The 72,089-nt window shown below is 38.8% G+C and overlaps 2 protein-coding genes across 13 annotated transcripts in view; both read left to right on the top strand.

Annotated features, from left to right (window-relative positions):
- Positions 1-14,573, top strand: part of LOC130435136 (protein mono-ADP-ribosyltransferase PARP6) — a 27,602-nt gene extending 13,029 nt beyond the window's left edge. For 3 of the 6 annotated variants that reach the window (XM_056765478.1, XM_056765477.1, XM_056765476.1), the window contains 21 exons: positions 1,189-1,266; positions 3,028-3,122; positions 3,213-3,273; positions 3,357-3,447; positions 3,531-3,597; positions 3,672-3,821; positions 3,944-4,094; positions 5,910-6,041; positions 6,664-6,759; positions 6,853-6,945; positions 7,142-7,267; positions 7,421-7,486; positions 7,994-8,061; positions 9,116-9,164; positions 9,246-9,358; positions 9,873-9,945; positions 10,397-10,466; positions 11,702-11,781; positions 11,869-11,932; positions 13,334-13,418; positions 13,496-14,573. In XM_056765478.1, coding sequence (XP_056621456.1) covers positions 1,189-1,266; positions 3,028-3,122; positions 3,213-3,273; positions 3,357-3,447; positions 3,531-3,597; positions 3,672-3,821; positions 3,944-4,094; positions 5,910-6,041; positions 6,664-6,759; positions 6,853-6,945; positions 7,142-7,267; positions 7,421-7,486; positions 7,994-8,061; positions 9,116-9,164; positions 9,246-9,358; positions 9,873-9,945; positions 10,397-10,466; positions 11,702-11,781; positions 11,869-11,932; positions 13,334-13,418; positions 13,496-13,598 — 1,911 coding nt within the window. In that variant the 3' untranslated portion in view covers positions 13,599-14,573. The other 3 variants (XM_056765480.1, XM_056765479.1, XM_056765481.1) reach the window with 3 other exon arrangements.
- Positions 14,574-20,872: 6,299 nt separating this feature from the next.
- Positions 20,873-69,405, top strand: celf6 (CUGBP Elav-like family member 6). 7 transcript variants are annotated; one of them, XM_056765856.1, is made up of 13 exons: positions 20,873-21,293; positions 23,152-23,234; positions 46,336-46,384; positions 49,490-49,612; positions 49,956-50,035; positions 52,502-52,645; positions 53,816-53,963; positions 54,357-54,506; positions 54,982-55,044; positions 55,707-55,787; positions 57,513-57,656; positions 60,497-60,656; positions 63,935-69,405. In XM_056765856.1, the coding sequence occupies exons 1-12, from the start codon at positions 21,068-21,070 to the stop codon at positions 60,622-60,624; spliced, it is 1,419 nt and encodes a 472-aa protein (XP_056621834.1). In that variant the 5' UTR covers positions 20,873-21,067; the 3' UTR covers positions 60,625-60,656; positions 63,935-69,405. The 7 variants fall into 7 exon arrangements, with proteins under 7 accessions (XP_056621834.1, XP_056621833.1, XP_056621830.1 ...); XM_056765855.1 differs by having other exon boundaries at positions 49,490-49,618; positions 53,819-53,963; positions 55,710-55,787; XM_056765852.1 differs by having other exon boundaries at positions 49,490-49,618; positions 53,819-53,963.
- Positions 69,406-72,089: the final 2,684 nt, after the last annotated feature.

Genomic DNA, 72,089 nt, shown 5'->3' with positions numbered 1-72,089 from the left:
TTTTAAATTGAAATATATGCCACCATGGCATTAAACACAATGTTATGAGATCACTGGATAAAGGAAATCAGATAATTACATTTCTAGACAACTCACAGTTTTATTATTGTGCATTCCAATTAATATCAATCAAACTGCAGTTGGTTTTGTTTTAATTCAAGCCATAATAAATAAAAATAATACTGCTAATTAACACAATAAAATACAATAAATCATGATAACACAATAAAAACATGATTTTTGAAATAGAATGATATCATTTTGGAACCAGACTCTTCATATATTTAGGAATGAGTATTTTCTCCATTGACTAATAAACTATTGACAACATTTTTCATCTTTAACATTAGATCTTTACAGCTTTGCTTTTCTTGTAACAAAAGTATGCTCAAAACGTTAAGATGTATATTACATAATAAATTCGTTAAAACACAATAGAAAATAATTGTTATTTCAATAAATACACAATCACAATAAAACAAAGACAAATTCCCTGATATTAAACAAACAATATACTAACAAACCTTCTCTTGCCCTTTTGGATTCACTTAACTAATAAGTCTGACTTAACTCAATTAACATTATTTCTTTAAAAAAATAATCTTTTAGTGATTTAAAAAAGTTCTGTTTAAACAAATAAAATACAGAGTGGATAGAATTTTATTTAATACCGAAATATAAAAATGTCAAATGTGTTCATAAAATAAACGGGGACCTCTGACGGTTTCTTTGAAATGGGCCTCTGAATTTCAAAGTACACATCTGTGAGTACGGCCTGAGACCGGCGGCATCTTCAGTTAACCTAACTTTCCACCGATCATGAAGACATTTATAAAAACACAGGGTGTGAAAGACAGACTGAACAGTAGAAAAACAGAAATCATGACAGATCTGACCTGGTTCAGGAGACACTTCTGAGAATCAGCACGGCTCCGGCACGTATGTATCATGTATTATAGCAAAAACATTTAGGAACCTTTGTTTGATGATGTCACAGCCTGTCCGTCCAATCAAGCACTGCTGATTTTTGGAGCAAGTTCATCCGTCAGTTGGCAGTGGAATCGGACTGATGCCAGCATGGACAGATTGTGTGACGTCTTATCCTCAAAACCATGAACAAAATGAAGAGATTTCAGCCCATCACAGTAAAGGGAAATAATCCATAACACTTTTGTGTGTGTGTTTCAGGATATTAAAGGTCAGGTCTGGACTGATGAGGACTCTGATGGTGAGAATGAACCTGAGCAGTTTCTCTACGGCATTCAGGTAAAACACTGTTGAAATGTACCTTACGTTCTGATATCACAGACTATTTGAATCATAAATCCCTGATGTTTTTGACTTCCTTTCGAGAGATCCAAATGTATCCAGCGGATCATGAAAGGCATTAATGGTAAATGTTTGTATGGACAATTGAAAGACTTTTATTTGCCAACCTTGAAAAAAAAGAGACTCAGGGCTGTACAGTGCGATGAAAGATGAGTCTGTGCTTATTAGCCAGTGTAGCACGCGTGCAATACAGTCTGGTTTGGTCTGCTATTTTACTTAGTATGAGTCTATTTTGCGAGTTTTCCGTCTGCATTGAGTCCATATAACTAGATGCGGACACGCAATCCTGTGATTTAAATATGTAATCTGGCTGTTCTGCATGTCTGAGTGAATGAACTACACAGTTTAACATGTTACACACTTGACGCGTTTCGTGGATGTGTCTGTGTCTGCACAGTATGAGGATATAAACACATGAACTTCATCTGCAGTTGCTCTGAGAGTTTATTTCACTAGCATTCTACTGACTGAAAAAAGCTATTGTCAAACACACATTAAAGTCCCTGTGAACTGGAAGTTGACTCATTTCCGAGTTAAATGGAATGTCGAATGACAAACATAGTGGGCATGGCTTTCGTCTTTCTCTGCGATTTGATTGGATGTATAAAAACAGATGTTGCATTTTGAATTGGAACTGGCAGCAGCCTGACAGTTGAAGAGGAGGAGTTAAAAGATGCTCCGCCCAAGCTGTCTAACATACGTCATTTAAGATGGATAATCATTACAGGAAGGAAGTGCATGTTCAGAAAATAACTATAGATTATGAGGACACACGATTTAAAAAAAAGAGAATGACACACATTGATCAACTATTTACTATAAATGCTGCTATATTTCATGAAAAGTAGCAATTGTAAAATTTGTATTTCACTGGGACTTTAAAATCAAGCGTCTACCAGACGCCCGTCAAAATAAAAGTCTCGTTAACCTGAAAACTCATTTTGTTTACTGTTGTGTGTCCATTTACCTGATCTGCGTGTCTACACTACTGTTGTTAAAATAACTTTGTGTCTGCTGCTCTTCATGCGGCACGTCTTTGGCAGCAGAGAAGTAGCGTGCGCGGAGCAGAAAGGGTTCAAATAAAGCAGGTTTGGTGATAAATAAAGGTATTGGAGGATAAAGTGGCAAAAGATAAATTAAATAAATGTTCCTGAGAGCGCGTGTGATGTTATTTTCCGTTGTGAAGACGCGCGGCTCAATTTAAACAACAAAAATAGTCAAAAGTTTTAAATGGTTTATTAGGTTACGTCTCGCGGTCCAGATCCGGCCATGGTCCGCCAATTGAGGATGACTGATCTATAGCAATCACAGAGACTATAAACAATTTCAGGCAGTCACAGCGGACACGGGAAAAATGCTTAAAGCCAATTTAACCAATCATAATCCGAAACAAATATATTGACACTTCAAATTGAAATGTCATTATTTATCTTCCGAAGGACAACCTCATGGAAATGCTTAATGTCAAGCCCTGAAATCGATTTTCTCTCTGCGTCATGTTGACAACTTTGTTTCGTTAGTGAAACACGCATGAGATTCAAAGTTGACATGACCAAAAGTGATCTTGTATACACAAGAAATGAAGTGCTTAAACTCAAAATATTAAAGATTTCCCCTTTCACCAATGAAATAAATAATGAAGATTACGAAACTCTTCAGCAGCAGTTTAACATGTGTAATACGTCTGTTGACCTGTAGGGGAGCTGTGCGGCTGATCTCTACCGTCACCCGCAGCTGGACGCTGATATTGAGGCTGTAAAAGACATTTACACAGACAGTGCCGTGTCTGTCAGGTAAACACAAACTCTCATGTTCACATCTGATCCAGATCTGTGCGTGTTCACACCTGATTCACATTCACACGTCTCTTCATCCTTGCACAGAGAATATGGCACGATTGATGATGTGGACATCGACCTACAAATCAACATCAGCTTTCTGGATGTGAGAACACACGCTTCACACACAACGTACCGTTGTAACTCAAGAGCAGATGCTGACATGTGAGTAAAATCCTTTGTTCGCAGGAGGAGGTGGCGACTGCGTGGAAGGTCATCCGAACGGAGCCCATCGTTCTCCGTCTGCGCTTCTCTCTCTCGCAGTACCTGGATGGACCAGGTTTTTAGATTGTTTATTAAGGAAGTTTTTTTTTTTTAAGTGTCTGATAAATCAAGGTGAGATGATGAGATGTTCTCTTACAGAACCATCTGTGGACGTGTTCCAGCCGTCCAATAAAGAGAGCTTCAGTTTGGGTCTTCAGCTGAAGAAGTAGGTCCATAGAGAGTGTTTATTGTGAAGTCATCATGACTATAAACCTCACGTGGATGTGTTGTTTTCTGTAGGATCCTCAGCGCGTTCACGGCTCAGCAGTGGAAACATCTGAGCAATGAGTTCCTCAAAGCTCAACAGGAGAAGCGACACAGCTGGTTTAAAGCCGGAGGAACCATCAAGAAGTTCCGCGCCGGACTGAGTATCTTCTCTCCCATCCCTAAGTATAGCATGGCCGTTTATTAACAATTTCATCTCAGACAACAGATCGTGATGCTGAAACATGTATGGCGTTTCTTTGTAATGACGAGTTACGCGTTGGCTGTGGGATTCATCTTGGCTCCAGGTCTCCCAGTTTCCCTCTGATCCAGGACACGGTGTTGAAAGGCAAACTGAGCGTTCCGGAGCTCAGAGTGACTCGACTCATGAACCGTTCCATCTCCTGCACCATGAAGAACCCTAAAGGAGAGCTGTACAGTTACCCTCCCAACAGTCAGGTCAGATTCCTGTCCACCCGACCGCACGCCGTCCTTACAAAACACAAGGAGTAGATCGCAATAGAATAAAAATGTCATGATAATTTGCTCACCCACGCGTCATAAGCCGGGTTTCCGTCCAAAGTTACGGATTAAGCTTATGTGCAAAATTGGAATGTTGCATAAAAGTATAAACACCGTTTCCCTACAACTAGTCAACCTTCACTTGCTAATAAATTTCCACTAAATTTCAGTAAGAGAAGCCGCTGAATATAATAATTTTCGTATATAGTAATACTTGACCCAAGCAGACGATTACGAAACACAAGAAATGCGGCGTTTTTGAATATGAGTGTGTGACGGATTTAAGAGGCGATTACAGAAACACTTGACGACTTCGCTCAGCATTTAAGAATGACCATAACAACATTTCTGATGCTGTGTCACAAGATCAGTTCTCTGGTTAGTCAGGTTACGCCGTCTCATAGTGCAGTAACGTGACCTGTTGGAGGAATTTATATGGCAAATGTGTTTCAATCTCCCATTATTCGCATTAAACCTTTTTCGCAAAAATGAAAAACCACCTAAAGCTAAACGATACGTGTGAGAAAACTATATTTTAAACTTATTTATTGAAATAAGACGCCAAAACAAACCCACAAGAGCACTGAAATAAGTTATGATGACGTCCATAACTTCTCATCTCATTGGTTTTGTGTCTTGTAGACATTTTTGGGTGAACCATTTCTTTAATAGTGTTATACTAAATTATTTAAATTATTAACGAAAAATTTATTATTCTAATAAAAAGGGCTGTCAAACGATGAATGGCATCCAGAATAAAAGTTGTTTTTTACATAATATGTGTCTGTATATTGTGCATGTTAATTTTGTATTTTAAAAATATAAATAAAAACATAAATATATATATATTTAGTACAATTTTGAGATGTGTTATTTATATTTACCAATAACTTAAATTACATGTAAACATTTGTTAATTCTATATTTTTCTTAAATACAGTATATGCATGTATGTGTATGTGTTTATAAACAAAACGTTAATATGCAGAGTTCACAGACATATATCATGTAAACACAAACTTTTATTTTGGATGTGATTAATCGCAATGAATCGTTTGACAGCCCTACTAATAAATGAATGATTGTCGAATGAAGAAACCAGAGTGATGGAAACTCGCTTATACAAGCCGTTCGAATGTTTATTTCTTCTGTCGAAAACAAATAACCCTAACCCTATAATGCACTTTTGAGCCTTTTGAAGCTACGAAGATACTGACATTTGGACCTCAACCAACAGCCCCCCGTTGAAGTGCATTATATGGAGAAGAACCCTGGCAAGCTTTCCTCAAAGCCTCAATTTGTTTTCGACAGAAGAAATAAACACACAGACACGTGGCTGAGTGAATCATCACAATCTTTTAACTTCGAAGTGAACTACTCCTTTCATGTCTCCTGCTGCTTCATACCCGGGTGACCAGATGACGCCATGAGTTTCAAACGCAATGCCGTTCTAGTGAAAGTTTCGGCTTCAATTCAGATTAAGAAAAGCATTGTTTATTCAAATGAAATATGAATACCTGTGGGACAAAAAGACACACAATGAGACGAAATCAGGACATCTGGCCACCCCGCTTCATATCCATGACTCCATGACCCTTTAGAAGCGTTACATTTCAGTCCTAATCTGACGGATAAATCACAGGCGCAGATTAGATGATGATTTACCCCTCACCCCCTCCGACCTGCCCCTCGCCTAACACGGCATAAGCTGGCACCCTTTCCCATAATGCTTTGTCTCCGTTAACCCATCAGACTGTGGCTGTCCCGGCGGGCAGGGCCCCAGCGCAGATTACCACCCGACAGCTGATTGAGTTATTTTTCTCATCCCAGGCGGGCGGACATTGCAAGAACATCCCCACGCTGGAGTACGGCTTCCTAGTGCAGGTACCCGACACGCGCCGGCCGCTCCTGCATGCATGACATCACCCTTTCCCACGCCGCCCCGCCGCACGTCTCGCCGTCTGTGCATGAGCTGTGCGGTGTCCTGAGGTCCCGTCACGTGACTCGTGCCGTACAAATGCTCGCTCCTTTTGAAGGCGGTCAGTGCGTGTGTTGAAGTCTTGATGCGAGTCATGTGACAGGCCTTGAGTGACCGTGTGAGTGAGTATTAATACATCTAACATCTCTCACGTTCATGACGATGTGATGTCCTAGCACACCTAGAAAAGAAAATCACATCCAGATGAAAAGAAGTTAGATGTGTGTCCAAAAGAAAGGTTCAGAACCAATATTATTATTATATATTTTTGGATCGTCTGTTTATTTATTGATAGTGCCATGTTGGTATTTCTGATGTGAAACTGTTTTGAAAGAATATGAAATGGAAGTGTGCTGTTGTGAAGCAGAATCACACGTTTGATAAGGTGTGTTAAAACACGATCATTCCTGACGTGTCTTAGAGTTTGACGGCTCTGATTCATGTGTCAGGTTGTGTTATGGTGAAACAGAAGATGAGATCAGGACATCGTGTCTTCTGGTTATTTTCCGTCTCTCTCTCTTGTGTTAGATCATGAAATACTCCGAGCAGCGTATCCCCACTCTGAATGAGTATTGTGTGGTGTGTGATGAGCAGCACGTCTTTCAGAACGGATCCATGCTGAAGGTAACGACACCAAAATATAGTTCAAAACTGAAAACTGAACAGAATTATGCAGCGTGTGAATGAATACACAATTGGTTGTTTTGTTCCCGCCAGCCTGCGGTGTGCACGAGAGAGCTGTGTGTGTTTTCATTCTACACACTGGGTGTGATGTCTGGAGCGGCTGAGGAGGTGGCCACCGGTGCTGAGGTGCACACACACATGATTAGATTCAACTTTATTGTCATTATACATGAAAACAAAGCAATGACAAGCAGAATACACGCATACTCACATGCACACACACATTCCCACACACACACATGCAGGCACACACACACATTTCCACACACACACATGCAGACGCGAGCTCACACACACAGCTGATTGTGTTGTTGATGTTCAGGTGGTTGATCTGCTGGTGGCCATGTGTCGAGCTGCCCTGGAGTCGCCCCGCAAGAGCATCATCTTTGAGCCTTACCCGTCTGTGGTCGACCCTACTGACCCCAAAACACTCGCCTTCAACCCCAAGGTGACCCTCTCTACTCACGACACATAAACACATCTGTTACGTGACATTGAGTGCGTATGTGAAGGAGTGAACTGTCTTTAACCGGCATCACGTGTCTTTTTCCGTGTGTGTTCTGTGTGTGTGTGGCCACTGTGTGAACCCTGTGCTGAACAGAAGAAGAATTATGAGCGTCTACAGAAAGCTCTTGACAGTGTGATGTCTATACGAGAGATGACACAGGTGTGTACATCTGCAGCTTGTTTTCAGTGGACTCCATCAATCTAAAAGCTCATTCACATTCATCCAACTAGAGCGTGTTTGTTGGGTCAAATTGGAAGGAGAATTTTGAATGTTGGTGTGAAATTCCGGCTCAAGTCACACAGTCTTATTATTAGAGGACTTGAGTCATAGACATACAGATGATGTGTATTGACTTCATAATTACATTTTCATAATAGGATAAATAAATACGAACATGTGCCTTTTTTATTGACGCTGTTTTAATTATATCGCACCAAAAGTACTTGTTTCTTCTGAAGTTTCCTTCTGAAGATTTCAGTCTATAGCAGTCAAATTAAAGATATCAAGGTTATATTTTCATAGAATATTCTTCTATAAGATGATTTGTAGAAAAAAAAGGGTTTTGATGAAAAGAGAATGTTTGTGATCATTGTGGTTGTTTTGGTTATGTTTTGTGTAATGTTTTGGTGTGAAATGATGATTTAATGACTGTTCATGTGTGTTTAGGGCTCATATCTGGAGATTAAGAAGCAGATGGATAAACTGGACCCGTTGGCTCATCCCTTACTGCAGTGGTGAGTTCAGTCTTCAACATCACACATCTGATATTATTACTGCACATTATTAACATTAATGTCATATTACGCGACATTTTACGTGTCATAAATCATTAATATTATTAATCACAAGTTTTTAGTTATGGCGGTTTTAAAGACCGTCTTTCTTTTTGATCAATTTGTTTTTGTTTTGTAGTACAAATACCTCAACATTCTTACATCAAGATGCACTTTCTTGACAAGATAGGTGACCTTAAATATTTAGTCTCTTTTTAAGGAGAATCATACAAGACTTAAGTAAGTTTATGGTAAAAACAAGCCCAAAAATCTGACAACAGGGTGAGAAAATAAAACTTGAATTAGGTTCTTGAGAAAAAGATTAGACTAAATTCTAGTTTTTTTTTCTCACCCCATTGGCAGATTTTTTGGCTTGTTTTTACCATAAATTTAATTCGTGTAAAAATTTTCATAAAACAGGACTAAATATCTCAGGTCACTTTTCTGGTCAAGTAATTGTATATTGATTATTAAGTTTTCAATATTTTTACTAAAAACAAGACAAAAATGCTTAGTAAGAATGTCATTTTTTGCCGTGTTCAACATTTAACAAGGGGAAAGTTCGGTTCCAGCTATTTATCTCCCTACATGACGTATGGTGTCTGCGTGAACAGGGCATGCGCAGTAGAATGCAAAATAAGTGTGAATAAGTTCGGACCGAATGCAATGATTGGCTGAATGTTTTTTTGGTTCTACCACTTTCACCACTTTATATTTATATGTATAAATATAAAAATATCATTGGACCACTTTACGTATTGATGGCTATCAGGATGTGCATAGATTTCCAACCAGCGTGACAAAAAGTGTTTCTAGACAGGATCACCTATTGTACCTTTAAAAAGTGCTTGTTAAACAGTAAACAGAGTATTTAATCATCTAATCAGTTCATTTCTTGAGAAAGAGGGAATTTAAACAAACAGATAAGATTTCAGAAGGACAGCGAGGATATTCTTGTATAATGGTGAAAGGTGTTTTAGATGTTGATTGATATTGAACAATCTCTCTCTCTCAGGATCATATCCAGTAACAGGTCTCATATCGTGAAGCTTCCTCTCAGTAGGGTGAGTTGAGCTCTTTCAACACAGCCCATGTCATGTGGTGTTGGCTCATGTGTGTTGTGTAAGCGTGTGTTGTGTTTACAGCAGCTGAAGTTCATGCACACATCACATCAGTTTCTGCTGCTCAGCAGTCCGCCGGCCAAAGAAGCTCGGTTCCGCACCGCCAAGAAACTCTACGGCAGCACCTTCGCTTTCCAGTGAGTCCTGTGTGAACGCTTTCACGGTCATCATCCTTCACACGGCCCGATGATGTCATTCTGCAAGATCTCCGTCATTAGAAAATATAAATCTGATGGGCTATTTACAGAAATAACCCTTTTATTTGAAGCATTTTCCAGCAGCTCTATATTTAAACTCGTATGCACTTCTCTGTCTTATTTTTAGACCTCATAAGACATCCGTCTCGTCCAATCACAGCTCACTAGCACAAAACCTCCCTTCACACAGCAAAAATATCTCCAGACGTTTGTGGTTAAAAATACACCTGTGGTAGATTTGAGAAGCACATCCGCTGTGCTGTTTCTCTTGCATCATTCTGCACGTGTTTTCAGATTTTATCATACGCAGTAAATCACTCCAGAAAATGACTTGTGCGATGTCAGGGGGTTCGGAATGATCGTTGCACATAAAATTGAACTCATGGTTTCGTCCGGAGGGCACAAGAAGAATATGTATCATCCTCACATTGATTTCTGGTGATTGTGTCTGCAGTGGTTCACACATTGAGAACTGGCACTCTGTTTTGAGGAACGGACTGGTCAACGCGTCATACACCAAACTACAGGTACGTAAATCCCATCAGTCACATGATCACTGACTCATGTTCTCATTGGACAGCCTCTTCCTGCAGAAGTCCTTCATTTCCTGTTTTGACAGCAGCCAATAGAATTCTACTTCCTGTCCTAACGTGTGGCCATGTTTAATCAGAATATCATTTCGACTTCAAATGAGAGCATCCTCACCGCTCGTGTGTTTTGTGTCATCGCCGGTCATTCATCATTTCCTGTCGCTGTGTCTTCATGAGAAGATCGCCAAACCATCAGACCTTCATCATCATCATCATCACAGAGAACATCAACGTTCTGTTCTCCCGTCTCGTCTCTCTCGAGCATCCCCACAGCTTTCTTTAAGCATCATGCTGTTCTTCTCCTGCTGGAGCGTGATTGGTCAGTTCAGCGGTATGTTGTTGTTTCTTGTGGATGTGAAGTTTCTTGTGTTCTTCTCTTTCATGAAAGCTGCATGGAGCAGCGTACGGGAAGGGCATCTATCTCAGCCCTATATCCAGTATTTCCTTCGGATATTCAGGTAGATCTTCACCTGTGTCGTTCGTGTCACCGCTGTGGATTCATGTCTGCTCGCCTGTTACTCATCTGAACATCTCAACTCACTCTCTCTCTCTCTCTCTCTCTCTGTATCTCTCTCTCTCTCTCAAGATTCAACATTCAAAGGAGCTTTATTGGCATGATAAAAGAAAATTTACATTGCCAAAGCACAAAATCCCTCCCTCTCTCTCTCTCTCTCTCTCTCTCTCTCATTCTCTCTCTGTCTCTCTCTCTATCTTTCTCTCTCTGTCTCTCTCTCTCTCCATCCCTCCCTCCCTCTCTCTCTCTCTCTCTCTCCATCCCTCTCTCTCTCTCTCTCTCTCTCTCTCTCTCTCTCTCTCTCTCTCATTCTCTCTCTGTCTCTCTCTCTCTCTTTCTCTCTCTCTCTCTCTCTCTCTCTCTCTCTCTCCATCCCTCCCTCCCTCTCTCTCTCTCTCTCTCTCTCTCTCTCCATCCCTCTCTCTCTCTCTCTCTCTCTCTCTCTCTCCATCCCTCCATCTCTCTCTCTCTCTCTCCATCCCTCTCTCTCTCTCTCTCTCTCCATCCCTCTCTCTCTCTCTCTCTCTCTCTCTCTCCATCCCTCTCTCTCTCTCTCTCTCCATCCCTCCATCTCTCTCTCTCTCTCCATCCCTCTCTCTCTCTCTCTCTCTCTCTCCATCCCTCTCTCTCTCTCTCTCTCTCTCTCTCTCATTCTCTCTCTGTCTCTCTCTCTATCTTTCTCTCTCTGTCTCTCTCTCTCTCCATCCCTCCCTCCCTCCCTCTCTCTCTCTCTCTCTCTCTCTCTCTCTCTCTCTCTCTCTCTCTCTCCATCCCTCTCTCTCTCTCTCTCTCTCTCTCTCTCTCATTCTCTCTCTGTCTCTCTCTCTCTCTCTCTCTCCATCCCTCCCTCCCTCTCTCTCTCTCTCTCTCTCTCTCTCCATCCCTCTCTCTCTCTCTCTCTCTCTCTCTCCATCCCTCCATCTCTCTCTCTCTATCGCTCCCAGTTCTGTTCTGTCTTCTTTAGTTTCAAGTCAGTTTAATTCAGTTCTCTCTCTCTCTGTCTGTAACATTCATACATGGTGCATTCAATGTTTTTTTGTTTGTATTCACGAATCTATTGTTGTACATGGAAGTTTGTGTACATGGGAATATGTGTCAAATCTAATTTCATATCATACATACATGTGCAGTGTTTATGAATCTATAATGTGATGCTTCTCTTTGTGTGAACGTGTGTAGGAATGGGGAAGGGGCAGCACCGCATGCCCACTAAAGATGAGTTAGTCCAGCGATATAACCGAATGAACACGATGCCGCAGGTATGACAGCTGAAGTCACTGTGCACAAAGCAATGATGTCACATACGTCAATGAGAGAGTGTTTGTGTTTGTTTGTGTGTTTGACAGAGTCGACCGATACAGTCACGCTTCCTCCAGAGCAGGAATTTAAACTGCATCGCTCTCTGTGAAGGTAAAACATCTCATGAGAATGACAGAAAACTCACAATACTGACAGAATCAATGGAAAGACACCAGTATTGTCATCCCTACCATCTCAGCATTAGTAAACATTTTAAGAAGAAGAGTAAACTTTTTTGTTAATAGCACCTTCACGTAAGATGTTGGTCACTACAAAATAACAAGTACAATTGATCAAAAATACATCAAAAATGATGTTGTAAACTGTGACTTCACATCCTGCATCTGTTGAAATCAGGTGTGAAAGTGTTATAGGTGCTGTGTGTCATTTTGTAGCGCCATCTAGTGGTACCAGGCGCTCATTCAACCCCTCCCTTTCACAGCACTATGACTTCTTTCCTGAAAGAGATAACGTATTTACCAAACATGTTCTTTAGAGAGGTAAGAAAGCTCTTGTAGAAACATCATGGTGATATTGGGTGTATGTCGATTGAAATATCTCATTCTAAGGTCATAAAAACATAATTCTTCATTATGTAATCTCTTTATACACCTCTGAACACAAAGTTATGATTATTATACTGCATTTCAGTCAATAGATCCTCCAAAAAACTACACACTGGAACTTTAATGTTATGTTGTTTTTATAAGAATTTCCCAGATAGCTAAAAGAGTTGATTTAACTCAATGCGGAGAAGAAACAATTTAACATTAATTCAACATGAAATCATTTATCTTTTTTTTGCTTCAAACAAAATACATAATACAAATACAATAACAAAGAATAGTACAAAGAATAAGAATTTTTAGTATATTACATTACAGTCACGATATAGATGTTCATCGTAAATTTCTATAAAGATCGACACTTTTCAGTATAAAAAAAAATATATAAAAACTTAAATAAAAATTAAATAAAATGAAAAATAATAAACAGAAAAAAAAGAAGAAAGAAACGAGGATTATAACCAAACCAGCTTTGGTTTTAAACAGATGTTGTGTTCCTGACAGAGTCAATTAAACACAGTATTACTTTTCCTTGAGGAGTACATTCAATATTTTGAGAGTTTTAATTCCTTTCTTACTTTTAGTCATTTTATAAAGGGTTTCTCTAAAACATTTAAGTTCACTACAAAAAACAATAATGAAATCACGTATCTTTGCTATTATATTATCAGAATAAGCAATTGTAGCATTTGTCATGGTTGTGCACGACAGAGAACCTGATCGCAGACAGGAGGTGGTGGAAAACAATGACTTTTTCTCTCTCTCTCTCTCTCTCTCTCTCTCTCAATCGCTCTTTCTCTCTCTCGCTCTTACACTCTCTATCTCTCTATTTCTCTCTCTCTCTTTCTCTCTGTCGCTATCTGTCTCTCTATCTTCATCGGTTCCGCTCTCTCTCTCTCCCTTGCTCTCTGTCGCTCTCTCTCTCCCTCTCTCTCTCTCCCCACAGTAATCACATCAAAAGACCTGCAGAAACACGGTAATATCTGGGTGTGTCCCGTGTCCGATCACGTCTGCACGCGCTTCTTCTTCGTGTGAGTATCTGTCTGTCTGCACATGTGACGGTGTGAAGAATGACTTGATCATGCGTCTCATGTTCTCCGCGTCTCAGGTATGAAGACGGTCAGGTGGGAGACGCGAACATCAACACACAAGAGCCCAAGATACAGAAGGAGATCATGCGTGTGATCGGCACACAGATTTACTCCAGCTGAGGGGATTACCTGCAGACACGACCAGCAGCCTGAGAGCGGAGGTGAACACGAGAGAAGCGTCTCTCTCTCTCTCTCACCTCGTCCATCTGTGTTTCTTTACTCCCGTCGTCTTGGTGCCAGACACGGTTTTTCCTCCAGTGTGTGACTGTCAGAAGGACATGAGATGAAAGACGCAGGAGCGAAAGGTCATGCGTTCTTGCGAAATAAGCCCCGCCCACTGACCTCTCTTTGACTTTTTCCAGAGCTGCTGTCAATCAAAACCAGGCGAACACCCGACTGGAGGAGACAGTCAGCTGATGAAGTCGTTGAGTTTCTTTTTGACTCTGATGGGCAGACTGAATATCTGTAAACATGTAAATGATGTTTCTCACAGTGGTAGTACCTGATGAATCTCTGTTGTGTTTGTCACGTGACTCATGACATGAATGAAGATCCAGACACATTTATCTCTGAGTTTCGTGCTGAAGTCAATTTCCTCTCTTCTGCTCTTCAGTCGCTTACAGACGCTCGCTCTGATTTATGATGCATCATTACTCATGTTTACACGTCATGGTGGACGTCCCGTGAGTGTCTGTGGGTTCGGTCTGGAGACGGGAAGGATGTGCGAGTTCAACGTCACGTCTGAGAGACAGCAGTTTAATATTATTTCTTCTCTCTCACGTCTTGGACATTCCTAGTATTTAAAGCCTTTGAATATTTACAGACGAATCCTGTTGTACGTACACTACAGACTCTTTATCATTATAACTGTTTTTCACACTGTACGCTATTAGTCGCAAACTCATTTAAACAGAAGAATTGAGTCCACGTCTGTTCTGTTAGTGACAGCTCGTCTGGAGCATCTGAGAGGTCTACGTGTTTTTTTGGAGTCGGGTGTATGAGACATGACAGGTTTGTGTGTCGGGGATGTTTACTGTAAATATCAGCAATGAATGATGAAGACCCAATGAATAAAGACAGATTTTGCACAAGGTTGATCTGTGTTTAATGGCTTTGACGTGAATACCAATTTCAGCAGCTTTTGCAGCTTTGAATGTAAATTAGAAGGCAGAAGAGCTCACACGTTTTCTTTTATATGTCGTTTAAATCTGAAAGATCAGAGTCAGTGTGGTGGGTGTTTATCTGTGGTTCCATGAACATGTTCTCGTGTCTGTTAAACAAGGACAGAATAACATCTGTGCTCGTGACATTCAGGTGGACTGCTGTAGATTTGTTATCATGTAGAGATGATCTTTATGTGTTGTTGCAGATCTCGTCCACCAGACGGAGCTCAAGCGCTACACACATCTGTCAGTGTTCATTTCAGAGTCTCATTTTTGTATTTTCCTTTCAACTCTGACGTGTTTATTTGTCAATATGCCATGCTTCTAGTGTAAGAGATAACCTCTCATGTATTTTGTCGGTGACACAGACAGTGTGAGATGTGTTTATAAATGTAATGTGTGTAAGGACCCAGTGACCTGTGGCAGACGACAGGTGAAGACAAACGTCTATAGTTTCTCTGTGACGCCGCTCACACTGATCATGTGTTCTTTTAAATCCAGGAGTTACTTGTCCACAAATCTAACCAAAATCATCTCTATTTTTTATTTCATTCATGCCTGCAAGCAAAGTTTTCAGGGTTTGAGATTAGTTTCAATCACCAACAGTCCTCTCTGGATGGATGAGAGAGATTCACGTGTGTGATGTTTATCATGTGCTCCTCTTATTCACTTCAGTGTTATTCTCAGAGAGTTTTAATATGTGTTATCTCTGACTGTGTTGTTTTGTGTCGTGTTTGTGCTTTAATTTGTTTCAGATGAATTTTGTGGGGTTCAGAGACTTCAGATCCTTCTTTTGTTCTTTCATATCAATCAAACGCCATCGTCCTTCATTTCTCCAGCACTGCTGTTCCTTCATTATTGTTCAGTCGTGTTAGTGATGTCTGTGTAACTCCTGTTTGTGAAGCACACATGATTGAAACTCAAATATGTGTCTTGTTGTGTCTTGGATCTCTTTGTCATTTCACTGCGAGTCAAATTGTTGACACAGTAGTATGTGGTGTTTTAGATATTGTTGTAACCAGTGTTGGGTGTGACTAGAATACTAATTAATCAGTTACTGTCCCCTTTAAAAAGTAAAGTAAGGGATTACTTCTGAAGTAATTGAAGTAAATACTGTGTTATATATTCAAAAGTGGAAATTACATCAAAAATATGAGTCTAACTTTAAAATGTATGTTTTAATGTATCCTTCTAACATTTGAATACTTTGGTCAGTTAATAAGAATAATTTATGTAGTTATTTATTATTTATTTGAATGAATTAAACATGTCTATCCTTGAATCACTTAACTAATCGAGGTTGATGTAAGATATAGAAAGTAATTTGTAATATATAAGATATAGATATAAGACATAATATTTAGATATAATAAGTAATGTAATACTTTTTGGAGAGAGTAATTTGAACAGTAATCTAATGACACTGGAATATGTAATTAGTAACTAGTAATCCATTACTTTTTCAGAGTAACTTACCCAACACTGGTTGTAATGTTGTCTCTATACACAAGCGTTCGCTCACTGTAATGTTAGTCCTGCCCGGGAGAATCACACAACAATTGATAGTTGGTGTTTGTGCGTTGTTTTATCTAGTGTATGATGAAAGTGATTATTTACAAATTTGTATTCGGTGAGAAACGGTAGAAAGTAACAGAACGGTTAGCAAATCATTTAAAAGAATATCAATAAAGCAATAGAGGACAAACAAATGAAATTACCAAATGCTTACCAATTATAAATAAATGATTGCCTGTCTGTCTCTCCTGTGGCATTCTGGGATGTTTGTCTCCCCACAGCCCCGACATTTCTGCCTGCCTTTGAACACAAACATGAGAGAGAGAGAGAGAGAGAGAGATGTATTCGTCTCTCCTGTTGCTGTGGTGTCTTCAAAGATTCGCTTCATGTTTCTCTCTTTCGTTCTTTTACGTAAATGTGAAGTTTTTCTGTTGACTTCAGTGTCAGACACGTGCGAGTGTTAAATGTGTGTTGTGTGTCATTTGCTGTGTTTTCTAAACCACATCCAGAGTTTCACAGGTCAGTGTTCTTTTCAACAGCTACATTGTCATGTTAATGATTTCATCTTTAATAAGAAGTTATTCCGTTCAGCAAGACCTTTCTTTTTCAGCTCCACTGAGCGGACGTTTACATACAAGAACGGCTGAATTAGTTTAATGATTACGTCTAATCCTCTCAAATCCTCCTCCATGTGTGCGCTTGAGTTATTTCTGTAATGTGGTGTGTGTTTTGGTGAGTCTGTTGATACATGTTTTTTACATGATATGGCTCGCTCAGGCTTTATTAGGATGAGATACTGTGTCATTCACACTTTGATGCTCTGATGATTTTCTACTTTATGTTGACCAGGGCGACTTATAAACTCCACATCAGAATAAGAATGAACCGTGTGACCTCCTGCTGGTTTGTTTCTCAAAACTGCTCAAATAACCTCCAGAGCATCAACATGTCACCAAACATTGTGTTTTTAATCTTAAGGTTTAGTGGCTTCTTATGGGTTCTTCGGGGGGGTGTCTGTTGACTGTTATTGTGACTGCCTGTGTGAGCTGTTGTTTGTTCAGATGTTTGTTTGTTGTCTGATGCATTTGCCGACAGCGAGCCCTGTATAAACACACTAATGTCATTGTTATGACGGCACATGTAATGTGTGAAGCGCTGGACTGAGTTCAGTTGTGTGTGATTGAGTCTTTAAAAGGACAACCATCTCTCTCTCTCTCCTCTAATTCGCTCACTCTCTCTGTTTTTCAGAATTTGTTGAATGTAGAATTTGTTGCATCAGTTCTGCTTTGAAAGCTGAAGATGATCAGAGGGGTAAACACACACACACACACCGCATACACACCATTTTTTCTTTCATCTTGTTTAATTGCAGTAAGAAGTCAGAGGTGAAGGTGAAAATGTGCACTTCCATAATTTTGAGTCTAAATGAATATGAAAATATGCTTTTAACATACTATCTCTGTTTTTATTTGTTGTACTTGAAGTAAACTTGAACACACTATTATATGAAACATGGGTTCAAGTGGTAACTAATTTTAGTTGATTTTCATTTTGTCTCAAAATAGCACAGTTGAGTACACTTTTTAACACTTTTGGGGGGGATTTAATTCATTTAGGTACTAAAGATTATTTTTTTAATATGAAGTACCACATTAGTGTGTGAAAATAGAGCACTTTAAGTACATCATGGAAATTTTTTGTCACCTGGGAAAGGTAACTTTAAAAGAGAAGCGATGGAATGAAGAAATTCTGGATTTTGATCAGATGTGACATCAGCAGAAGTGAGGCATTTAAGGCCCAGGAGCTGATAGCTGTGTGCAGGTTGTGTCAGAAATAAATCTATGTGGAAACCTGTCAACAAAGCACAGATGAATGTGTGTTTATTCTCACTCCAGTGTTTGTGAAACTTTGAATATTTTTGTAATTCTGTTTGTGATTCTGGTGTCTCATAAAACACACATTTCACCTTTAGCATATTGCCTATGAAAGACTTTGAATCTCACACATTCAGTTATATTAACACACACTTGCTGTTTGTGGGAAACATTTGAATCATTTGATGAATGAAGAAAGAACTGCTCGTGTTCCGTCAGTAGAAGTGTGACAATACGCAACAATGCAGATTAAATCCATTTGTGTGTGTATGTGTGGAACTGTATTTTTCCATTTTGTGCCCTTTACCAAATGTGTCTCTCAGATATTTATTTTTAACGTTTTGTTACCTGTGCCTTGTCACTTTTTTAACATGTGCACTGGAAGCTTCTGTCAGAAAGACGAATTCCTTGTGTGTCCAAGCACACTTGGCAATAAACTCTTTCTGAACTCTTTCTAAACTCTTTCCATGGGATAAATCACTTTTCCAAGAAATCGCATGTGTTTAAATTGCTAATGAATGTTGTCCACATTTATCAGTGTTTTGTACAGAAGAGTTTTCTGTAGGCAAACATACTTTATAATGTGTGTCTATATCTAATATAGCTCTCATTTATACTTTTCGTTGTACACTTTTATTTCCTCTTCTACAGTAGATGTGAATGCAGGGAGATGTTTTGGTCTGTTTCAGCTGAAGAGGATTCTGGGATTCATTATTTGCCACTAACAGAATGACTCCTGGGTGACCCCTCATGTTTATTTTTTATGTATTTATTCTCTGACATTTACTGCATCCTCTGCCCAGCTGGAAGCAATAAGAGTCAGACAGACTCTAAACAGACCGGATGTCATTTTGTGCGTGCGTGCGTGCGTGCGTGCGTGTGTGTGTGTGTGTGTGTGTGTGTGTGTGAAAGTGCTTTCTGAAAGTATTCAGACTTTTTTAATTGTGTTTGTCATATTATTTCTAAACACTGAAAATTACTTATGCATTGCTCAAAACCTTTTATCTAATACAGTGCTGGCATCAAAAGTTAAAAGTGCGGACAGTCAATCTAAAAATCTGATTTAATCTGAATTGGGTCTCCAGATGATGTTTGTCTGTAAACATGATGAAAAAATTCATAAAAAGATTTGTTTTGGCGACGGTAAAAAAACATCTTGCTTTCAGTAACTGCGTTTGCGATGTTCTCGTCCCAGCTGTCCTACTGGAGCTCCTGGTACAAAAACCACGCGACCAATAAACAACATGCTGTCGAATTTAGCGACTTTTAGGCCCGATTCACATTTCGAGTCTTTTCGCATATTCCTCATTATAAATACGCACGGAAACAGTGAGGGACGCGCATCGAGATAAAAATTTCAGATAGCCGCGGGTCACGTGAAAAGAACCAACCAGCCAATATATACAAGATCAATGAAGATTGAGACACAGATGATCACAGCATAACTAAATCTAGTAGCAGAGTTATTGCAAGGTATTTTCAGAGCATATCATCCATATATCCTTTGTTTTTACACCCTCGTCTCAACGGCTGTCGTGGCCAATGGTTGCTTAGCGACGACAGACGCCAGGAGAGCGCAAAGTCCAGGACCCGGTTGCATAAAGCACCTTAAGTGTCATTTTTCCTTAAATGTGCCCTTAAATATACCTTAAGTTTACTGAAGTTATTCTCCTAGTGTCTTTGGTAAAGAGAAATCACCCCGTGAGTCTCACACTTAACACTTAAGGTGCTTTATGCAACCAGGCACAGGCGCTTTGGAAGAAAAGGAGAACGCAATGCAGCTCGCGTTTTCCGCGCGGTTCTAGATGCGAAATGTGAATCGGGCCTTATGCAAACGAAAGCCTCTGATGCGAAGAGGCCAGTTGTGTTTTCGCACCAAATCTGCTCAGAAAACGCTGTGCAGAAGTACAGGAGAAAAGAGACTTTCACTTCCTGATGTGTTCCTGCATGAAGCAAGAAAGAAAATGAAACGTGATAATTATCAGGAAACAATCGAGTCGACACGGAGAATCCATCTGTTGAACCGCGAGCGCACACGGGTCATGCATTTATCAGAAAACAATCGATATAAATCAGTTCACAATCACTCCCCATAGTGCTCATTTCCTTCTTTTCAATCATGACCGACTCTTTACCAGTTTCCATCAGTCATGTTAGTGTGTTTGTATCAGTAGGCCTGTGCTGAAACTCATCCTGTGATGGAATGTGAGCCTCAGTTTCAGCACCACGGACAGCGACATGTCGTTTTTAAATACAAGACAGACAATGATGTGAATTAAGACAAATAACAATTTTATTGCGTCTCACCATTTGATTTAAAATATAACTAGCATCACACACGGCGGCTCTAAACTAATGTGTATTGTTGACAAGACTACTTGAAATGTTTGTTGACCCTGAATCTCATTTGTGCCACATGCATACACTATCACAGATATCTTTTATTACAAGCACGTGTATTTCTGGTGAAAAGGTGGTCAGTGTAAGAACTCTTGTCTTCAGATCATCGTCTCTCGAGGTCACAGCACTGAGCTCGAGGTGAATTTAATCGTTCACGTGGCGAAAAAATCTTCTGACATTCTGTTCATGTCGAAAAGGATTTACTGTTGCCATTTTCTATAAACCTCACAAACATGTTGCTTTTGAAAAAGTGTTGTGTGATATTTCGTGTGCGTTCAGCCTCTCCGGCACCGTACAACTCTTCGGATTCTAGCTCCGCCCCCCGCTGGTTCTTTCAGCTCTTCGCCGTGTGATTGGCTGTGCCGCGTTTGTTATGCAAATGAGACGCGGGTGTAGTGAAGAGCCCGGCGTTGACGTCACGAGCCAGAGTGGCAGCTGACACGAGGAGAGAGGGAGTCACGCGCGGAGACGAGCGTGAAAAGTGCAAGAATCCAGAGGCGCACGCACACGAGTGGAGAAAAGAAAGAGAGCCCGAGAGGAGAAATAACATCGAGAGGGAAGTGTACAGGTGTGTGACAGAGAGAGGGGGGGAGTGGATGATAGAGAGCGGGAGAGAGAGCGCGCGGGAGGGAGAAATATGGCCACGGTCACGGCGGAGAATGGTTTCAGCACCGCGGACAGCTCCGGCAGAATGAACGGACTCAACAGCGCGATCCCGATGAAAGATCACGACGCCATCAAGCTCTTCGTCGGCCAGATCCCGCGCAACCTCGAGGAGAAAGACCTCAAGCCGCTCTTCGAGGAATTCGGCAAGATCTACGAGCTCACCGTGCTCAAAGACCGATTCACCGGGATGCATAAAGGTCAGTGAGTGTGGACTTTCATTTCCCGTGCATTCGGCGTAAACGGCTTTGATTCGAGAGTCTCTGCGAGTCTGAGCGCGCGAGCGTGCCTGTGTGTGCGTGTGTGTGTTTGGGATCAACACACGTGTGCGTGCTTCACAATCCATCCAAACGTCACTGCGTTTACACACTCTTAAAAATAAAACAGCCTGATACTTTATTCGGCTCTCTGGAGATAAATGTCACTTTATTGATAGTAATAGATTGCGTTGCTCAAATATAAGATCAAATGAAACGTAATCAAATCTAAATGAAGTTATATGAAGACAATAATGTGATTGAATCAGCCGGAATACATTCGGCTACACGGATAAAAGTCATTTGTAGAGCTCAGATCACATCAAAATATAGCTTCTATAAGTAGTTTAGTTTTAAAATATTTTTGACATGATGTTCCATGATGATCTTTTATTTCCAAGAATGTGTAGCTTGTGAGTGTGTGTGTGTAAAACAGGCATGTTTGATAAACACCAGAGTGTGCACGAGCTCTCAGTGAATATTCATGAATGATTCTTCGTCATTTCTTCTCATCGCAGCTTCTGTCTCTTTCGTTTCTCCTGTACCTGTAAATGTTCGATTTTTTTGTTATTTAACTATTTAATGTTATATATTTTCTCTCGGTCTTTAGTTGTATTTAAAGTGTTCTTGAGCTTTTTCCTCTCTACTAAAACATTAAAGATGGGACTTGCTTATAATGACAGTTAATAACAGAAATGCTTACGCGCGCGCATAGACGCACTTACTCAATTATTGGGCAAATTAAATTGATAATAATAATGATAAAGACTTATTAAAAATATGTATTTTTTCTGGTTGATATTTGATTTATTGTAAAATGTGTTTTGATTATTATATATATTGTACAGGCTAATAATAATGATGATGCTCTCTCATGCTGTGATGGCAGTTGTGCAGGTTTTGTACTGTTGGTTGTCAGTAGATCAACACGGCAGTATGAGAATCATGATCATAACTGACCTCTTGTTAAATATACAAACTGTGTCACTGTTGATCTGTAAAGGAAAGCAGGCAGTTATTATTGACGGTCTACGTGAGTCTCTCAGGATCACTCCATGTCATACAGTGACTCATTCTACATTTCAGCAACACATCATTCAACCTGCTGAAAGTTCTCTGTTTGACTGTTGAACTGCAGCTGTCTTTAGTGTACATGTTTGTCCTCTTGACAGAGAAAGACAGTTTAACATGTGTCACACTTTATACTCCAGTGAATGTTTCCCACTGAGGATTGTTTTCTTTGGTTTTTAAACGGCTCAGAGACAACACACAATAGATTAAATATGGCTTCATGTTATTAAACAATATGGTGTTATAACACAGATGAGCTTTATGAGTTGGAGACCATAACAATTCTGAAACATTTACAACATTATAAACCAAGTGGGGTTTGGATTTTGTTGCCATTTGATGTCAAATAAAAAAATGGGCCCTGAAGCCAAACTCATTGAGATGAAGTGTACCTCTCTGAAGGCTTCTCCAGACCCTCTGGCTGTAGTTGTGTGTGTGTGTGTGTGTCTCCGAGGAGGTATGGTGGCAGTGAGGTGATGTGTGATTCTGCTTGTGTCTGCAGAAATGCCTCTGATTGGGTCACCTGCTCTCTGCTCACCTGTCCATCACACGAGCAAAAACACACCTGCTTCTGATGTTTAAGCATATTTACATTCATTTGTACTCTCGATTGTCTCGCAGAAGTGTTTAAAATGCAAGCTTGGGGTGTTTTTCTGCTGTTCATCCAATTTATGTGATTTTAAATATTGCTGCTGTTGGCATTAACTGTTACTGTGTGTGTGTGTTTTAGGATGTGCCTTTCTCACATACTGTGCCCGAGACTCAGCGCTGAAGGCTCAGAACGCTCTACATGAACAGAAGACTCTGCCTGGGGTAAAGATTCTCTATATCTCTTCTGTTTACTCCTTATCTCAGTAACTCTTTCCTTCCTTCCTTCCTTCCTTCCTTCCTTCCTTCCTTCCTTCCTTCCTTCTTTCTTTCTTTCTTTCTTTCTTTCTTTCTTTCTTTCTTTCCTTCTTTCTTTCTTTCTTTCTTTCTTTCTTTCTTTCTTTCTTTCTTTCTTTCTTTCTTTCTTTCTTTCTTTCCTTCTTTCTTTCTTGCTTTCTTTCCTTCTTTCTTTCTTTCTTTCTTTCTTCCTTTCTTTCTTTCTTTCTTTCTTTCTTTCTTTCCTTCCTTCCTTCTTTCTTTCTTTCTTTCTTTCTTTCCTTCTTTCTTTTTTTTCTTTCTTTCTTTCTTTCCTTCTTTCTTTCTTTCTTTCTTTCTTTCTTTCCTTCCTTCATTCTTTCTTTCTTTCTTTCCTTCCTTCATTCTTTCTTTCTTTCTTTCTTTCTTTCTTTCTTTCTTTCTTTCTTTCTTTCTTTCTTTCTTTCCTTCCTTCATTCTTTCTTTCTTTCTTTCTTTCTTTCTTTCCTTCTTTCTTTCTTTCTTTCCTTCTTTCTTGCTTTCTTTCATTCCTTCTTTCTTTCTTTTTTTCTTTCTTTCCTTCTTTCTTTCTTTCTTTCTTTCTCTCTTTCTTTCTTTCTTTCTTTCTTTCTTTCCTTCTTTCTTTCTTTCTTTCTTTCCTTCCTTCCTTCTTTCTTTCATTCTTTCTTTCTTTCTTTCTTTCATTCTTTCTTTCCTTCTTTCTTTCTTTCTTTCTTTCTTTCTTTCTTTCCTTCTTTCCTTCTTTCCTTCTTTCCTTCTTTCCTTCTTTCTTTCCTTCTTTCTTTCTTTCTTTCTTTCTTTCCTTCTTTCTTTCTTTCTTTCTTTCTTTCTTTCTTTCTTTCTTTCTTTCTTTCCTTCTTTCTTTCTTTCTTTCTTTCTTTATTTCTTTCCTTCTTTCCTTCTTTCCTTCTTTCCTCCTTTCCTTCTTTCCTTCTTTCCTTCTTTCTTTCTTTCTTTCCTTCTTTCTTTCTTTCTTTCTTTCTTTCCTTCTTGCTTTCTTTCTTTCTTTCCTTCCTTCTTTCTTTCTTTTTTTCTTTCTTTCTTTCCTTCTTTCTTTCTTTCTTTCTTTCTTTCTTTCTCTCTTTCTTTCTTTCTTGCTTTCTTTCCTTCCTTCTTTCTTTCTTTCTTTCTTTCTTTCCTTCTTTCCTTCTTTCTTTCTTTCTTTCTTTGCACATCAACGTTTTTATAAATAAATCCTTCTTTTATTTTAAATGAGCATGTACATTTTCTAAACACACAAGTGCAGCTGCAGAATTGTAAAGGTGGTGTGTTTTTTTCGGTCATATAAAATCAGTACCTTGTGGCTTGGAGCTCTCACAGACCTTCAGCAGACAGAACCAGAACATTGTGATGCTGTACAAACCTGTGAGAATAATGAAACAACACACGACTAGACGCAACACAAGCACAAACACACTCCACCGTCTTTATTCACATTATTTATGCTCACTTCTGCACATGTGTGTTTTCTCATCCCAGACCTCGTAGTCTCCATATTTAAAAGCACGTGACCTTCACTATAAAGACATCCTTATGATGTCAAACATGCTTAAAACAGATTAAATCTTTTGAGAGAAAACGTCAAGTTTGTTGAATTTAATTGGGTATCAACATAAAGTCTAGTCAAAAATATATAGTCAGTTCCAAATAGCATGCAGGTTATCTGAATTTTCATCCCTTTAAGCAATCTGTAGTCACATTTTTAAAACTCTAAACACAAGTAGCACAACATCCGTCTGTTGTGACCACACCATTAACACAATTCATGTTTTTTTCACACAATACTCAGTCGATTAACACGTTTCTAAAATGCTTCAATTTTTTTTTCACAGAAGCTACCCCATAACAAAATTCCCAATCTTTTTTTTTCTTTTTTACAAATGCTTAAACACATTTTGACGAAGACCTAATGTTCCAACCCCTAAAAAACCTTCTTCTTCTGGAACATCAGCTTACAGTAAAAGACCTGATAAGAATTTTCTGATTAGTGATAACTGAATTAAAGCTGATTCCAATCTATATCTGACACAGCTTTTACTGCAGCAGTCACTTTCTTTTTTGTGATTCCTTCACTATGTTGTCTTCTGTGAGCTTTTGTAAAGATTTAAAAGTTTGTGTTTTCATGGAAATATTGGACAAAGAGTGTTTTGGCATATGATGAAAGTCAACTTTTTCATCATATGTATTTTTTGTTCGATTTCTCAGTTGGGTGTGAAAGTCACCATATCAAATCACCTTTTATCATCTAAACCATAGCACCATATTGAAACTGAAATTACAATATCATTGAGAGTGATCGACATTTTTTTACAATTGTGCATCATTTTCTCATATATCTTTCCATACGTATTGATCTATAGTAGAAGGATGGTTAGATGAGGGATGGCTGGATGATAGATGTGTAGATATCTATCTAATATAGACAAATGTACAAACAATAATCACCTTTAGTTTATTGAAAAAAAAATCACTATGAACCCCACCCGCTTGTGCTGTAATTGAATGGTAACGTTTGCACTTCTGTCAATTTTGCTGTAATTGTATTGTAATGGAGGTTCTAGAAACAAACTTGGTTTGCAGAGATGTGAATGTTGTTTGTGTACAAATATAATTACGTAATCAAGCTCCAATATTCTTTGAGTTATTGAGCTAAAACCAAAAAGTGTAACATTGTGCCCTCAATCTCCCCTATCTGAAATGAATCCAAACAGAGTAATTGTGATACAGAAAAGAAAAACAAAAGACAAGTTCAAAGCACAATAGAAGCATTTTTTTTACAGCTGACTGAATTATAAAAAAAAAGACTTTCATTTGTATGTTCTATACAGGTCCAAATGAGAGATGACATTAATGCCTTTTTGTAATTGACCTTATGCTCCTTTTGGATAGAAAACTAATGCAAATGTTTTGACCGAATGACTCGGTTTGCTGTATTTTGATTTTGAGCATTTTGCAAAGAAGAATTTGTATTTATTTAACAAAATGTGGTTTGGCAAGAAAATTAACTATTTAGCTAATTGTGTGATGTAGGTGTGTTACTGTGAAAGAGTACTTTAAGTATCGGTAAATGCTTGTTAGCAAGTGATAAAACTGTAAATCAAACAACATATGCTTTCTTAGGTAAAGAAAATGAATTTCCATATGAGAAAACAAGCTGAATGAATGAATGGCTATTTCATCAGTGCGGCCGGAAAAAGTTTTCCCCTACTTCCGGCCTTGTTCGCCGTTTTGTGAAATATGAAATAGATCTCACCCGTGTCCAAGACTGTGTTGTAGTGTGAGTGATTTCTGCGGGAACAGTTTGGGTTTTCAGCAAGTTTGAATGGTTTTAAAGAGAGCTTCATGTTGACCTTAAATATGATGTTTGGGGAATTGGGTGAGATGTTGTGGATTGTGTTTACTGTTCTGAGAATACGAGGCATAATGTGTTTAAGCAATCGAGAGAAACTGTATTTGTAGCATTTTTTTACATGTTCTGTATTTTTTGCAGAACCATTTAGACGACTTCTTTCAAAAAATCTTTATTTTAAGGAATATGTATTGATGAAATTATATTCTGTATTGTGTTGCATACCCAGTTTATATTGTTGTTTGGTTTGAATCGATTTTCATCTAAGATGACTTGCAGTAGCAGTTGTGTCATTTTTTCCTTAATCTCATTGTTGCATTGTGCTCTATCTGCACTCTTGTGTTGTATACTGTGATATATACTGAGCTGTCAAATGACTCAACTCTTGAATCCCAAGAATATGTTGTAGTGTGTGTTTCTGAGGGCTTGTGTGTCATGTTTGGGGAAAAGTTTGTTTTTTCAGCAAGTTTGATGGTTTTGAGTGGAGAGCTTCAGTTTGACTCGAAGATAGGATGTTGAGGGAATTGGGTGAGAAGTTATGGATTTGTGTTTAGAGTTTTGAGAAAAGGAGCCATATTGTCAAGTGATGTGTTTAAGCAATTGAGAAAAACTGTAATTTATGTATAGCTGTTGTAAACTAACCTGTGAGCACATGTGAGTCATCTTCAATGTTCTTTGTTGACTTTGCTTTAATCAAAAGTGACTCAGAAATAAGGAAAGTTGATTTGGGAAGTTGATACTGTAATGAAAATAACTTCACAAAGACAGAGAGAGAGAGAGTGAGAGGGAGAGATAGAGAGAGAGAGAGGGAGAGAGAGAGGGAGAGAGAGAGAGAGAGAGAGAGAGAGAGAGAGAGGAAGGTAGTGTTTCTGTGTATTTGGAAATGAATAAAATGGTTCAGAGAGTATCATCTAGACTAGAGATAACACAATAAAAGTCCAGCTGGAGTGTCTGTAAGAGCTCTCAGTATTCACACCAGTTATTAATCTGTCTTTCAGCTTTTAATACATGAATGTAAATGTAGTGTTTCATCAATAACGTCTGCCACCTGTGACCAAACCCCACACTGAGAAATCCCATGAGCCTGAAGCCAAACCTTTAACAACGTTTACATTTAGAAGCATATGAATGAAGATTTATTATACCTTGACAGATATATTCCTTTTATAGCAGATAAGCACAGTTCTCATTTTCCATTTTTCTTTAGTTGTAGTTTCGAGGTCAAAAGTCATCCCCAAAGAAATATCATGACAGAATCATCCCGTGTGTTTTCGATCTGTTGTGGCTATCCTCTGCGATGTAAGAGCTAGTTTGGTGAATATATTTCCTCCTCATTGTCACCGGCGGACAGATTCCAGTTGTGTTGTGAATCTGGAGCAGCGTGTGTTTGTCTGTCAGTCTTTCATCAGAGGTCTGTTATCAGAGGCGGGAGCTCTGGTTCTCTGTCATTATGTGATCTATGGTCCAACATCTCATTATCACCTCTCTTATGTGTGCACTTCCATCATCATAGCATCATTTAAGAGCTTTCAAACGTCTCCTTGGAGTCCTTTTTAAATGTGCGGCTAGAGAGAAGTTAAGTGTACGAAGACCGAAGAAAATGAATAACAGCAGATGTGACGTGATTCAGAAATCAAAAGGATTCAGTCGAGTGTAAGAGTCCGTTTGGCACACGAGTCTCATGTTGGCAGAACTCTTGGGCATTTTTAATGATGGATTTATATCAGTTGTCACGTTTGTTACATCAGATATGAAGAAAGTCGTTTTGTATACAATTGAAAGTCAAATTTTAATGACAACGTTGAGGTAATATAGATCCTCCTCTTACTCAAGGTCATCAAATGTTGTGTGTGTAGTCAGTGTTCAGTCGTATCTCGCATTTCAATTGAACCTCGATTATGTCGACAATATAAGTGCGTGCAGACCGCTCTCTCTCAGGTGTTTTATTTGTCACAGCGAGACGGCGGTCAGTGCAGACGGACGAAGTCACATCAGCCCGAATCCAAAATCAGTGAAGAAGACTCAAACTCGGGAGACGGGCGTTGACCATCACATCCTCCTGTCCACCCTCAAGGCGATGGGGGTCTCTGGAATGGTGCTACAATGGTTCAGGTCTTACCTCTCGGGTAGGTCCTTTAGAGTATCTTGGAGAGGTGAGGTGTCGGAGTCACATCATCTCGACACAGGTGTGCCTCAGGGCTCAGTGCTTGGTCCGTTGCTATTCTCTGTATACATGACATCCCTTGGCTCTGTCATTAGGAAACATGGCTTTTCCTATCACTGCTATGCGGATGATACACAACTCTACATGTCTTTTCGCCCTGACGATCCGACTGTCTCTGCACGCATCTCAGCTTGCCTAGCCGACATCTCGCTCTGGATGAACGCCCATCACCTGCAGCTGAACCTTCCAAAAACAGAACTGCTTGTAATCCCGGCTGACACGAAGACTCATCACAACCTTTCCATTCAACTGGGCTCATCAACCATCACACCTTCCAGAAAAGCAAGAAACCTGGGAGTGGTAATCGATGATCAGCTCAACTTCACAGATCAAGTTGCCAACACCGCCCGGTCCTGTAGATTCATCCTCTACAATATCAGAAAAATTAGACCCTTCCTATCAGAGCATGCTACACAGATCCTTGTCCAGGCTCTTGTCCTGGCCAGACTGGACTACTGCAATGCACTACTGGGAGGACTTCCAGCTTGCACAACCAAACCTCTACAGATGATCCAGAATGCTGCGGCAAGAGTTATCTTTAATGAACCAAAGAGAGCACACGTCACTCCTCTACTCATTAAGCTACATTGGCTTCCCGTAGTCGCTCGCATCAAATTCAAGACTCTGCTCCTGGCCTACAAGACCACTACTGGTTCGGCACCACCTTATCTTAAATCGCTAATGCAGACATATGTACCCACCAGATCCCTACGCTCTGCAAACGAACGACGTCTTGTGGTGCCATCCCATAAAGGTAAAAAATCTCTCTCGCGCACCTTCTCCGGTTCTGTTCCACCTATGTGGAATGATCTGCCCGCTGCTACAAGATCTGCAGATTCTGTAGCCATCTTTAAGAAACGCCTGAAAACACATCTCTTCCGCCAACATCTGACTGATCTGTTCTGACTCTTTTCTTCTCCACTCTTTTCTTCTCTACTCTTTTTCTTCTCTACTCAACTAAAAAAAAAAAAAAAAAAAAAAAAAAAAAAAAAAAAAAAAATGTATGAATGAGTGAATGGTTACGTATACTGTGTTAGGCTATATGAGACTAGTCTTCATTTTAATTGCACTTATGCTTTTGTTGTACTTATGCTGTCCTAATTGCTTCCATTACCTACCCCACTTGTAAGTCGCTTTGGATAAAAGCGTCTGCTAAATGACTAAATGTAAATGTAAATGTGACATGCGTCTGTAGAGGGCAAACCTTGTTTCAGTCTGAGCACACGTCATATTTTGACAGCGGAGTCAAACGTGAAGCGGCCGGATGTCACCACAGTCATGAGCTTCGGCATTTGAGCGGCGGTCCGCATTAACCGCTGTCAGACAGCAGGTGAGGTGTCCTGCAGCCTGTCTGGTGGTGTGCTTTGCGAGACTAATCAGAGTCCTGCAACCTTCACTGAAGAGAAACGCTCCGTTTCACTCTCCCAGGGGGCGGCGACGGCCGCTCTGAAGGCCCTCAAAGGTGCATCTGTCTGCCCATCAATCTGACAGCCAATCACAGCTCGCCCATTACACCTCAGGCCGCTGACCGGCAGACGTGTGCAAAGAGCTGTCAATCAATCATCTCACGGCTGTCAAATGATCTTCTTTGAGAAAGAGGACGAGAGGAGGAAGAAATAGACAGAGTTATGTATGTAAGAACACATCTGGCTTTGATTTTGGAAAAGTTGGATGTTTGATTTCATATTAAGATCATTCTTAATTTTTTTAGCAGCATTCGCCAGTCTGAATATGAAAGACACGCTTCCTTGGCATTGCATTGTGGATAAAGTTCACCGTCCCATCCGCTGCTATCAGCTCTCAGCGCATGTGTTTTAATGAGCTGTCTCACTAATGGATCCTTAATGAGACCTGGAGAAATCTCCCTCTGAGTGAGGACTCCGTCTCTCCGGGTCAGACAGCATCTGTCCGCACCAAACGCCTGCGCAAACACACACACGTGTGCAGAGGTATAGATTCTAACCATCGCACTGAAGTACATGCGTGACTGCTCACTTTACCAGTCGAGTAGTTCAATCAGATCACAGTGTAATGAAATCAATTTGTACTAAACACGCCAGGGGGAATTTTATATGGAGCAAATTAAAGGGACAGTTCTCCAAAAAATGTAAATGTATTTTATTTTTTATATAATCATTTATTAATTTATTTTTATTCAAATGTATTTGTTGTGATGAACACAGAGAAATATATTTGGAAGAATGCTTTCATCTGGGCCACCATTGACTACCATAGTAGGACAGATTCAATGGTAGTCAAAGGTGCCCCAGAACTGTTTCTTTTCCTAAATTCTTTTTCAAATATTTCTTTCCTACTATGGTAGTCAACAATGTCCCAGAACTAAATATTGCTTACATTCTCCCAAATATCTTTCTCGGTGTTCAACAGAACATATACATGTTTACAGGTTCGAAACGACCTGAGGGTGAGTAAATGATGACAGAATTTTCTTTTTAGGGCGAACTGTCCCTTTAAGAATCACGTGATCCACGGTTGAGCCAAAGCATCGACTACTAAAACCTATTCCAGCTGTGTACGTCATCTCTAAACACCATGATGATTCTCTCTCGTCTGGTGTGTGTGTTGACGTAAAAAGCGGTGAAGAGGTTTGGTGTTGCGGGCGCAGCGTGAGGGAGTCGTCTAAACGTCCTGCGTGTGTTTTAGAGGCGGACTGTAACGGTCTCTCAGCAGGACGGCAGGAGAGCAGATGGAGATGTTTGTTTTTGTTCTCAGGAGTGAAGAATAAACACGAGCGACGAGATTCTAATGCTCAAAAGCACGGAGGAGAGCACGCGTGTATAAACCTCTGAGATCACAACACTGTCGTGTCCAAATGATCAAACGTTTGCTCTCAATGTTGCCTGGTTTTAAGAGATTGACCGTAGATTGAATGCACTATAAGATACTTCAAGCGTTCGTCTTTAATGCATCAGCCATCATTTCTTCATAATGACATCATGGCTTTCTTGTCTGACGTTCAGTGGGGTCAGTGAGGTTCATGTCAATCACTCATTCTGTATACAGTCATGAAGTTGACACAGTAATGTAATGCTGTTTAATGCTATGAATGATAAAGAGTAAAAGCAGAATATCATAGAGATTAAATCTCCTCATGGAATAACCTGTTTCACTGCTTTTCAGACGTTACAGAAATAATGATTAACACATTCATTCTCACAGCTTGTGTTTTGTGCTAAAGAACTCAATACGTGTTTGCGTTAATGTCTGATCCTCTGTGCGATTTGATTAGTTGAAGCGAAGCCTCGTCTGGTTACCATGGAAACGGCTGGTGTAATTGCCGTGTACTTTGCTTATTATTATAGATGAAACATCTCGTGAAACAGAACAAAGCTCAGTGTACCTGAAGCTTTGATATCCTCATAAACCAAGACACCAGAGAGAGAGAGAGAGAGAGAGAGAGAGAGAGAGAATATTACATTACCTTAAACAAAATGAATTCTGCTCAGGCAGTGACAGAAATTTGTGGAAGAGATGTTTTCATTTTCTTTCCGAGGATCACAGCAGAATAACTCGATGAAACAAGAGCGCGGACACACACACACACAAACACACACTGAAATCAGAGTGTGTTTGATCTGTGTGTGATCTGTGGGTCCAGATGCGCGCACACACACACACACACAGATATGAGTACATGACTCTGGTTGAACTTTATTAAACATTAAACATCATCAATAGTTTCAGTCATCATGTTCATAATCCTTCAACAATGACGACTTGGGCAGTAGTGGATAAAGTTGTTGTGTTCTGTTTGTGTTTTGCAATTTGTGCAACAAAAGAACAACAATGCATAGGTGCAGTAAAACTGGTCTCAGTTAGTTTAGCCTACCACAGTATACGAAGATAAGAATGTCCTTTTTTATTTTATTTTTGGGAGGGGTAGGAAAGTAGAAAAGAAGTAGAAGACGTACTAATGGGTCAGATGTTGACGGTAGAGATGTGTTATTAGCAGATTATTAAAGACATGTAGAGAATCTGCTGATCTTGTGTCAAGAGAGAGATCGTTCCTGAGTCATGAAACACATCCGAAGAAACTGCGTGAGAGTGATTGTTTCCCTTTGTGGGACGTCACCACAAGACGTTCGATCGCAGAGCACAGGGATCAGGCCGGTACATAAGTCTGAAGTTTTGTGTTCACTGGGCTCCATGGTGAACCGTGGTTTCTATTGTGGCTTATAATTATTCTAGTTCAGTTCAGTTTGATTTCCAGAAGATTTCTTTCTATTTCAGGTCAGTATTGATTTACTCCAGCAGTTAGGCTACATCAGTGTTTCTCACAGTGTGGGCCGGGTACACTGGTGGGGAATAGAGACATGACAGGTGGGGCGAGACAAACGGGAGGAAATTGGGTCATTTTTATTCATTCCTTTCTTTATTGAGCACACACTCAAAACAAAATGACAAAACAACATCAGACTGTGAAGAAAATGTCACATGGAACCATAGGAGACTTTAAGAATGATTTCACGTCAGAATGTTAATTGAAGCGGCACAAAAACGTTTATGTGGAGAACAGAATGTGAACGTTTTGCGCTTTTAAATCTCATCATAGTGAAAGTTTAGGAGAGTTCGAGGAGAGGAGGGATGACATCATCAGAAGTTACCCGCTCACCAATGTCAAGGTTTATCTTTAGGTACACTTTAACTCTTAGATACGCTCTTAATAATAGGTCACATACATTTTCATTGTCTCAGACACCAGAGTCAGAGATGTGAATATAAACTCAAATATAACTCTTTGTAAAGTTTGTAAAGTGAACAATGTGTTAATCAGTAGGTTATAAAGTGTTCTTTTATATATGATGAGGGGGTGTATGTATGTCAGACACATTTTTACAGTGTGGCATTGTGTGTCTTCATGTGGATTTGAGCAGCTTTAACACACTTGTATCAGGAGACACGTTGAAGCCTTTGGCTGAAACTCCCTCGCATATTAAGAGACTAATGAAGCGTTTTAATGATCAAACGGCCTCTTGACGCCTGTTACACCTCACACAGACATACAGAAACACACCATTATACTAGAGAGATAGTTAGAAAGAAAGAGAGGGAGGGAGAGAGAGGTAGAGAGAGATAGATAGAGAGAGAGAGAGAGAGAGAGAGAGAGAGGTAGATAGAGAGATAGAGACAGAGAGTTAGAGAGAGAGAGAGAGAGAGAGAGAGAGAGAGAGAGATAGATAGATAGATAGATAGATAGATAGATAGAGAGAGAGAGAGAGAGAGAGAGAGAGAGAGAGTGAGATAGATAGAGAGAGAGAGAGAGAGAGAGAGAGAGAGATAGAGAGAGAGAGAGAGAGAGAGAGAGAGAGGTAGATAGAGAGATAGAGACAGAGAGTTAGAGAGAGAGAGAGAGAGAGAGAGAGAGAGAGATAGATAGATAGATAGATAGATAGATAGAGAGACAGAGAGAGAGAGAGAGAGAGAGAGAGAGAGAGAGATGTAGAGAGAGATAGAGAGAGAGAGAGAGACAGAGAGGGAGAGAGAGAGAGAGAGGTAGATAGAGAGATAGAGACAGAGAGAGAGAGAGAGAGAGATGTAGAGAGAGATAGAGAGAGAGAGAGAGAGAGAGAGAGACAGAGAGAGAGAGAGAGAGAGAGAGAGGTAGATAGAGAGATAGAGACAGAGAGAGAGAGAGAGAGAGAGAGAGAGAGAGAGAGAGAGAGAGAGAGAGATGTAGAGAGAGATGGAGAGAGAGAGAGAGAGAGAGAGAGAGAGAGAGAGAGAGAGAGAGAGACAGAGAGAGAGAGAGTGAGAGAGAGGTAGATAGAGAGATAGAGACAGAGAGAGAGAGAGAGAGAGAGAGAGAGAGAGAGATGTAGAGAGAGATAGAGAGAGAGAGAGAGAGAGAGAGAGAGAGAGAGACAGAGAGAGAGAGAGAGAGAGAGAGGTAGATAGAGAGAGAGAGAGAGAGAGAGAGAGAGAGAGAGAGAGAGAGAGATGGTGGGATATTTCTCTTCTTTTTGGTTTATTCCTGCAGGGTCTCTGATTCCTCCTGAGAAACACATCAGTGTCTGTCATCGGCCGGCACACACACCTCACCGTCTGCTTGTCTGTATGACTGACTGTAAATGATTTATTTTTATTTTTTATATGAAATATAAAATCTCTTTTGCTGAATATACTGTACACACACAGATGTCGTTCTCATGTTGTCTAGTTGATTTCAGTGATACACATGTTGTGTTGATATGTGTGTGCTTATATTCTGTAAGGTCATTCTCAGCGAGTCTGTGTGTTGATGAGAACGAGTGATGCTGGTTTAATCACACAGATGATGAAGACAACAGTGATGAAAGAGAGAAACCACTCATGCACCTCAGAGTCTCACTTTCTCTCTGATGATTTTCATGTTGGCCGTTGTCTCTTTACTTTCATCATAACAGGTTATTTTTAATACATGGTTGAAGGCAGACGGGTGAAATTAGTAAGAAAAATCCCATTTAAATCAAGAGAATGGCTGCCAGGGATCAGGGTGTCTCGTGTTGTAGATCAGTCGACAGCTGCTGTGAAAAATAACCAATATTTGTCTGCTGTGAACGTGTCTGATTGTTTGCAGCCCTGCGGATGATTGTGCTTAGAAATACAGACATAATAAATGAGCAATCTGGAGTCATTTGGGTTAATGAGTTTCTGCCGGGCACAAGACACTAATGACATCAGAGAGAGAGAGAGAGAGAGAGAGAGACACCAGCTATAAACTTTATATGTGAGATCAAATTGTCATTTATTTGTCATTTATCGCACATCAGTTGAATATATGAATATTCAATATATATTCTTTTATTTTATTTTATTAAGCATTTTATTAATGCTATGGCAATACGAATGTACTGTTTGTTTTGCCAATAAAGCACACTTACACTGAAATCAAATTGCAATTGAGAGAGAGATAGAGAGAGAGAGAGAGAGAGAGAGAGAGAGAGTGGGAGAGAGATAGAAAGAGAGACAGAGAGAGAGAGAGAGGATGGAATGGTGAATGTTGGTAGATTAATTAGATTATATTGCATCTGAGTGATGAAATGACAGTCACGTCTCACAGATAACACCTCATGCATCCATCTACCTGTAATCTCACTCCCTCTCCCGTTGGAGCTGTGACATTTCCGTTTCCCTGGAGACGCACTGTGCCAGGCAGTTGCTATAGTAACTCCTGTGCTCTTGAAGAAGCTTGAGCTCCACCCGTCCCCTCCTGCCGGGCGATCAACACCTGCTGCTTTCTGATAATTAGCTGCTTTTTCTCTTCTACAGTTCTTTCTGTTTCCTGCCGTTGAACTTTAGAAGTGTCTTTGGTCTCTCTGTCTCTCCTCTTCAGTGTCTTTGGTCTCTCTGTCTTTACTGAGGTGTATAAATGTGTATAGAATCTTTCAGCCATCAGAGCTGAAACACAATGTCACACAACAGTGTAGCACGTCTGTGTACAGTGTTTGTCTATTTTGGGTTGTGTTTAGGCGGAGGGAAGTAAGACCGCCTGAAAGCCTCTGAGCATATAAACAGATCATTCATATTCTCCATCCTAACCCGAGATCACAGGCACCTCACGCCTCTCGACAGGCGAATGTCTGAATTACTTGTCAACTCTTTGCTGAACGACAGGTGAACGATAGGAAAATGAGTTTGTCTGTTAAATCCCTAAACTCTATTTTGCCTTCTTCGGTTTTCAATTAAGACAGAGAGAGAGAGAGAGAGAGAGAGAGAGAGAGAGTAAGTAAAAACAATTAGTTTTATGTTTCATTCTATATTTGATTTTTTAATAAGCACATTATTTTATTTCATGTTGTTTTGTTATATGTTCAGTACTTTGGCAATATCATAGTATTGTACGGTCATGCCAATAAACTTGTTATTGAATTGAGAGAGAGACATCCATTACAATTACAAATATCTCCATATAGAAGTTCTTAATGTAAAAGTGTGAGCGAATGGAACTGAGAGGAAGAAAAACTTCTGAAATGTTCTTTTTCTAGAAGCTCAACGAGACGCTGCTGTCTGCTGTGAAGTTCAGTCTTGTTCTGTAGCTTGTTTGTAACTTTACTGTCCAGGTGAATTATTCTTTTGACTTGGAAGAAGGCTGCAGTTCCCCATCATCATCACAAATGAGTTTTGCACCTTTTTAACGCTCTCACGGTGGAAAAGATACGGTTCACAATAGATCAAAAGTCAGAACTTTTTCTCAAATTTTTTTCAGATTTGTCTTAATCTAAATGAATGTATGTTATATATATAGTATATGTGTATATATTCTTCTAGATTATTTATACTATCTGACTGTGTTTGTTATTGTCACTTTCTGTCAGATCTAAAATGAACCAAATGAAGGCAAAAAAATGGTCAAGACATTCCATTAAATTGTGTGTGTTAAAAATGTGAAGCTGTGTGAAAATATGAAGCTGTGTGTGTGTGGTTTTAATGTCTCATGGTTGTGTGTCACAGAAGGTGAAGAGTGTGTGTTGACAGTAGCAATCTGTGGATCTGAGCTGTTGAGATGTTCACTCATTAAAGAGTAACTATTACAATGTCCTTAAAACTCACACTTTTGATGCGGTGTGTAATGTTGCTGTGTGTGAATGTAAGCAGTCCACCAAGTTGAAAAGCCGAAAGTGAACGAATAAAAAAGTTATTGGCTTGAGAACAAAGGAGTCGACTCTGAATCACGCGTCTGTCGTTCTAGTTTCAGTTGCGGATCAGATTTGCGTCATTTGGTGTAATGACCACCTACGTTCCATTTGTGACACTGCACGCGGTAGACCAATCACAGCAGACTAATCCATCTGACCAATCAGATCAGAGTATGCTGACAGAAAGGAGGGGATTATACGGATGAATCCCCAAACGAATCATTTGAGAGTCACTCAAGAAGTGACTGAACAATAACTGACTATTATAAGAAAATAAAAGTGTTTTGTATGTGTGTATGTATGTAGACTTGTTGTTGGACACTCCATAAACAAAAGTAGGAACTTGTTTCTGATTAATCAGATCTGAACATTTGATGCTCGTGCTGGAGGACAAAATGATTCCTCGATCTGTCACTTTCACCTGCTTGACACAAATGTCTTTTAGATGTGTGCAATTTCACAATCAGGTCTTCATTTTTATTGATGTTCTGCTTGTTTGTTCTGTAAATCCTTTCGTTGAATTAGTCATTAATCAGTGTCTGGTTTAACATCTGTGAAAGTGGAAGAGATTGCATGTTTTTTTTTTGTTTGTTGAAAAAAAAGATGTTGATCAGATCAAAAGCGAATTGATTTCCATTTTAAGTTGTTTTATTGGAATAATTGTGCATTTATAGCAAAGCTGCATACAGTTTCACTTAGAAAAACAAAACCATGTAAATAATGAACATGACATAGTATTTAATGTAGACTAATGTAGAATAATGTAGGAGACGTAATACATAATATTAATGTACAAATGATTATTAAGTGTTTGTCTAACATCAGTAGTAATATCAACATTGTCTTATTAATGAAAGTTAAGTAAGAAAGATCCAGAGCAATATGATAAGTCACAGATGTCGACTCTATTAATAAATAATAATATTTTGTATAGTTTGTAGTCTTGTTCGCCTGCTTTTTAAATGAGAAATAATAAGAATTCTTGAATCGTTTTGCTGTCCTTCCTCTTTATTTCTTACTTTGTGTGTTTGTGATCTTCTCCTGATGAACGTCACGGTGTTGATCTTCAGTTTTTCTCGACTCTTTACTTTAACGTGTAGATATGTGTTCCTCAGACGAACTGTTTTATTTTTAGATCGTACGGTTAATAAGTGAGAACTGTAGTAAAACCCTCGACACAAACTGTGAACTTTAGCACTCATGGAGCGGAGGGAAGCTGTGAAAACGTGTCACGACACCACACATTTATAATTATTATATCATTACTTCAATTAATATTTTTGGGATCATTAATATATTTTTCATTTAATCCACCCCTCACTGTGAGCTGAGTGGGTTTAGATAGTTTTAGGAGATATATTTTGATGTTTTCCGTCTCATCTAATATCACGGTGAATCACGATATGATACTATTTCTTATTTTGTAGGGAAAATGCTGGTTGTCTGTGTTCGGTTATTCAAAGCTAATGGAGTGTCTGAAATGAAGCATGCAGTCATTTCTCACCCTTGATGATTCGAGGTGCCCTAGATAGTGTTCTATCATGTCTGTGGTGTGGTGTCAGTGTCCGTCACACCTGCTCCATAAACTCACACGAGGTGTCAGGCTAAAATATGTCCTCTCATCTGTGTCTGATTTATTCTTTCTGCTCTTTGTTTGCGGCTCACCCGTAATCCTAATGCACATGGCACGCTTCAGAAAGCTCAGGATGAGAGAAACACAAGATTATTTGTCTGTGTGTCTGGATTGAGACATTAGTGTGCTTGTGCTCAGCTGTGTGTCACGCAGGTCTGCTGGGCTTGTTTTCTGATCATAACCGTCATCATCAGGGTAAATTTGTCTGGTTTTTAGTATCACTCCATTATAACTTTCATTAATAAAACTACCAAACCAATCAACCATCACTATTGCAATTGCTCATTTGTATGAAAGATTAAACAAAGTTTCTCAGTTTGTTGGTAGGCTGGAGTACGGGTTGTCGGGTGAGGATGTGGATGCGGTTGTCGGCGGGGATGTGGATGCGGTTGTCGGGCGGGGATGTGGATGCGGTTGTCGGCGGGGATGTGGATGCGGTTGTCGGGCGGGGATGTGGATGCGGTTGTCGGGCGGGACGTGGTTGTGGTTGTCGAGCGGGGATGTGGATGCGGTTGTCGGGCGGGGATGTGTATGCGGTTGTCGGACGGGGACGTGGTTGTCGGGTGGAGGTCGGGCAGGAGTATGGGGCTGTTGTTGGGCAGGGATGTGAATGTGGTTGTCGGGCAGAAGAGTGGGGCTGTTGTTAGGCAGTAGCTGATGAAATCTGCTGTAATACTTCTCCAGCACACACACACACACACGTGAACGCACACAGTCACATCTGTAATGCAAAAAAACACTCACTCTTCACTACTTCTTTAAACTCATGATTTCATGAATAAATCCATAATGTGGAATCGTTTCTACTGTGTCTGGATCTCCACATGCACTTTTCCTAATTAACTATTTTTGACATTTACAGTTCTGAATGTTTTTCTTTGCTTTTATAAAATTATTATGGATGTGTCATCAAAAACAAGTTTTGTGCCAACTCACACTCTTAATAGACCCCTTTTGAGCCGACGTCACGATTACGTCACGGCCTTAGCTGGAGGCAAAACAAGGGGAAAACTGGAGGCGGTCAACACAAATCAGCACAGAGTCGGCTACATAAGGAGTTTATAATATCATCTTGCTAGCTAGTTAACAAAACGGCCAGAGGAATATTTCTGCCTCCACCCACGAAAACACGTCACAATGTTTACTAACCAAAAAGGGGTCTATACAGCCGCTTATTTTAGATTTTTAGTTGCAAAATTATATTCACTATTATATTAATTTGACTAGTTATATGTACTGTATGTGTTTAGACAAAAGTATTGTTATTGTTTCATTCTGTGAACTGCTAACAATATTTCTACCAAATTTTCTAATAAAAATATTGTTTAATTGCATTTATTTGCTGAAAACTGAAGAAACAGGTGAAAATAAAAAAAAGATGCTCTGTATTTTTTTTTCAGACCTCAAATACTGCAAAGAAAACATGTGTTTAGGAGAAGTCCACAAATATTTGTATGTGATAACCTGGATTTTTCTCACAGTTTTCACGTGTTTGTCCTGATGTCAGTCTTTCACATTGCTGTTGATGACTTTATGTGGGTTTTTATTGAAATTCAACACAAAATGGACTGGAATGACCACAATACATCTAGAAATGATGATTCAATTAATATTTGGGATGGTTTCTTCGTATTTTCCGTGGCTGTATATTTGTTCATATTCACAGAAAATATGCATACACTTTGTTCTCTATTTATGGATATTTTTCCATCAATTTCACCTCATTTAAACTGCAATGATTTAATATATTCTGAATATTATGACGATGAAGTGATGATTGAATGAGAAGCGTTCTTCTGTTTAGAACTGCACGTCTGTGATTGCACGTCAGAGGTTGTGATGTCACTTTTCAGTTGGACCAATGAAATGTATTGTTTCTGGATAGAATAGTTCATTCATTAACGATTAAAATATTTTTTATTATTTTTATATTATTATTGGTGCTGCTATAAAACTGTGTCTCTAATAGGAGATGATGTACAGCACACTGAGAGTCAGGTTGAAAAGGAGGTTTGATTGGGTGCTAATGTGATGCAGAGATACGGTCTATAGTGATTCTCTGAGCTTTTCAGGTGTGTTACGTCTTCTGAACATCAGACACAATAATCAGACTGACCGACAAACAAGCACACGTGTGTGTGTTTATCTCTTTACTCAGATAGTGTTGTAACAGCTCATTTCATCACTCGCCTCACTGACCTCGACATGTTTTATTCATTCTGTGTGTGTGTGATAGTGGATTTGATTTACTGCTACATGCACTTACAGATGTACAACACTGACAGAAAGAGGAAACGACGCAGATACAACACAAGACACACACCAACACAAAGACACACACCAACACACACACACACACACAGAGAGAGAGACTGGCAGGCACAGGTGCACACACACTAACACACACACACACTCTGTGGCTTCATTTACATTACACAAAATATCTGCACATTTGTTGCAGAGAGTGATGATACTTTAGATAAAATTAATATTTTTATTATAAAATATGATCTATTATTTATTATTATAAATAACAAATAATTCTGATAAAAAAGTAAATCTGTCCATCTGTTCAGAGAGACAAGCTGTGTTCTTTAATAACATATACATCATTTATTTCCTCTTGTGTTAAATATGGATGTATATCATATGTATTATGTAGCTTATCTTTGTGATGTTGAGCGATTCTGTTTTGTCTCGGTTCAAAGGCTGCAAGACTTCCAGAAGCAGAATCTGATCAACACAACACAACTGTTCTTTTTGTGTAAAATGTTCCCTCTTTCTGTGGACTGTTGTGCAGTTTCATGAGTTTCTGTTAGTTCAGTATGAAGCAGTTCAGATAAACAGCATGTCACACAATGAAGTGAAATGGGTCCGTGTCCATTGATCTTTCATTCCTCACACCAGACTCCTCTGCTGTGAATGGATCGTTCTTGGTTGTGATGCACGTGTGTCTCAGTTCTGCAGGCGCTGAGGGTCGAGGTTTCATTGCATGTTTCACAGCTGATGCTCGTTTCCTCGTCCGCTCACACCTGTAACTGCCAATCATCTCAGCCTCCAGCGCTGTCATCACAATGTTCGCTTAAATTAGCATACATTTACATAGAAACCTACTTGTTTCGCAGCCTCACTCAGCTTTCTAAACAAATGCCTTTTTCTCTCTTCCTTTATCACTTGAATTCTTTATGTTGTTCTTCCGCTGGTTCTAGACGGGGTGGAAAATCAGGTGCTGTGTATCTCCAACATCTGAAAACGACTCAAAGAACTTTATCACTTCTCAACAATTCCTTCTGATCTGAGCACTGCCGTTAGTTTATAAAGTAGATGAATTGTTAACAAACTGTCTGCTATATTATGTGCGTTTGGCTCTATTAATAGTTGGAAGTCAGGATTCTGAAACTCTCACAAACACATACACACACATACACTTACACACACATACACTTACACACACACACACGCGTGGCTTTCAGTCAGTGTTTTCAGGCCTAGGGCTGCACAACTAATTGTATTTTAATCGTGATAGTGATTAATGTTTCCCACAATTAACTGAGCATAATCGTTGTGATAATTATGTTTTTAAAGCAAGAACAAAACTCCCGAGAAGGTCAGAAAATCATTGCAAAACTCATATTTTTTGAAGTGCCACTTTACATTACTTCACTGCATTTCAATACATTTTTTTCAAATCCCACAGACAAACATGAAGGTTGACCTATAGTAATGTGTAGCGATTCATAGTAGGGAAGGAAGAAGACGGGAACCGGCAAACATTTAAACATTTAATCAAACATAATCAAAAGTAAAAAGACAGCCGGCTGCCCCTCACGGTCGACGGCCGGCGAATACAACATAAATACAAACATAAACATGTTCGGGCCGGTCCTCTCTCTTCGACGGTCCGGTCGCTCGTTCTCTTATATGCTCTTATATATGTTCTCTTAATGATTGGAGATTTCCACGGTCTCGCCCCGCCTACTCCACTACATAATGATTTATAAAAAATTGTGAGTGTTTAGATGATTGAAATATGCTGTTGAATATGTTTAAAGGCAGCAGATTATAACACATTCATTAGCTGTAAAGTAAAGGCCTAATAAACATGCTGAAGTGACATTACAAACTAAATAATGGTGTTTATTAAACGTGAGTTAAAAATGTTGAGCAAAATAATGGTGATGATCATACATGTGCCTGAGAGCTTTTGTCTCATCTCATCTCACCTCGTCTGGTGTTTGACTCAACAGCGCTGTTGTTGTTTTATTCAGGACTGATCCTTGAGCGATGCTGATGATGTTTCATCTGCTCCAAAACATCACACTTCAAACCTAGAACCACACGTCATTACAACTTCTAACAGTAACTGTAGTGAGATTTAAAGACACGGACCGTGCCAACTGATGATCAGATATCTGCAGACAGACTGGAGGACTGAGACATGTGTGTGTGTGTGTGTGTGTGTCTGCAGGGATATTGAGGAGTCGTGTGGTATGAGCTCAGATCTGAAATTATGGGTTTCAGCGCCAACAACATAAACAAATGTTATGTAGCCCAAACTTAACTTCAGGTAGACCTCCACAAAGAATCTATAACTGTTGAGTAGTTTTACAGTTTTTTTATTGCTTAGACACTAAAAGTGATACTTGAGGCATCACCCATTCACCAAATCTTTAGATCAAGTCTGCAAAACGGAAAACATATGCTTTAAATTAAGTTTTCTATTGTAAAAAAAACTTACAGCATACACAACATTTAAAACTAATAGCACATGTGTTTCATTAGGAAAATACTGAAATAAAAAATGATTCACTCATTTACAGACGTGTGTGAAAACACTTTTCACTTTTTTGTTGACTTACTGTACATGTAGAAAGTGAGCCAAAGATGATGAGAGGATGAAGACAGCATGCACAATATTTTTTTCACAACAGCAACATTCATATTTGCTTACAGTATCTTCAAATGTATCTGTTACTGTTGATCCCTTAGTCAAACTCAATAAAAATACAATGTTTTCAGAATACAATATGTTTATAGAGAAAATCTATACATTTATACAGTGTGTTTGTGTAAATGCTGTGCGAGTGCTATGACAAAGTGTTTTACATTGTTCACATCTTTGTGTAGTTTGATGTGTCTGTGGCTTATTATTTTATGTTTCTGTGCAGAGTGACTACGCGAAAATAAAAAATTGTTTTAAATAAAAAATCTAAACAAGATGTGTGTTGCATTTTGCATTTTGTGTGTGTTTTGTGGTGTTGTGTGTAGAGTTTTGAGAAATGGAGCCATAGTTTCCAAAATTGTGTGTAAGCAATTTAATATTTATTAATATTAATATTAATTAAATGTAAAAAAAGACTGGAAGTTAAGTTCGGGGCAGGCGGATGCGTGTGTCTGAAGAAAGCGTCTTTGTCTGTTTCTATATTATTTCTACATCGTCTCTGTGTAATTGTTGCGTGTCCTGAGCTTCAGTTGTTTCTCACAGTGAGATGAATGTTTCTTATAGATCTGTGTCTCAGGGTGTCCGTCACGGTGTCGTTTGTTTCTCTGAGAAAAGACTGGTAAGGTTGATACAGTCATTACGCCGCGATCTTTACTCTTCTGAGTTCTGAGTGAGATAGAGCAGACGGGCGTCTCTCCGTCGGGTGACCCGATGAGGTAATGCTGCAGATCTCAAACCGGACTGAGAGACTTGTACCTAATAAAACAGTTCCTAATGTACCGATACAATAAAAAATACATGAGCCATGAATCATTTATTGATTATATTCTACATGTGACATTATAGTATTCTTTGTGGCTCATTATAGACATTAATAATTGTATTTAAATATATTGTTTATCTCTATAACAATAATTGTGTTTGACTGGTGTCTAGTCTTGAAAGTTCTGTTTTCAAATCTTGGAAAATTTGTTGTTTTTTGTGTCCGGTCCATAACCAAACATTGTTGAGTATACTTTTGGAGGTATATGTTGGTCTCGGCTGAGGGCTCCTACATCATTGATGAAACCAAATTAAAGCGGGACAGACAGAGGTCAGGTGGGAGACGGGTGGGGGGTAGTTGGGGGGCGTTCAGAGCTTATGGGGAATGATTGGAGATTTCCTCAAATCTCATTGGTCGTGGTGGAAAACGGTGCGAGGGAATGAAGGCGATGGCTAATTCGCTAGATTTGAGCCTGTAGACCAGCGGCCCGACCCGATCTGCCCGGTTGCTTAGCAACTCCCGGTGTACCCTGGGTTGCTTAATGACTCCTGTTGCCGCGGCGACTACGAGGATTTTAACGTGTCGGAGCTCTGGAGCTTTACAACCAATCACGCAAGTTTGTGGCCCGGAGGCTGAACAAATCAGAGTGAAGAAAGCGTCTCATGGGTGTGGAGGGGTCTAACGCTGACCCAAACACTGGCACACATCCACAGCGGCACCAAACTCTCTCCGTACTGTATTTACATGAGCCAAAACAATCTAACACCTTTAGAATGATTGACAGGGCGTTCAATCAAAAGTTCGAGTAGGTATTAAGATGTTCTGTGTAGTTTTTTGAAGGAGTTGATCAATCCGAGCTGATGATGTGGTGTTCTCTGTTAGATATCTCCTCTGGAAAATCTATAAGTGAGACCTTCAGAAAGAAACACGCTGGTTTATAGGAGAAATAACCAAGATTTAAAGAGACTTTAAAGTTGATTCTGTCTTTAATTTCCGTGTAGTCGACATAGATCACATAGATTAAAAATACAATATTATCGCAGCATGTATTAAATTCAATAATAAAGTTTTGTTGTGTTCATTTTGATGTGTTATTTGAAGTAACTGTTTAATAGATTTATTGATCTCTATGATGTTTAGTTTCATGCTGTTAAAACATCAGAGAGCAGCGGATCTCTCTAGACTTCTCACACGCCAGTACATGAATTAAACATGCCAGAAGCGTGTGTGTGTGTGAGAGAGAGAGAGAGAGAGAGAGAGAGGTTTCCTGCTGTGTTTGTTTTTGTTTATATTATATGGCACTTGTGACTCTAAAGTTGGAAACATGCTCTTAACACACACACACACACACACACACACACAAACACACACACATACACACATGCAAGTAAGCACATGCACGCACACAGAAACGCGCGCTCGCAAGCACAAACACGCATGCACGTAAACAAACGCACACACACACTCATGGCTCTAACAGCTCTCTCTCTCTTTCTTCTCCAGATGAATCGGCCGATCCAGGTGAAACCGGCCGACAGTGAAGGACGAGGAGGTAATTAACCTTCTTTTAATTTTCCTCACTCACACACGGATACTTTAGTGAACTGCTCTGAGATCAGGTCTGGCTGCTCACACACACACACACACACACACATGAGCAGGGGTGTGTTGGAACGGTTGTTCATTTAGGTCACTTGCCTCTGTTGACTCTCCATCTGTTTGGGGCGTCCAGGGCGCCGGGCTTCACTGTGACCCGACTGAGATCAGAAAACTCCCCGTCTGACATTTACTGTAGTGTCACTCACTCCTCACATCTGCTGTACCAGCTGCAGGTGATCTCGTGCTTTACACTTTCATCTTAAAGGACCGCACGTGTGTGTGCGTGTGCTCTCATGTTTATCTGTATGTCAGAAATCTCCTCGTATCACTTCACAAACTTCTCTTAACAAACTTTAGAGCCGGACAGTCTCTGCCTTTGGTAAAAATAAATGTGAGTGTTTTGATAAACATTGATCTGTATTGTGTTTCATGGAGAAAAGATGATTGTAGGTTTATTCATTTAATCAGAACATAGTTTTGGTTATTAGATCATTTATTATTCTAAATGATCATGTCAGTTTTAGGGATTTATTCACTTTTAGGGTTTTATTCACTTTTAGGGTTTTATTCACTTTTAGGGTTTTATTCACTTTTAGGGTTTTATTCCAGTGTTGTTGTCTCATCAGGATTTAAGGCAAGTGTTTAAGATGATCATTTGACCTGGGATCAGATGGGTTGTACACAGCGAGCCAGGCATCAGGAGAGATCTGTGTTCAGTATAATTGTTAAAATGATGTGCATTAAACACAGATCACAGATCAGCTGGACAGACAGGATGGTGATGAATAAAGGATTAGTGTTCACGGAGTTGGATAAAAAAGGGCATCAGCACGGTCACAGGTGGACTTGATCTGTTTGGGAATTTTCTGTTTGATGTAATGTGTATTTATTATCATCATTTATTGAAATTTTAAATTCTGAATCATCTTTATCTCATCATAAAGAGAAAGAAAGAGATGTCTGAGTTATAACACACAGATGTAATGGCTGACAGCACTTCACTATTGAATCATGTCTGATGGTAAAGACGCTTTCTCTCACCTCACTGAGACTACTGTGAGAGAGTGAGAGAGAGAGAAAGAGAGAAAGAGAAAAAGAGAGAGGGACATAGAGAGAGAGAGAGAGAGAGAGAGAGAAAGAGAGAAAGAGAGAGAGAGAGAGAGAGAGAGAGAGAGAGATGACGCTGATGTATGTTGTGTCTCTATGTAACGGAGGCAAGCTAGTGTAGAGCTGTGCAGTGTGTTAACCTCACTCCTCTGCCTCAAGGACTCTCTAGCGACAGACACTAGAGACTGTGGTCTTTAGCCTCCTCGCTAGAGCGCCCGACTCCCAAGCCGAACCGACCCGCTTCGAAGCCCGCCTGGTGTAGGTGTGGTTCGTTCCGGTTACACTGGGACATACTTTTATGTCAAAATAATGTGTCTTACAAGGTTATTTTAGTTTACTGAAATTAAAACTTTGAAAAACGTCTCTGTTCATTGAAATTAAATATTGGCCTTAAAATTATGGGGAAAAACTAAACTAAAGGAATACTTGAAAACTGCCTCAAAAATACATTGAAATAAGTTTGAAACACTACAATTATAATAATAAACAAAAACTAAAATAAAACTAAAATAGAAATGTATATTATAAAGCAACATAAAAAATAAACAAATAAATTATAAAATGACAAAATGATGTACCAAAATTGGTAAAACTTAAAATTGACATAAAAATTATAAATATAAATAAATACAAATCTAAAAATAAAAGCTAATTCAAAATATGAATAAAACTAAATATATTAACTCTGGTGTCTTAAAACCACAGAGACCTAAAACTACACTGTAAAAATAATTAAGCTAACGTGAAAAATGAGACAACCTGATGCATTTTTTTGTCTTTCAGTTTTAAGTGTGTAAATTTATAAATGATTTTTATTTCTTATAGTTTATAGTTATGCTTATCTAGTTTGAATGATTATGACAAGGGCCCCTCACGAAGGTTTGCATAGGGCCCCTAGATGTTAAAATATGCTGTGTGTGTCTTCAGGACACGGTCACAGAATGACAGATTCTTATTTTCCAGATCATTTCATCTGCACAAAGACACAACACACAGACACAGACAGAGATACAAGTGTGAGGGATTGGAATGAATTGTGCGTCACAGATGCTGAGATATGAATATAACTCAAAGGTCCGGGAATGAAAAGATAACGTTCTGTAAAATCAATTTCTCTCTGTTCATCCCTGAGGAACTTGTGCTGTCCTCTGTGTGTGATGTCAGATTCTCACAGCATAGACTAACATGTCAGAAATGTTCATTATTGAGCTTGTGGTGAGTTAATAAGCCATAGAATCAGACACTAGAGACCCCTGATACACACACATGTTCACACACAGAAAAAACACAATCGTACACGCTCACACACATGCTCATACACACACACACACACACACACATACACACACACAAGCAGGTCATCAGCCTGCCTTGAATTGCATTTTTCGTTCTGTGTTTGATTATAATTTAACAATTGATGTTTTATTAATTAATTATCAATTAATTTTAATGAATAATAATATATTTATAAATATGTATATACTGTATAAAACAATTGTGTGATTAGGTGATAGACTTTACAGAAATATAAGTAAAGAGACTTCATCCAGCTTCAGTCACAGATTCTTAGAAATATTTATAAAATAAACATGAAACAGAATTGAAACATGTTCTCGCTCTTAAAGTTATAGCGTTAAAAATATTCCCAGCATGCACTGCCTCTGCAGCATGAATCAATCACGTACCATTATCTGATGTTTTTTGTTGTTTGATTTTTGTTCTGCTCAGTTTTTTTTTTTTTTGATGTTTAGTGAAGAACACTTTTTGTCATGAAAGGATTATGATATAAACCCTGTCACTGAAGTTCTTCTGTACTGCTCATGTATGAAGATTAAATTAAGCCACATCACAAACACAATCGTAAGATTCAGAATTGTACGTTTGGAAAAAAACAGATATATTCACTGAATGTTATTCACCGTCTCTCTCTCTCTCTCTGTGTGTCTGTCAGAAGACCGGAAGCTGTTTGTAGGGATGCTGGGGAAGCAACAGGGTGAAGATGACATCCGGAGGCTGTTTGATTCATTCGGGCACATAGAGGAGTGCACCGTTCTCCGGGGTCCTGATGGGGCCAGTAAGGGTTAGCACCTACACGACTCTCAGTCCATCTCATCTCACTCCATTTAAATGACATCCTAAACTGTAGTTTCTAAACTTCTAAATCATCAGAAGTGATTTAATGATGTCTGTAGTCAGGTCAGGTGAACATACACAGTTAAACTACAGTACAGTTCATATTACTGACATTATTACAACAGTACTGATGAGTTCATACTCTCCACACGAGAGGTAAACTAACCTCTGATGTCTCTCTCTCTCTCTCTCTCTCTCTCTCTCTGTCTGTCTCTCTCTCTCTCTCTCTCTCTGTCTGTCTCTCTCTCTCTCTCTCTCTCTCTCTCTCTCTGTCTGTCTGACAGGCTGTGCTTTTGTGAAGTTCTCCAGCCATGCAGAAGCTCAGGCAGCTATTAACAGTCTTCATGGTGGAACGACGATGCCTGTAAGAGACACACATATACAATATCATAGAAAACTTTTAGCATTTTTCGATTTTCCAAAAAACAGAACAGAAGGCAGAAACAATGCTGTAAATGCTGTAAAAGCCGTGTACTGATGACTCGCATCTATAAGAATCCTAAATAATTTGAATATGAAAACAAATATAGTTAGGCGAGTAATGTTCCTAAGTTAATCGAAAACTAAAAAATACTATTTGATGCTCATTTTTCAATCATGGGTAGCAAGAGTCCTGATCACCAAACTTAAGGTCAGATGTGAGCAGCGTTGTCTGCTTTAAACTTGAAATGACGTTGATCAAAACTATTAAGATAAAAATACATGCGTTTTAATTCACCTGCCGTGCTCGTTCTCGTTCTGCGCTGCGGAGAAGCTCGTTTGTTTCTGTGCACACACCGGCTCCACTTTTTATAAAAACATTGTAAACGATATTAACATGATGACCTAAGTGTTTATTTATTTGCATTATGTGCGATATGCTTTATTAACGTCTTTTCATTCGATCTGCATGAGCTATTAGGAAATGGTTATAAAATCTAAATGCTTAAAATGTTTTCTAAAACTTTGTCTTAGAAAAACTAAACTTTTTTGTAAACTCACATTTTTGTTCATCATATTACGTAAAAAAATAACATCCTGTGTCTATTGTATTGCAGTTAGGCTATGTTGTAAAAATACTGGCTGGTTTTGACATATATTTATTCATTAATGCTGTGTACGTTTGCACCGAACAAGCCTGAACAATTTACTTTTATTTAATTTCATATGACATTTGATATTTAACTTATATTAAGCGTAAGCTGGTTGGACCACAGTCTGCCCTGCGTACTTGTGTCACATTGCTCTTTGTTCTTATGCCTATACCAAAAAAATCAAAATCAAAATGTTTTTTTAAACTGACGTCTTTCTCATTTGCAAAAAGTATTAAGAATGTGCAACAAAATAAAGAGAGATTATAGTCCTATTTGGCACTACATAAAGGAAGACGGTATTAATAGCAAATTATGTTGTTTAGCCATCAAAAACACACAATCCTTCACATTCATCAGTCTTACTTTGTGTGTATTTTCCTGGACCTCTGTATAAAAAGTGAGTGTGTGTGTGAGAAGGGTAAACCCTACGGTATGGGGACAAAATGAGGAAACAAATTTATAAATCATACAGAATTAACTTTTTTGAAAATCTAAAAGTTTTGTGATTGTTTAGGATAAAAACCATTGTGTCTATGGAATGTCCCCATACAACATTGAAACCCAACATGTGTGTGTGTCGTATGTATGTGTGTGTGTTTGGATATGGGTGGAATGTCACAAAGCAAACAATCATAACACCCCCGAGAGACTCAAGTGGTCTTCCTCTTTATTTTCTCTATGCAAAATCAAATTTCTTTTATGTTTCATCTGGAGTGAAATGTGTTTTCATCAGAATTCGTTCACCACAGATTGAATGTCTTTGCAAAGGTCAGTGATTTCATTTCTGCCAGTAAAGTTTGTGTCAGTGTCTCGACTCACTTCTGTCCAGTTCCTCCATTATATTTCCAGTTATTGTGTTATGTCCTCTCTATGTAAATCTCTGTTCACATGAGATTAGATTTGTGAACCGGTGACAAACGGCTCGGTCGGGTCTGTGGGAGATGACAGCTATGCTATAGCTTATCAAATTCAGCAGATTAAATTCAGACTCGCTCGCTCGTCCTCTGGATCATCGTGTTTGTTTGGGTGAACGTGATGACTTCTGGAATGACGGAAACATTTCCTGTCGTTTCGTCTTTGAACATCCGTCCGGATTCTTGAATTTTTAAGCACACTTAAATATTGAGCACAACAGGACATATGCACACGGGGCGATGACGTACTTCCTCTTAAACCACTTCCAGATGGATCAGGGAGGGAAATGTAACGCCTCTGACCATATTTGGAACATCAGGTTCCACTTCAATTGTACTGACAGGTACACCACCTTACTTGCCTATACATTTGGGCGGTCTTAGTCAAATCAGACCACCAACTGACGTACTGTCTGTGTTTCAAGAACTTTGCAGTAAGAAATTTGACTTCATGTGTTGCTGCGCAGACCGATCTGTGTGTGACATCATGTGTGTGGATTTCATTGGATGGCTGTTGGAGTGAACTTGTGTGGTTTGTGCTGTAAAGAGGTGAAATCTCAGTCCTCTTGATGAGCTGTTGACTGTGATGTTGGCATACAGGCCGGACTCTTCTGCATAACGTCTGTCTCCTGTGACATTCTCATAGATCTGCTTACTTTCCATCACGCTCTGTCATGACAGCCGGAGTGTCCTATTAAATGAATCGATTGTTGAGAGAGTTTCAGTGACACTCCTGATCAGAATCACAGCAGATACCACAATATTGTATTGTTGTGTGTGTGCGTGTGTGTGTATGTGTGTATGTGTGAGACTCACAGTGTGTGTGTGTGTGTGTCTACACAGGGCGCTTCATCGAGTCTGGTGGTGAAGTTTGCAGACACAGATAAGGAACGGACCCTCCGTCGGATGCACCAGATGGCCGGTCAGATCGGGATCTTCAGCCCTATGACCATACAGTATGGAACTTATGGAGCATACACACACACCGTGAGTCTCACACACAAACACACACACACACACACTGTGAGTCTCACACACACACACACCGTGAGTCTCACACACAAACACACACAAACACACACACACACACCGTGAGTCTCACACACAAACACACACACACACACACTGTGAGTCTCACACACACACACACCGTGAGTCTCACACACAAACACACACAAACACACACACACACACCGTGAGTCTCACACACAAACACACACACACACACTGTGAGTCTCACACACACACACCGTGAGTCTCACACACACACACACTGTGAGTCTCACACACACACACACACACACCGTGAGTCTCACACACACACACACTCACACACACACACACACACTGAGTCTCACACACAAACACACACACACACACACACACACACCGTGAGTCTCACACACACACACACACACACTGTGAGTCTCACACACACACACACACCGTGAGTCTCACACACACATACACACACACCGTGAGTCTCACACGCACACACTTTGTATCTTTAACTCACTCTGTTTTAGAGATGTAGTGCATGTAATTATAATAAATAAAAAACCTTAAATCTCATGAGCTGACTGTGTGTCTTTCTGTCTCTGTCCGTCCATCTATCTGTATGTCTGTCTGTCTGTCTGTCTGTCTTTCTCTGTCTGTCTTTCTGTCTGTCTTTCTTTCTGTCCATCTTTCTGTTTGTCTTTCTCTGTCTGTCTGTCTGTCTTTCTCTGTCTGTCTTTCTCTGTCTGTCTGTCTGTCTTTCTCTTGTCTGTCTGTCTGTCTGTCTTTCTCTGTCTGTCTGTCTGTCTGTCTGTCTGTCCGTCTGTCTGTCTTTCTCTTGTCTGTCTGTCTGTCTGTCTTTCTCTTGTCTGTCTGTCTGTCTGTCTTTCTCTTGTCTGTCTGTCTGTCTGTCTTTCTCTTGTCTGTCTGTCTGTCTGTCTGTCTGTCCGTCTGTCTGTCTTTCTCTTGTCTGTCTGTCTGTCTGTCTTTCTCTTGTCTGTCTGTCTGTCTGTCTTTCTCTGTCTGTCTGTCTGTCTGTCTGTCTGTCCGTCTGTCTGTCTTTCTCTTGTCTGTCTGTCTGTCTGTCTTTCTCTTGTCTGTCTGTCTGTCTGTCTTTCTCTTGTCTGTCTGTCTGTCTGTCTTTCTCTTGTCTGTCTTCAGCAGCTGATGCAGCAGCAGGCTGCTCTCATGGCAGCTTCACAGGGTTCGTATCTGAACCCGATGGCCGCCATCGCAGCCGCTCAGATGCAGCAAATGGCTGCTTTCAATGTCAACGGTCTGATGGCTGCGCCGATGACCCCCTCTTCAGGTGTGAGACCCCCGTGCACACAAACTCACACACACACAGAGACACACAAATGCTGTTTTGAGTGTCGCATCTCAGAAGTGAACTGACATCCGGATGAAGGGTCAGTGAAATTGATTAAGACTGTCTGTTTTTCTTCTGTCAGTTGTCCTGCTTTGATAATCTGTGATGTCGACACACACACACACTTTACCTGTCAGCTCTAATCCGCCATGACTGAAATGCCCTTGGAGAAAAGCAGAAAAAAACTACTAAAACAAAGCAGATAAGAGATTAATCTGACTGAACCTGTGAACCTGCACGCTTTCATTCAGAGAAAAACACAGACTGAAGAGCCAAAAGAGCAAAAAACTCTTTTGTGTGTTGTCTGACAGAGTTTGTGTGTGTTTTGTTCAGGCACCAGCACACCTCCAGGCCTCAGCGCCGCAGGCATGCCCAGTATAACAGGACCCATCACGGTCAACGGCTTCAGCGCTCTTCCACACCAGACCAACGGACAGACCTCCTCTGAGACCATCTACACCAACGGGATCCATCCATACCCAGGTGTCAAAAATGAGCATCATGTTATTGACATAAAAAACATCTTGGAAACATAGTAGACTTGATATCTCGATCCGTGTGTGGGGAACTACAAAAATAACAGTTCAGAAATATAATTAATGTAACAATGTTCCAAGTTAACGGGAAGAAGGAGGCGGGAACCGGCGAACATTAAACCAACTTTTTAATAAAATAAACAAACCAGAAAAGCACACAAACCACACAAGGGCCACACAAACATAATAAAACATAACATAAAATCCAGGGCTGTTCCTCTCTCGTCGCACACTCCAGTCGCTCGTCCTTTTATGCCTCCGATCTGCTCTGTGAGAGATGCGAGACCGGTGCAACGCGGAGCTGAAACTCATTATCACTCACGTCACCGGCCTCGCGTCGTTCTCTAACGGCTCTCGTCCTGTCTTGCTCTTTACAATTATTAAAAGAATCAAAAGTGATAAACATTGACGTGTGTTTCCAGCTCAAAGTCCGACGGTGACGGATTCTCTCCAGCAGGCGTATGCAGGTGTACAACATTTCGCAGGTTAATCACATGTTCTTTAACATTGTCTGTCTTTCTGTCAGTCTATCCATCTGTCTGTCTATCTGTCCATCTGTCTTTCTGTCAGTCTATCCATCTGTCTGTCTATCTGTCCATCTGTCTTTCTGTCAGTCTATCCATCTGTCTGTCTATCCGTCTGTCTGTCTGTCAGTCAATCCGTCCGTCTGTCTTTCAGTCAGTCTGTCCTCCCCACTTCTACTGTATATAATATACTGCCTATTATTCTTTAAAATTAGATTTTTTTGTGCAACAATAAATATTTCAAATAGTACTTTGTTGACATGCTGTAATTTGTGCATGATTATATCATCAAATGTCCCACACATTTCATTGCCTTGGAATGACACTGTTCTATCTGACATTTTTTTTTAACTGAGTTATTAACATATTCTTATTCTGTGACAAGCTAAATGTTTTTCACACACACATATTCACACACACACTATATTTAATTATTTAATAAAATTGAGTTATTTACTGTGTTTTACATTTTGCAGTTAAGTTTAATACAAAATCTAGAGAAATATGAATCAAAGTCTAATGAATGGTCAGGTGCATTGCATTGTGGGTTATAGTTTGTCACACATTGAATGAATTCTTTGTTACGCTGAAATATGAACGTGAATTCTCTCTCGTGGTCACAGCAGCGTATCCTGCCGCGTATGCACCCATTAGCCAAGCGTTTCCCCAGCAACCAGCCATCATCACCCAGCAACAGAGAGAAGGTGAGTAAGACCACACCCCCTCTGATATAAAACACCTGACAACCGACAGACAGACACATAGGTTCATACTGACAAAAAGAGAGACAGACTGTAAGAGACAGAGACAGATACACAGTAAAATTGACAGACAGACAGACAGACACACAGAGAGACATAGGTTCATACAAACAAAAAGATAGACAGTCTGAAAGATATAGAGACTGAGAGACAGACAGACAGACAGACACAGATAGGTTCATACTGACAAAAAGAGAGAGAGACTGAAAGAGAGAGAGAGAGAGAGAGACAGACAAAGAGAGATATACAGACAGACAAAGAGAGAGATACAGACCGACAGACAGACAGACAAAGAGAGATACAGACAGAGAGACAGACAAAGAGAGAGATACAGACCGACAGACAGACAGACAAAGAGAGAGATACAGACAGAGAGACAGACAAAGAGAGAGATACAGACAGACAAAGAGAGAGATACAGACAGACAGACAAAGAGAGAGATACAGACTGACAGACAGACAGACAAAGAGAGAGATACAGACAGACAGACAAAGAGAGAGATACAGACTGACAGACAGACAGACAAAGAGAGAGATACAGACAGACAGACATAAGTTCATACAGACAAAAAGAGAGATACAGACAGACAGACAGACAGACAAAGAGAGAGATACAGACAGACAGACAGACAGACAAAGAGAGAGATACAGACAGACAGACATAAGTTCATACAGACAAAAAGAGAGAGAGAGACTGAGACAGACAGAGAGACACATAAATAAATCAACATACTGAGAGAAATAAAACGACAGACAGACACGGACAGACAGACAAAGAGAGATAGAAAGTCAGACAAAAAAGAGAGAGAGAGAGAGAGAGAAACAAAGAAAGAGGGAGAGAGAGACTGGAGAATAGTGTGACCAACTGACCCTCACGTGGCATATTGAGAAAATCTTCTGCATTTTTGTTGTCACATTAAGAAACACGTTCTTTAACCTGAAACACACATAAGACGCCACATTGTTTATTAAAGTATTTAACAGCGCAGTGTCAAAAGCAGCAGTTTTAAGCCTTTTCTCCAAAATATGAGAAGGAGGCGTTGATTTCAGTCATCCAGAGGCTGAAACGTCTGTCAGTAGTGTTTAGCCTATATGGAGTGGTTAGCGTATTAAAATAAAAATGATTTGCAAATCATGAATTTCATTATTTAACAATAATACATTTTAAAGGAGAAACTCCTTTTCCTTATTTGTTAGTTCTTTATTCGTTTAGTTAGAAGATCTTCAAAGTGAACAACATGATAACTCCACGTCTGATCTGCTCAGAGACAGCGATCCTTTAATTGAAATGTTATATTACATTTGATCTATGCCTTTATTGTGTTGAAGTTGGAATGGACTAAGTAACAAATTATTTCTATAAGCTAAAAATATTATATAAAAATGTTTAGTTCTGTTATTATATCACAGTTTCGCTCAATGGTGTCCCACATTGTCCCACACAGACGGATTACCTGTCCCACATTTGGTTTGTTGTGTGTTGGTCTTCTCATGAGTCACAACTGAGAAGTTCCTTCAATCATCTTTCATCAAACTTCTTTTAACAAGGACGACAATGTCTGAGTCTTTCAGAAGATCACGGGTGGCATCAGAACACATTTGCATGCGTCTGTGTGAAATCTGATTTGTGTGACTTGATTTGTGTGTGTTTGTGTTGTTCCTGCTGCAGGACCGGAGGGCTGTAATCTGTTTATTTACCACCTGCCGCAGGAGTTCGGCGACGCTGAGCTCATGCAGATGTTTCTGCCTTTTGGCAACGTCATTTCCGCCAAAGTCTTTGTGGACCGGGCCACCAATCAGAGCAAGTGTTTTGGTTAGTACCCACAATGCTCTTCAAACGCTTGAGCGAGCGTGAGCGTCGCCTGGGTGTCGAGCTTTTCAAATCTTATCACACCCCACTTCACTCCGCACAATTAGTTCATCTCGAGCCTTTATTTCCCGCGTCTCCATTAATCAAGTGACGATTAATTCTGGGAGAGAGAGACGTCCCGCTCAAGCGAGCGCGCAGACACATGCGAAGGCCAGTGGGGATTTGTGAGCTTGTTCTTCTGGCCTCTGCTCATCATCGAGCGCTTATGAGACGTTTCATTCTCATCTCACTCGTCTTCATCATTCTCCTCACGTCTCATGATTTTCTCTGGCACTTGTATGATCAGAGACTCTCTTTCACTCTCACTGTTTCGCCGTTTTCCCTCCGTTGGTGATGTAGTTTTGTTGGTTGTAGTGTAGAGTTCATTCATTTCAGATGCTGTTTGACACACCTGTAGAGTGTGAATGTGCCCACACAAACCTTGGCCACCAAATTACCCAGAATTCACTTGATCTTCTCGCATCTCAGGATCTGAAAGCCTCACAGCTGCGTGATCCCTGAAGTGTTTTTATTCAGATTATTATGGAGTTATTATCATAAATATCTTCCTGCATCTTCACTGACAAACACAAGTGTGAGGATTGTGTCATGTGTGCAGTAAAATTAGATATGAACAGCATTCAGGAAGGAAGTGAAATCATCTGTTTCTCTGAATATTCCTCGTTTACATACTTTCTCGTCTGTGATCTCAAGGATGTTGATGTGAACTTGAACTACAGTTTTAGAGCTGTAATAATTATTAAATAATAGTCTCATCACAATTATTAGACACAGTCGCAATTATCTGGTATAATCACAATTATTAGACACAATCTGAATTATTAGACACAATTGGAATTATTTGACACAATCGCAATTATTTGACACAATCTGAATTATTAAACACAATTGGAATTATTTGACACTATCGCAATTATTTGACACAGTCGCAATTATTTGACACTATCGCAATTATTTGACACTATCGCAATTATTAGACACAATCTGAATTATTAAACACAATTGGAATTATTTGACACTATCGCAATTATTAGACACAATCTGAATTATTAGACACAATCGCATAATGATAAATAAATGGGAAAAGACCTTGGGAGAAAACAAACTTATGGTTATGAGAATGTCAGCAGAAAAAGCAATAAAATACATAAATAATTCATTCCTATGTCAAAGTGATGTTTTGTCCAAGTCAGAGAACACAATTCTGTTTATTATGACCATTTATTGTGCTACCAAATTGTATGTTTTATAATTAAAATCTTTAGTGCCACGATGTTTCAGTGGTTTGGTGAGAATCACCCTTGCATTGTTTTTTTATATTTGAAGTGAATGACTGTACGTGTGAAATGTGATGAAAAGTGCTGTAAGATGGAAAGAGAGAGCGAGACAGGGTGAGATTTCAGATGAATTGTGCTGTCTGGACGTGTCTTCTTCGTTTGTTGAAGGGATTTTGTAAAGACTCTTGTCTGTCTTATCTGTGTCTGACAAAAGCTCAGCCTCTGTTCCCAGAATTCAATTGGGTGAAATTCGTGCCAGTGCTCTGTCAGAGAGATAAGAGCTGATTCTGAGCCTCTGCTCGACACAGTGCCACACATGATCAGAGGTTAAAGGTCATTGGGTTACGCATCACTGCTGTTACACTGTATAAAATCCAACTTGCAAAATGTTCTCAATACAAAGATAAATAAGTAAATTGAATTTACAAAACAGTGTATTCTGAACAAGCAATATTGCAAGAGTTTGAAAGTTCCCAAGATGCATTGCAACATGTTCAATTATGTGTTTTTATTTTATTTTATTTTAAAGATGAATGTTTTAGTTCATGCTGGCTTATTTTATGCTTTAATATGGTTGTTTCAGTTTGTCATCTGTTGAGTTTAGAGTTCTTTTAATGAATAATGGTTTTTGATTGTTACTATGGTTGAGATTGGTGTGTTCTGCATAGCCGGTTTATAAACACTCAACACAATCTGTTTAAACAGTTATTTGATCAAAGTTTGGGTCTGTTTGAGCCAGAAAACATTTACAATTGTAGTAAAAGTGTTTATTTTGTTTATTTTTATATTTAACACTACTAAAAGAGTACTTGGAACATTTCATTTAGCTCATTTACAATTTTTCATCCACACATCAGAAATATATGAATTGCCTGAACAACAGTAATTGGTGTGCTTCCCTGTAGCTCAGTGGTAAGAGCATTGCATTACCAACGCAAGGTTGTGGGTTCGATCTCAGGGGATTGCAAATACCTATGTAAAATGTATAAGATAAAGCAATGTAAGTCACTTTAGATAAAAGCGTCTGCCAAATGCCTAAATGTAAATGTGTGACAATAATATCTTTATAAGAAAAATAAGACAATCAGCATTACATAAGCAAACAAATTTAAGTTGGCTAAACAAAGTATCATTACTTTGAAGAATTAAATAGTATACGTTGAGTCAACACAAAAGTTTTTACGTTGGCTCAATTTTTTTACAGTGTATTGATGTAAACAAGCCTTGCACCTTGATTATTGAACTTCAGCATTTTTATGAATTAAACTCATTAGTATGTGATGTGATGTATTAACAATGGTGAAGAACTGAAAACAGTAAAAACGTGCGCAGTGTGATAACCAATCAGAATTCACAGAGTGTACTGAGCATCATGGGCTGTTTCTACATGATCAGTTGTTGCTCACATTCTCTTCAAAATGTAAAAACTGTCAAATTTGAGTTGTTTGTAAAGACTGCAGAAGCAAGAACTATCCTGTTCACTGTCTCTCTCCATCTCTCTGTCAGGTTTCGTAAGCTTTGATAACCCGTCGAGTGCTCAGGCAGCGATTCAGGCAATGAACGGTTTTCAGATCGGCATGAAGAGGCTGAAGGTTCAACTGAAGAGGCCGAAAGATGCCAACCGACCGTACTGATGCTGAGTGAACGGCTGGCACGCCCCTTACAGGTCAGAGACACTGTCATACATTCATCGTGAGGATTCACACGGTACGCGGTGAGCGGTAGAATTGCCGCCTTTAAGACGATGTGGCTGCCGCCGTTCACAAGAAGATGAAATATTTTTATCGTCAGCTGCGCATGCCGCAAAGAGCTGTGCCTGTTGAAACCCTCCTCCTTCCCCAGCTTCACCTGTATTGATCTGATACAAGAACTGCGTCTGATTTCGCTCACTTGTTCACTCATTCACTACTCCCTATATAGCGAATGCTTAATAGTCCACTATATGGGGAAGAAGGGAACAAAAATGAAATTCTGACAGTACTGTCGCAGACATTCGTCATACCGCTTATATTATGCCTGTGTGGCTTTACTGATTGTTTTGTAAAATGGTAATTGTAATACATCTCCATAAAAGGGAAGGAAGGAGTCGGGAACCGGCAAACATTTAAACATTTAATAACAGAAATAAAAACAGCCGGCGGCCCCTCACGGACGACCGCCGGCGAAATAACATAAACACAAGTATAAATACAAATACAAACTTAACATATGTTCGGGCCCGGTCGCTCGTTCTCTTATATGCTCCTGATCTCCTATGTGATTCGAGCCCGGTGATTCGAGCCCGTGGGAAATATAATTGAGCGAGTGTACATCGGATGTACCCTCAAAATCAGAATGCTTTGTGGGTAAAAGAAATGAAAGTGAGTTGTAGACTCAGAATTCGGACAACATTACAAAATGGCGGACACCTGATATAGTGCACTAGATAGGAGACATACAGGGGGAGAATTCAGACACAGGTGATCACCCAAGCTGTGCGGGGTTTATTCATATAAAGTATGTTATACTTGACCCTGGATCACAAGACCAGTCTTCAGTAGCACAGGAACATTTTTAATAAAGGACAAAAATACATTGTGTGGGTCAAAATTCGCTATTTTTCTTTTATGCCAAAAATCATTAGGATATGAAATAAAGATCATGTACCATGGAGATATTTTGTAAATGTCCTACCTTAAATAAATAAAAACTTTATTTTTGTGAGTGGATGTCCTGCCACAGTGCCTCTGATTCACAACTTCAAAGGCAATTTTCTCAATATTTAGATTTTTTGCCCTCTCAGAGTCCTGAGTTTTAAACAGATGTATCTAGATATTGTCATATTATAACAGCTCATACATCAATAGAAAGTGTATTTATTTATTATATTTATAGATTTCAGATTATGTAAAATTTGTATTTAGAAAAATTGACCCATAAGAGTGCTTTTGTTGTCAACGGTCATAAATGTGCAGCAGCAGCATGTTGTAGATGTATTAGCAGCAGTGTTGGGTAAATTACTAGTTACTAATAACATATTCAATAGTGTTATTAGATTACTGTACAAATGACTCTCTCCAAAAAATATTTAGTTACTTATTACTAATGACTTTCTATATTCTACATCAACCTTGATTAGTTCATTGATTCAAGGATAGACATGAAACGGCTCTTCATTCATTCAAATAAATAATATAAAACTACATAATGTACTCTTATTAACTGACTAAAGTATTACAAATGTGAGAATTATACATTAAAGCACACTAACATCCTAAACCCTCCGAGAGTTGTCATGACAGAACTGTATATCATCGGCGTCACCAGTTAAATGTGTTTTAAAGCTTTATGAAGAGTAAAGATTCCATTAAACTTCATGAACATGTGATGAATTATTAAAGACATGCTGAAGTTTAGTCAAGAGAGCTGAGTTCAGAGAAACTGAATGAACAGTAATGTACAGAAGAGAGAACAGAACCTTCTCTGTGTGTGTGTTCAGTATCCTCCCCTGCTTTCATCTTTTAATAGTTAAACTGAAAATTCTCATCAATCAAAAGCGTGCTGAAGAGGAAACTGCCATGGATTCTTATGTTTGTTTGTACAGTAGTTGGTCAGGACGGCTCAGGCGTTCTAATGTACCGTCAGGAGAATCTCTTTCCATTACTGTAAGTTCTTCTGTCGGCGGTTTGTGACAGTGGCATGACGTGACATCATCTCTATATGGTGTTTTTCTGATAGCTGCTCTTCGTGGTTCTGATTTCCATGGGTGACCTTTGACCCTTTGGCTATTGTACCGTCAGATGTTGTGCGTGTGTGTTGGATCGATGTGTTTCTTTCTTTATTTCAGCTGTGTGTTTGCTGTGTTGTGTGCTTTTGGAGATGTTCACAAGGCTTTTAAATGCAGACAGGATTTCTTTTGTAATCTTAAAAAAAATCTTGTTCTTGACAGGAGCATCAGCCTCTCTCCAGACATCACAAACATTAGGATTGTTTTCTGTTTTTGAGGACAGTCGTCAGTAATGTACACTGAACAAATACTTTACATGACAATAAACCGCAGCGTGTAACATTGAATAAGTCGAGGAAGAGTTGAAGTATTTGACAAATCACAACAGATCTTATTTGGAAAAAGTGACTTGGGTGTTTTGATGTAAATCTAAAAGTTGACTTGAACAGTTATAAACTGAGAGTTTAATCTTTTCCTGTTTTTTTGGGTTTATTAAAACTTCGGGGGTTTATTTCTGGGAGTATTTAGGTGAAGATAAATAAGAAAGTGAAGTGGAGGAAACAATTGAATGAATCTCAGAGTGAAGATTATGTTCATATTTCATCCCCAAATCATATGAAGAGTTTGGTTCCCAATTGAGATACCTCTGTTTTAAAAATGTTTCAAAAATCATGTTTTATTGTGCATTCCAATGAATATCAATCAAACTGCAATTGGTTTGTTTTGATTTAAGCCACAATAACAAAACAAACTAACAAATAAAAAATATAATTTTGAAACCAAACTTTTCATATATTTTCCATGGATTTGTAGTTATTATTATAATACATAAAAGCTTTTGCTTTTAAGCATTATTTTCATGAAAGCTCTTTGCAAAATATTCTCAAATGTGTCATTTAAAAAAAATGTCATTCTCATGATTTAAATACAAAAACACTGACGAATGATTTAAATTGCAAAGCATTTATTCTTTATGATAGTATTTGTTGTACCGACTTAATTTAGTTTGACTGTGCTCATTTGAAATTCTGCACAATCCCACAAAACAATTGAATTCTTCCTCAAACAACATGTTTTTGTGAGTCGGAATCAGTTTTTCTTTTTACAGTTGGGTTTAGTGAGTTCATCAGGATTGTCGTCAGCGTTTAAAGCTTTTGATACCTTCAGACCGTCTTCATTGTCTGATTTCTCTTGTTTCTCCTTCATCTCTCTTCTGTTCCTCTCTTTGTCTCTGTCAGGACGAGGGACGTCAACACCTTATATCCACAAGTGCAGTATCAAAGACTTTAGCTCTTCTACATATCACGAGAGGCGAGCGCTCCAAATCTCTGAGGGCTGGAAAAGAGGAACACAAAGATTTTTTTCTGCCAACTTTTTTCTTTCTCCCCCTTTTCTGCTTCGACATTTGCAGGATGAATTTGGCAGAGAATGACTTTTTTGCTGCTGTTTTTTTTGTTGAGAAAATGAAAAAAGAAACCTTTATGAACACATTATGCTCAGAGCATGCAGAAACAAATAACACACACACATGCTCATATAAACAGATGGAAAAGTATTTTGAACTCTTCATGAGAAATATATTGATATCTTTACACACACGCGCATACACGCCAGCCTGCTGCCATTTTGGTTTTTGTGCCTCTACACACCTGCTGACTGGAGGAATCCAGGAATAACAACATGCATCATTCCTTAGGAAATAGGGACCAAAGGACTATACGCTTTTAAAAAAAAAAGCAAAATATCTAAATATATATATATTTAAAAATGACAAAAAAGAACTCTTACTGTACTCTATAGCTCCGCGTATAATGAACACTGAAGTAGAAGAGAGAATGTTTATTCATCTGTTAAAGAAAGACTGAACGATGAAAAACGCATCTGCATCCACAAGTAGATTTGCAAAAGTGTAGATTAGAGCGGTAGATTTGCTAATTTTTCGTGATTTCTATTTATTTCTTTTAGCCAAGATAATACTTGAACTTCTGAGGTAAATGGCTCGTGCGCATCCTCTCCATTCCAGTATTCAGAAAGAAGCGTGCCGTCTTGACGGGTTCCCAGAAGCCTTTGTGTTAAAGCGACAATCCACAGCGAGATATTGGACTTGTGGCACGCGATCCCGTGAGCGGTCTGAACTTGACCGAACGTGAGGACGATGAAGATGAAGAGCTGCTGAAACTGCCAGATGAACAGAAGTGATGCAACACAGAAGGAGAAGAGAGACGTTTGAATGACCTCTCACTTCAGTGATACCATGAGCTCTTAAACACTTCATGTCATCTCTCACATCATCATCATGAGTTACAGCCAAACCTTCTGCTTCTAAAAGTCAACATAGAAGAGTGAAGCAGGAGAATGAATCCGTACGAGAACAACTGTGAGTGTATTTTAAAGAAAGATTATGAAGATGGAAATTGTTGTTTGGAATAAAAAAGGAAAGTTTTATGAAGAGATCTATCAACATATCCAGATCTGAAGACAGATTCTCCACATCCGTCCGGAACGAGTTTTAAATCATACGATCTGCATTTTCACTTGTTTTTAGGACAAATCTTACCAATTTAATATTGTTTCACGCTTTACATGTTTATAACACACAGTGTCTTTATGTTGTGATTTTCATTTTTTTTATGTGCAGAACAACAAATGATCCTCTCACGTCAGGTTTAGGCCTCAAGAGATTCTTTCACTTAGTTTTTTAATTCTCTGTGTGTACATCAACACATATGATCGCTGATATTGAAAACTTTGGTGATTTTCATCTCTCTTCACATGATTATCTCTCTAAAACATTATTTTCTTATTTTCATCTTAATAACTTTTTTTTCTAAATCCTGATGATGCATCTTTCTCAAGGCCCTTACAGAGAACACACATGATCACATATTTAACACTTTTGTCTAGATGCATTTAACTTTCCATGGTATCACATGTAAAAAACATGTCAAATGTCATGTGTTTTTTCTGCAAGAGAAAGTTGCAATGCAGTTCAGTTTTACATTTTCACATGAGACAGATTTTTTTGTAATAGGAAATGAAACTCCCCAGTGCACTGTAAAACTTTGCTGTAATTTTGCAATAGTTTTGCCAGTAACTTACTGTAGATTTGATTCATATTATTAATATAATATATTAATATAAATCCTATTAGTACTGTTTTTTACTTTTGATTAAAGTAAAACACTTTGGCTTTTGACATTCAAAATGAACAAGAATAGACTGAACTCATTACTGGCATCACATTGCAAAAAATGACATTTTTTCTGGGCATTTTTGTCTTGTTTTCTAGTAAAAATATTGAAAACTTCATAAATTATGATACATTTACATAAGAAGAAAAGTAACCTTAAACAATATGTCTTATTTAATGAAAGAAAATATGAGAACTAGGTAAGTTTTTGTTTGAAACAAAACTGTAAATGAAATCTGCAGTAAGTTACTGGCAAACCTGCTGCAAAACTACAGCAAAGATTGAAAGTGTGGATTATATTTCAAGAAACTGAACACTGTAGATGTGTTTTCTGCCAGGTCAAATCTCAATGGTTTTAAAAGTGCCAAATGAATCGTGTCCTTTTATAAGCTTGCATTTAATCACACAAAAGCTTTTCATTTGGATAAAAACCTAAATCAAGCACATCCACAAAGCACACAGATATTCCTAAAGCACACAACACAACAGTATTTGATGCGAAGTTCATTTTCCTTCATGATCTTTATTGTAGTTTTATTTAATATTGTCTCATATCTCACAGAGTCAACATAAGATGAGCATGTGAGGTCAGAACCTCTGCTCGGCGTTTGGGTTTAAGTGCCATATGTAACCAGAGGAACACATTCAATTCATCAATGTTAAAACACTGCAAAATGAAATTTTTTCCAACATAAATGTCTAAAGTTTCTTGAATCAAGACCCGTTTTATTGATGAGCAAGATGACCTAAGAAAACAAGTCTTGTTTTTACACAAAAAAAAATGAAATTTCAGTGAATATGTGCTTAAAACAAGCAATTAATCTGCCAATGGGCTAAAGAAAAAAATCTTGAATTAAGGTTGAGCTTTTTCATATTCACTTAATTCAAGATTAATATTTGACCCTATTTGCAGAATTTTTTTGCTGCGCTCAAATTCACTGAAATTTAAAAATAAATTAAAAACAAGACTTGTTTTCTTTGGTCATTTTGCTCATCAAAAATTGCTTGAAAAATGTTGACATTTGTACTGTAAAACAAGACAAACATACCAAGTAAGAAAAAAATTAGCCACGGTCGTTCCCAAGAGAAAGATTAGTAATAACTGAAGGGAAATTGTGTTGGGCATTATTATTTACTTCTCTCAGAGTCGTAGAGAAGACTGTCAGTTATTCAGGTCTGTACATTTGCATTGTGACTCTGTAAAAACACACGAGGCCGTGTGAGCGCAGAACCATCTCCAGATGCCCTCTGGGCTTCAGTCTCAGCCCCGAAATAGCAGCGATTGTCAAGACCGGGAAGTCAAATGTAATTGAGTACAGGAGGTCAAGATTAACTTTCAGACAGGCAGAAAGAGGAACGTTAAAACAGTTTCTGGAATGTTCTGGGATGTGTGTGCGTGTGTTATAAATGCATGCGGACACTGAACTTGATGCTCCACAAATCTTCTTTTAATCTCTCAGGGCATCAGACTCAATGATGTCATGGTTTGTGGAGCCTCTCCAGCGTCTTCGTCATTTTTGAGAACACAAACACAGAAGTGTGTTTTTTGTGACGCTGTGACATCAGCACCGACTCAGAGAGAACGCTTTAAACCTTTTGTGCAAATGCAAGCCGCCACAGGACACACGTGTGCAATCGTGTCTCGTTCAAATGAAAGCAAAAAAAGCATTTGTTTCCATTCCTTATATCTAGAGAGTCTGCTCTGTTAGTTTAGCTTCAGTGAGCGTGATGTTAATCTCATCTCAGGACAGGGCGGTCCGGCCGCTGCTGGGGGTCACATGTTGTATTCAAGGTACCCTGTGCCAGGAGTCACTTTGAAGTTTACATCATCATATTGACAAATATCAAAATGCTTTGAATACATGATTAGCAGTACGTTTGGTTCTGGGAAGAAAACCTGAGGATGTGTTTAGATGTATGGAGACTGTGACTGATGCTAAATCTTTCATGTCCAGCTCACGTTTTACCCCAAAATCAAATAATATTTCACAAAGAAAAACAGCTCATTTTAAAAAGTGTTTATGTAGCACATGAATATCAGTACATCATTATTTGTGCCTTTATTATATAGAGATTAAATCATATTAATGAGAGCAAATATTACGGTGTTTTAATGTGGTTTAGAATACTAAGGGGCGATTCACATTTCGCATTAAAAACTGTGTGGTAAGCGCGGAAACCCTTTTTTCCAAAGCGCCCAGGAGTTTGAGCTCTCCTGGCGTCTGTCGTTGCTAAGCAACCATGGGCCACAATAGCCGTGCTGTGATCATGTGTACCTCCGTCTTCACTGAGCTTGTCTATATTGGTTGGTTGGTTCTTGTCACATGACCTGCGGTACGTCTACATTTAAAATAATGAATATGCGCAAACAAAAGAAGCAAAATGTGAATCGTCCCCTAACAATACTCCAGCTTTATTAATTGTGCCATACGCAAGTATTTTCATTTAATATTCACTTCAAATTTTCAGTTGTGTTTGTGTTGATTCAGGGGTGAAGTGTAAGTTGGACGTAAGATTCACGTCTGTCTGTCTGCTGTCCGTCTCACATCCGCACGATGTTCCCATGATCCTCTTCTTCACACTACAGGACGTCTGTTACTTTATAGGCCATAGAACAGGAAAACAATGGAGGATACACAAAAGAATCATTCACATGTTTCACTGAGAAAGGAAGCGATTCGATGATTTATGAGGAGTACCGTATAAATATCTATATTTCCTCATGCTTTTATATTTTTAATGTGTTAAAGTCACAGACGCTTTTATGAGATTTATTCTTGACTCATGGAAAAACAATTTGTGACCAGAAATTTGCCTTGAAACTGTTTTCGCAGTTGTTTTCGTTTCTGGTCATCAAATGTTTGTTTGTGGATGAAGATGAGGATGCAAAACATGTAGATTTGTGTTATAATGTCAGTTGTTTCATGGTTTTATGAAAGTGAGTATCCCAGAATATCACGATTTACTCACATTCATGTTGTTTCCAACTTCTGCGGAGCTCGTGAGAATCTTTTAATACAGAATTCAGTGAACACTGTCAAAAAAACAATAAAAGCACTATGAAAGTTGGATTAAATATTATACATGAGTCTTCTGAGACATTGTATTTCATTTCAGAAGTGTTCACTTTGAAATATTGTTTTAAGATTTAAATGAAACTTAATAAAGGTTTGGAGTAACATGCGCATAAGTAAATTATGGATGATTTATTGAAGATGTTTTTGAGGTTGTTTCGTCTCGTTTACGCTCACGGCTGTTCGGACCAAACTCACATGAGCTCACATGTTAAAATCAGATGTACCATTCTTTGCTTCTTCATGTCTCGTGCGGTTTCATTTTAAATGCCTTTTATGCCTTTTCTAATCTTTGCATTGAAACATTACAGATGCTGACAAAGAAATCGATCAGATGATGTTGAGTTAAAGTGAATTATCAGTGTTTACTTGAAGATCTTTTGATGTGTAAGATAGTTTGAGCTCGGCCGTGTTTCTCTCTGTAGCTCTAGATGCTTTGACTCTTAATAAAGCACACTTCTGTAGCTCACGTCACGTCTCCTCGTTCTTCAGTCTTGAGAGAAACAGTAAATGCATCAGCACGTTTCTTTGTGTTAATGGACATAATGGTGTTGAGCGCACGTCAATAGCCAATCAGATGAGAGGATTCAAAGCGAATCATTTAAAAGGTCAAATAATGAATAAACCATTAGACGACCTGAGGGAATTCATTACAGTACGCTGAAATCAAATTCTTTTGTTGTCTTAAAGTAGATAACTAGCCTAGATCTTTGTGGTTTGTTTTTTAAATCTTTTTCTGATATTGTTTTCCACAGGTTGAACTGAATTATTTTACTTTCTTTTTTAATAATTCTGCACACACACATTTTCTTCTTTCTAACCATCTTTAAACAAAATAAGAGTATTGACTTTTTTCATGGTTTGGAGACAAAATGCTATGAAGTTTATACCTAACATTATACATGATCAAAAAAGTAACACTTCACTTTAAGGTTCCCTTCATAAAGCATTAATAAATGTGTTAATTATTGATTAATTAGTATTTTACACTGCATTCTAAAGCAGATATAACTGCGTGAAAAAAGTGTGATTCTAACGAAATACCTGTCAAATAGTGAGCCATTTTTCACTCACTTCTCAGCAGATTCATTATTATCGTGTTGTTTGTAAAATTGACTGTCAGTCTGCAGACTGTAGGTTGTTATGTTGTTTTTTCTTATTGTTGTATATTTCATAACTTACGTCACTTTTCAAACAATGTTGCTTAGCTGATCCGATTCAGAATGTCTTACGATGTCCTCCAGAATGCTTTCAGATCATGATGCTTATCCAAAGCCATTTTTTCTTGCTTACCAAGACAAATTCATCAAACTTTTGATCACTTTTTATCACTTAATGCACAAAGGTTGTTGTAAAAGTAGGATGTTTTATTGATGATTCTTTCCAGTAGTTCATATAACCCAGAAAACATTGATTTAGTAGAAACAGAATGCTCACAAGGCTACATCTCTGATGTGAATCATACATTTAGAAGTGTTGACAGCCCATAAAGAAAAGTGGATGCCTGTGAAGAATTCATTCACAACTTCAAAACACCAAACTTATTTTATTTTTAATATATATAAATGTTGGCAAACCATAAAAGTGTGCCTTTATATAGTGGATTCATGTGAACCATTTATGAAATATACAATAATAAGAAAAAACAACATAACACCCTACAGTCTCCAGTCTGACAGCCTATTTTGCAAACAAATAATGAATAAAATCATTTATTAAGCATTTATAACATGTGAGTTAAAATGACTCATTATTTGGCAGGTATTTGGTTAGAATCCCTTGTGAACTGCTTTTTAATGCATTTGTAAATGACTTATTTATCATCAATGAACACATTTATAAATGCTTTATGAAGCGAACCTTAATGTAAAGTGTTGCCGATTAAAGAATATTTGATAATTATGAAAAAACATTTTGTGTGTATCAGTATCAATTGTTAGGATCTAATGCAGGTCTCCAGGTGAAGATCGGATCGCCCGCTGACTTTCTCTCTCTCTCTCACACACACATACACACACACACAAACACACACACACTTGTTCTGTCAGACTGAGAGCTGAGTGTTCATCCTGCAAGAGACAAAAACACATCAGCTCTTCTAAAACTTTTTCATGTCTGTGTTTTCTGCCTTGATAAATGTGTAAGATTTACAGTAAATCTGTTACTGAAAAATAAAATAACCAAAAAGTAATTTACAATCTCTAAAAATATTTCTTTTTACAAATTAATAATAATAATTAATAACAGTCCTTTATTTACTGGAGTCTTCATATCGATTCAGTGTAGTTCAGAGGCCAATAAAACACATAAAAACTGAGCCGATGATGTCATCACACACTGTACGCATCACCAGAGCAGCTGTGATGTCATTTTTGTGATTTATACGATCTCACGTCCTTTCTCGGATCTGTCTGTCATCACTGACCGTTAATTCTTTAAAAAGAGTTAAAAAAAATGTTTGAAAAAAACAATTTAAAACATAAAGCAGAACTTCTAAAGAAGTGATCAGTTTGATATATTGATAGTTAAATCCAGTGACTATAAACTGAACACTTATGAAACATTTCTCCTGATCTGGTTTTTTTAAATAATGTATTTTTCAATATTTCCAGTTAATATTAATTATTACATATTCATTTTAGTTGTCCTGTTCATTATTTTATTTTTATTTTATGGTTATATCATTTTAAATTGCTATGTAGGTTCAATTCTGTTTAAGTGTCATTCTTTTTCACTTTTTTATATATAATTTCAGTGCCTATTGCAAAGGAATTCTAGTGTTTGGTAAAAAAAAATTAAATAATATTTGGTTCTGTATTTAACAGAAATGCTGGTTATTTTTGTTCTTAGTGTAGTTCTCTCTTTCTGTTTCACCCAAACTCCTCCATAGAGACCTCTTCACCATCACTCACATCTTACTTTTCACTTTCCACACTTTAAAAAAATGTGTCACGTTAAAAGAGTAAATGTTGACTGTGCTGTTTTCCTTCTCATTTATTTGGAGCAAATGAAGGAGAGAATCTCACTCGCATGTCTCCAGAGATCTCCACTCTCTTTATAAGCTGTGCCAGTTTCTCTCAGAGATCTTTCTCGAGTTGACACGACAAAGTTGTTGTTTTCACAGCGGGT

Source organism: Triplophysa dalaica, chromosome 14 (genome assembly GCF_015846415.1).
Source record: "Triplophysa dalaica isolate WHDGS20190420 chromosome 14, ASM1584641v1, whole genome shotgun sequence".
Lineage (NCBI taxonomy): Eukaryota > Metazoa > Chordata > Actinopteri > Cypriniformes > Nemacheilidae > Triplophysa > Triplophysa dalaica.
Note: the sequence above shows the minus strand (reverse complement) of the source record. Positions and strands in the feature narration are given on the sequence as shown.

Bases quoted from the DNA above. Each gene is read 5' to 3' on its own strand.
- celf6 (XM_056765851.1), top strand. From the start codon at position 21,068: ATGGCCACGGTCACGGCGGAGAATGGTTTCAGCACCGCGGACAGCTCC. The intron at 21,294-23,151 runs GTCAGTGAGTGT...TGTGTGTTTTAG, and splicing joins ATTCACCGGGATGCATAAAG to GATGTGCCTTTCTCACATAC. The intron at 55,045-55,706 runs GTTAATCACATG...TCGTGGTCACAG, and splicing joins AGGTGTACAACATTTCGCAG to CAGCGTATCCTGCCGCGTAT.